The sequence below is a fragment of the Pelecanus crispus genome, chromosome 1, assembly GCF_030463565.1.
Source record: "Pelecanus crispus isolate bPelCri1 chromosome 1, bPelCri1.pri, whole genome shotgun sequence".
Classification (NCBI taxonomy): Eukaryota; Metazoa; Chordata; class Aves; order Pelecaniformes; family Pelecanidae; genus Pelecanus; species Pelecanus crispus.
The window spans coordinates 69470983-69541954 of record NC_134643.1 but is presented as its reverse complement, the minus strand read 5'-3'; the positions used below and the strand labels follow the sequence as shown (position 1 = coordinate 69541954).

General features: G+C 41.0%; 2 protein-coding genes across 5 annotated transcripts in view; one reads left to right on the top strand and one right to left on the bottom strand.

Annotated features, from left to right (window-relative positions):
* Positions 1-15117, bottom strand: part of CCDC77 (coiled-coil domain containing 77) — a 16402-nt gene extending 1285 nt beyond the window's left edge. Inside the window, exons 1-10 of the mRNA XM_075721357.1 lie at positions 15071-15117; positions 13448-13664; positions 12032-12174; positions 9889-9985; positions 8479-8545; positions 7608-7702; positions 3283-3431; positions 2117-2360; positions 1086-1211; positions 848-1000 (exon numbers count right to left, since the gene is read on the bottom strand). Of these exons, the coding sequence (XP_075577472.1) occupies positions 848-1000; positions 1086-1211; positions 2117-2360; positions 3283-3431; positions 7608-7702; positions 8479-8545; positions 9889-9985; positions 12032-12174; positions 13448-13664; positions 15071-15117 (1338 nt within the window). The remainder of the gene's footprint in view (positions 1-847; positions 1001-1085; positions 1212-2116; positions 2361-3282; positions 3432-7607; positions 7703-8478; positions 8546-9888; positions 9986-12031; positions 12175-13447; positions 13665-15070) is intronic.
* Positions 15118-18740: 3623 nt separating this feature from the next.
* Positions 18741-69804, top strand: KDM5A (lysine demethylase 5A). 4 transcript variants are annotated; one of them, XM_075705913.1, is made up of 28 exons: positions 18741-18905; positions 20840-20917; positions 21953-22075; positions 24328-24498; positions 24965-25099; positions 30401-30506; positions 31026-31114; positions 34179-34337; positions 36746-36865; positions 37993-38151; positions 39769-39950; positions 41740-41902; positions 42760-42879; positions 44121-44315; positions 44422-44603; positions 44878-45002; positions 45255-45405; positions 48514-48628; positions 51725-52080; positions 52611-52749; positions 53656-53835; positions 55355-55516; positions 56565-57116; positions 57928-58071; positions 61471-61630; positions 61918-62138; positions 64246-64656; positions 66857-69804. In XM_075705913.1, the coding sequence occupies exons 1-28, from the start codon at positions 18741-18743 to the stop codon at positions 67067-67069; spliced, it is 5076 nt and encodes a 1691-aa protein (XP_075562028.1). In that variant the 3' UTR covers positions 67070-69804. The 4 variants fall into 4 exon arrangements, with proteins under 4 accessions (XP_075562028.1, XP_075562021.1, XP_075562036.1 ...); XM_075705906.1 differs by having other exon boundaries at positions 48511-48628; XM_075705921.1 differs by lacking the exon at positions 66857-69804 and adding an exon at positions 64846-64866.
* The last annotated feature ends 1168 nt before the right edge of the window (positions 69805-70972 follow it).

Below are 70972 nucleotides of genomic sequence, written 5' to 3'. Positions count from 1 at the left end.
CCCACAGCCCAACAAAAACTAAAACAAAAAAAAAATATCAAAGCCTTTAATGAAGAAAAATGCGTTACTCTTAAGTAAACTGAACTGTGTGCCCAAAGAAGAGAAAACAAGCGAATTGGTGGCACTGCCAGACTCCTTAAAGAGAGCTGGTTGGACAAAAGCTATGCCTCATCCTCTCAAGCATATCTTAGATAAACATTTCATCCTAAACTCCAAGCAACATCAGGGCTGTGGCTTCTCTTCTAAGCTGTTCTGATGTTCATCAACACATCTGGAAGCTACTACAGAGTACACAGCTTCAAGTTCCAGCCATGGTTTCTACAGTGATTTTTGCAGAGTTACAAATGACTAACAAAGGAATACTAATAACAAAATACTAACAAAGGAATAAATAGAATATTCACAATACTTAAGTCAGCAATCTACCTCTTACTGGACCAAAGCCAAACACTATGTCCCTATGGCCCCCAGAGAGAAAACAAATCATCATTTTCTTTGCAGGATATACTTCTGAAACAAACTACTTTGCTGCCTTGCAATTTTGAGACATCTAAGTGAGCTACAGGTATCAGATAAGAACTTTCAGAGTTGCAACAAAAATATACAGCTAGTGTATAATCAGGACAGTTCCTGGCAAGCTTGATGCCTGACTGATTAACAAAGACAAATCTTTTTTGCTTCATAAAATATGTAAGAGGGCAAGTTTTGTCAAATATTAATATCTAAAGAAGCACTTAGGAAAGAAATTATTTCCTTAACTCTAGGGAAATATTGCATTTAAATACTGAGAATACATCTCTATAGGGTAAGCCCATAACAGCCTGCCTCAGAAATTCTTAGCTATTACCTTAAAAAGCTGCTTCTCTACATCTTTCAGCTTCTGCCGAAGCTGTTTAATGTCATTCTTGAAGCCTTCTGCTTCCATATTACGACGTTTTTCCAAGGCCTCATATCGCTGAGTCATCAGCTTCAGGCGCTTCCCCATCTTTTCTGAGCGTTCCTATGGAGATGAAAACTCCATAAGGTCTACAAAATAAAGGCTGCAAGATCACCACATAGCTAGCAGATGATAACAGACTAATTACCTTAGAGAGTTCTCTGCCAGCATCTCCCTCCTCACGAATCCTAGCCAGCTCACCTTCCAGGGTGACACACTGCTCTCTATACATGTTTGATAGGCGCTGTTCCTGCCTTAGCTGTTCTTGCAGTGACTAGGACATAGGAGGAACAGAAAGAATTAACTCAAAAGCCAGTGCTCACAAAATTTCCCCTGCTCTGGAATAGCAGGTACGATAGATTGATAATATGACAGGCAAATAAAAATTAACAACTGGAGCTACAGCTAATGAAATAACTAGGCAAGGACAATATTCTAACACCACTTCCATTACCAAAACCTTTTAATTAGGTTAGCAATTCTGCATGACTGTTCAATTGTCAGTTACAAGAACTCTTTCCTCTTCCTCTTAAAAAATAATACTCAACTAAGGCTGTAATTCCCCTTTTCACAGCTGCTTGCCCAGTACGGCATTTCAGAAGCATCTGCATTCAGTCGTAGATGAAAACAATTCCTGTTGCCTGTTTACCTTACAGTTCCTTATTGCCTGTTTACCCACTTCAGATCTCCCAGCTGCTCACTGGAAGTATACTAGAAGTGGACGAAAAATCCTGACTGCTGTAGAAGAGCTGAAGGACATAATTGAAAGGACTTACTCTGCCCTGAGAGCAGCAAGGAAGATACAGATGCTGCATTCTCAGTCCATTAGCTGAGAGCATTTGCACGAAAAGAAAGGCATGTGCAACAAGCAGGTTAAGGACTACTGGCCCACACATCATGTGGCTTGCAGAAGTAGGGATTTGTTCTGGGCATAAAAGAAACTGTCAGTGAAATGCTACCATAAATCCTAACTATACATTTTATCTGAAATTTGCAAGCAATGCTGATTTTGAGGCAGGAGGTCTTTTCACATTAGCATCACCAACAACGTAATTTATGGCAAGCCAGTGTAGCTTTGAAACAGCTGCTAGCTACTGCCTATCTTGGCAAAACCCAGATGCTTGCAATTTTCTAGTAAAAAACTGTTAAAGAGCCTCTACCTAGCACAAGAAAAATTACCTTTATTTCTCTGCTGTGGAGTTTCCAAGCTCCATCATCTGCTCTAAGCATCTTCTTGGTATCTCTCTGCTTCTTCTCTCTTCCTGGCTCCCTGCTGATAATAAGCTGATCCAGATCTTTGTCAAGTTTCCTCAACAGACTGTCCTTCTCTGCCATCCATGCTTTCTCATTGGCTCGGGCATCAAACTTGAGCTGAAGAAAGTCACGGGTACTCTCATATAAGAGATTTTGGGTCTTATGAAGCCTGTAAAAGGGATCCCAGTGGAGTTAATTAACTTCTTTGCTAGTTTCTACCTTAATTTTCTCAGTCATCATTGCAAGTTGGAAGAAGCATGGAAGAAAAAGATAGGCGCTTTCCTAACGAGTTTAGCTCTTCTCGTCTAATGAAAGAAGTGATATTCTTCCAATATAAAATAGGATTTTTAATATGTAGATTACTCCATTCATCATCTTCCACACACACTACCAAACAGACGGCTGCATAATTTGCTTTTCTGCTTGCTGCAGGAAGCAACATACTGAAAGCCAAAATATTTCTATTGTTCCCTGTTGTGGTTTAGCCACAGTCAGCAACCAAGCACCACACAGCTGCTCGCTCACCATCCCCTCCGGCGGGATGGGGGAGAGAATCAGAAGAGCAAAAGTAAGAAAACGCATGGGTTGAGATAAGAACAGTTTAATAATTGGAATATAATAATAATAGTAGTAGTAGTAGTAATGAAAAGGAGAACAAGAGAGAGAGAAACAAAACCCAGGAAAAAAAAGTGATGCAATTGCTCACCATCCACCAACTCACGCCCAGCCAGTTCCCGAGCCGCAATCACTGCCCCCGGCCAACCCCCCCAGTTTATATACTGAGCATGACATCATATGGTGTGGAATAGCCCTTTGGCCAGTTTGGATCAGCTGTCTTGGCTGTGCCCCCTCCCAGCTTCTTGTGCACCTGGCAGAGCATGGGAAGCTGAAAAAGTCCTTGACTAAGTAGTAAGCACTACTTAGCAACAACTAAAACATCAGTGTGTTATCAGCATTATTCTCATACTAAATCCAAAACACAGCACTGTACCAGCTACTAGGAAGAAAATTAACTGTATCCCAGCTGAAACCAGGACATTCCCCTCTTTTCTCATCGCATGACTACATCATGGTCATTCTCTCACACTCACTTATCTGTTATAGTTTTGATCCTGTCCTGGTCCCTCTGATGCTGAACCTGGGCTTCCTCCATGTGAATCCGCCTGTCCTCTAGTAGTGCCTCAACCTGTTCCTTGGATAATCGTGTCTGTTCTTCTATCTGAGCTTGCAGGGCCTCCACCTGAATAAGCAAAGAAAGACATTACTGAATAAGACCTCACAGCAGCTCTGCTCCTGTCCTTGCAAGTCTCTCAAATTCCAAGATTCAGATCAAAGACTCTACCTGGTAATACCTTTGAGAGTTCTAATTTCTCAAATTTTAATTTTTGTTTTAATGGTATTTCAAACAACTGAAACATTTTAAGAAAAAATCATGCTAGATACAAGACAGGCATATTATAAGCAGCAATAACCAAATGGAGATATTGGAAAGATTTAAATTGCACACAGGATGTGAAAAATCCTGTGGAATGCGCAGAGACACTTCTGTCCCTATGCTACCATCTTCCACTGAAATGGTGATACAAAAATACCTAAATTCTTGGAAGGCAGCAAGTCCACATATCTTGAACAAAAGAAATTACTCAACCAGAATTAATTACTAAATGTAAACAAGATGATGAGTGAAGGAGAGGGATGCAAAGAGGACACATAGTCAGGGAGACAAATTGGAACAAGTAATTGAAAAATGTGCACCTGGCCTATGTGTAAGAAACTATCTGAAAAAGCTTGGTGTGTATTTAGATTGCTTATTTTTACAACAATTTTGTATGATGCTTTTGCTCCAGAATAAATGTTGTTAGACAGCTAAGTGGCCACTAGGTCAGTCACCACTGCACTTGAACAACAACAACAAAATGAAAAGAAAATGCTGTACAACTTTGCTCTTTAATTTGCTTTTCTTGACTCATCTACTTACCTACATCAATGCACGCAGCATGGGCAACAAGCAGGAGGAGCTGGAAGCCATTGTGCAGCAGGATAGCTATGACATGGTCGCCATCACAGAAACATGGTGGGATGACTCATGACTGGAGTGCTGCATTGGATGGCTATAAGCTCTTCAGAAGGGATAGGCAGGGAAGGAGAGGCAGTGGGGTGGCTCTGTATGTTACGGAGTGTTTCAATTGTATAGAGCTCAACAATTGTGATGATCAGGTTGAGTGCTTATGGGTAAGGATGAGGGGGAAGGTCAACAAGGCAGACGTCCTGCTGGGAGTCTGTTACAGACCACCCAACCAGGATGAAGAGGTAGATGAAGCATTCTATAAGCAGCTGGCAGAAGTCTCACAATCGCTAGCTCTTGTTCTCATGGGGGACTTCAATTTGCCAGACATCTGCTGGAAATACAGGACAGCAGAGAGGAAACAGTCTAGGAGGTTCCTGGAGTGTATGGAAGATAACTTCCTGACACAGCTGGTAAGTGAGCTTACCAGGGGCAGTGCCTCGCTTGACCTGCTGTTTACAAACAGAGAAGGACTCATGGGAGATGTCGTAGTCAGAGGCCATCTTGGGCTTAGCAACCATGGTATGATAGAGTTTTCAATTCTCGGCAAAGTAAGGAGGAGGGCCAGCAAAACCACTACCATCGATTTCTGGAGGGCAGACTTTCACCTATTCAGGACGCTGGTTGGGAAAGTCCCTTGGGAGGCAGTCCTGATGGACAAAGGGGTCCAGGAAGGCTGGGCATTCTTCAAGAAGGAAGTCTTAAAGGTGCAGAAGTGGGCTGTCCCCATGTGCCGTAACACAAACTGGCAGGGAAGATGACCAGCCTGGCTGAACAGGGAGCTTTAGCTGGGACTCAGGGGAAAAAAGGACAGTTTACCACCTTTGGAAGAAGGGGCAGGCAACTCAAGAAGAGTACAGGAATCTTGTTAGGTCATGCAGACAGGAAATTAGAAAGGCAAAAGCCCAGCTAGAAGTCAATGTGGCCACTGTTGTAAAAGAGAATAAAAAAATGTTTCCACAAATACATTAAGGACAAAAAGAGAGCCAAGGAGAATCTCCATTCTTTATTGGATGTGGGGGGAACATTGCCACCAAGGATGAGGAAAAGGCTGAAGTACTTAATGCCTTCTTTGCCTCTGTCTTTAACAGCCAGACCAGTTATCCCCAGGGTATTCAGCCCCCCAAGCTGGAAGATGGGAATGGAGAGCAGAATGAAGCTCCCATAATCCAGCAGGAAACAGTTAATGACCTGCTACGCCACCTGGACACTCACAAGTCTATGGGGCCAGATGGGATCTACCCGAGAATACAGAGGGAACTGGTGGAGGAGCTTGCCAAGCCACTCTCCATCATCTATCAGCAGTCCTGGTCAACAGGGGAGGTCCCAGACTGGAGGCTTGCCAATGTGACGCCCATTTACAAGAAGGGCTGGAAAGAGGATCTGGGGAACTACAGGCCTGTCAGCCAGACCTTGGTGCCAGGAAAGATTATGTAGCTGTTCATCTTGAGTACGCTCAACAGGCATGTGCAGGTCAACCAGGGGATCAGGCCCAGCCAGCATGGGTTCATGAAAGGCAGGTCCTGCTTGACCAACCTGATCTCCTTCTGTGACCTGGTGGATGAGGGAAAGGCTGTGGATGTCATTTACCTGGACTTTAGTAAAGCCTTTGAAACCATCTCCCACAGCATTCTCCTAAGGAAGCTGGCAGCTCATGGCCTAGGCAGGTGCACTCTTCACTGGGTAAAAAAACTGGCTGGGTGGCCGAGCCCAGAGAGCTGTGGTGAATGGAGTTAAATCCAATTGGTGACCGGTCACAAGTGGTGTTCCCCAGGGCTCAGTTTTGGGGCCAGTCTTGTTTAGTATCTTTATCAACAATCTGGATGAGGGGATTGAGTACACCCTCAGTAAATTTGCAGATGACACCAAATTGGGTGGGAGTGTCAGTCTGCTCGAGGGTAGGATGGCCCTGCAGAGGGACCTGGACAGGCTGGATTGATGGGCTGAGGCCAACTGTATGAGGTTCAACAAGGCCAAGTGCTGGGTCTTGCACTTGGGTCACAAGAACCCCATACAACGCTACAGGCTTGGGGAAGAGTGGCTGGAAAGCTGCCTGGCTGAAAAGAACCTGGGGGTGTTGGTCGGCAGCCGGCTGAACATGAGCCAGCAGTGTGCCCAGGTGGCCAAGAAGGCCAACAGCATCCTGGCTTGTATCAAGAATAGCGTGGCCAGCAGGAGCAGGGAAGTGATTGGCACTGGTGAGGCTGCGCCTCAAATACTGTGTCCAGTTTTGGGCCCCTCAGTACAAGAAAGACATGGACATGCTGGAGTGTGTCCAGAGAAGGGCAACAAGGCTGGTGAAGGGTATGGAGCACAGGCCTTATGAGGAGCAGCTGAGGGAACTGGGGTTGTTTAGCCTGGAGAAGAGGAGGCTGAGGGGAGACCTTATTGCTCTCTACAACTACCTGAAAGGAGGTAGTAGTGAGGTGGGTGTTGGTCTCTTCTCCCAAGCAGCTAGCGATAGGACAAGAGGAAATGGCCTCAAGCTGCCTCAGGGAAGGTTTAGACTGGATATTAGGAAAAATTTCTTCACGGAAAGAGTGGTCAAGCATTGGAACAGGCTGCCCAGAGAGGTGGTGGAGTCACCATCCCTGGAGGTGTTAAAAAAAAACCAGGCAGACATGGCACTTTGGGACATGGTTTGGTAGGCATGGTGGTGTTGGGTTGATGGTTGGACCGATGATCTTAGAGGTCCTTTCCAACCTTAATGATTCCTAGTTTTTACTTCCATTAAAAAATAATCCAGCCACCAAGCCAGGAAACATGAAATTATTACTGTACCCTTAATTGGCTTAGCGGTGGAGTTGGTAGTGTTAGGTTAATGGTTGGACTGGATGATCTTAAAGGTCTTTTCCAACCTAAACAATTCTATGATTCTATCTACACCCTATCTTTCACTGAAGTCTAGCAAAGGGAACGTTTCATTGTACTAGTGCACCTTATCGGGGGTGCCTAATTCCGTCTCAGACACATTGCTTTTGTCAGACTTCCACAAAATACCCAACCCTGCAGATCTTCTGTGGGTTTAATGTAAAGTCATAGCCACAATCAAATTATGGGAGATAACATCCATTACATATTCTATATTTAAGGGCAACACATTCCAGTTGACATTACTGGAACATCTGCTTATGTAAAGCTTCCAGAATCAAACCCAAGTTCTTCAGTCTAAGCCTACATTCATTGCAAAGAAACAGTGAAGTAAAACGATAGAAAGTGGGAATCCATAGTAAGTTGTGGGGACTGATAAAATTGGTATGTCTACTTCTTATCTAAGCAGACAGCATATTTGTCTATCATAATTTCCTGGACAGCCAGGAATTATGTCCATCGGTTGGCAAATGTTTTTACCTGAAGTAGAAGTGTTTGATTTTCTCTCTGATATCTCTCAGGACTTTCTGGTTTCTCTCCTTTTGCTGCTGGTTTTGAAGCGCTCCTTTTGGTGCCTATTGCAGAAATGTAACAGAAGTAGAAAAGGGTTTTCCAATCTACCTGCAGTACCTTTCCAAGCATGAAATACTGTATGTTCTGTCAGGCCTACAAGAACAGGAAAAAGCTTGCCACTGCTACAGTCACAAGGACTTCTAGGAGGGCTAGCTGGAAGAAAAGAGTTTCAGAACTTATGGTGATCGCAGACCTTTATCCCACACTATTACACCACAATATTTAGGCAACCTAATAATTTTCTTGGCATATATAGAAAGCAAACTTAACCAATTTTCTTAAATAAATGATGAATAGGCAGATGACACAGCTGCACAAGCATCAAGCCTGGAATTAGTTTTGAGCTTGTTAGCTAACTGCAGTCAATTTGGAAGAAGCAATTCTTTCAAAAGAGAAAATCAGTAAGCAGGCATGCAGACCCACACTGCTGTCTACACTAAAGGCAGGCAGAACCTCACACCTTGGAACAGCTGTGGCTAAGGGTGCCTGTCCAGCTGGTACCTGCATAGCTCCAGAACAGGCATTCCACGGTCATACCATCCTCTTCCTTAGCTGAGCAGATCACGGACATGAGAGCCAGCTCAGGTTATCTTAAAGATTTTGAAGGGAAGCCAAGAGTACTGCATGTATATGTATGTACACATGGATACATTTAGGGAACTTAATGGAGGTATACCAAAGTATTCACAGTAAAGAATTATTTTGGTACACTGGACACAAACACACAGAGAAACAAGTATCAATAGCCAAGCTGCTGTTAATCAGCTTGGTGTGGTACCTGTTCTAGAAGTATCATTTTGTTCGTGCGAGACTCTGGATTTAGCTGGCCTTTGCAGAACAGTAACCTATGGAAACAAGATTAGATATCTGTGCTCAACATCTGACTTCTCCAAAGTTGCAATGGTCAAGAACAAATCTTGAAGAGTAAAATGAGATATCCAAAAGAATAGCATTACCTTACTTCTACCACAATACAAGGAAGACATTCACAAATGTAATGTCCGTGTTGAAAAGTTTCCTTTATCATGGCTGAGTTTTGCCATTTCTGCCTCTATTTTTTTTCACCAAAACAACTGGAAAGTAATCCTGCCTTTTCTGGCTTCATTAGGATGAAAATCAGCACCCTCAGCAGGAAAAGGAGCATTTTGGGGACAGAGAGGAGAAGAGGAAGGTGAAGACGAAGATTATGTCATTTCCTTCTTTCATACTCCTTGCCTTAGCAAGACAGACAAACATGAAGCTTGATTTATCAGCACATTCACTCAAGCTACTGAACAAGCTTGGCATAAAAGTTAACCAATAAAACTATTGAAACAACTCAACTGTTGAACTGAAACCCACTTAGCAAAAACAGGAGGCCATGAGGGAGCAGCTTATAACCCCAATGCTTATCTTGAGGTCGATGCTATATAATAGGCTTAATTTCAGAGCTACCCTATATCAGGGAATTTTAAAGCTTCTGTGAGATTTTTGAACTGCTTGACCCCTGCAGAGCAACCACAAACAGTGCAGCATATTTCAGCCTTTTTCTGCACCTTATGCCAAGATAAATCCTATATTCCATCATAGTCTCTCTATGTCCAAATTGTTCATGATTCATGACTTTCGTAAGTAGGTTCAACTACACTGCACTTCATATGCACTGCCACTTAATCAATTTGACATAATTTCTGAAATATGTGATACAATATTGCCTAGAGGGGATGGCTCTTCTGCAGTCTCCTGCCCAGGAAACTGCTGCAGCAACCTCAACACTGCTTTATTCTTTACTGAGGCCCTAAGAGAGAGGCACTCTGAGATAGCTGATCTTCAAACGCCACACCTGGTCATTTTCTGCACTTCCTTTTTTCTTTTTCTCTGTGTGGCATTCCCTCCAACTTCTCAATGACCATTTGCTAGATGGCTTCAGACTCCTATCTGATATTTAGGAGACTGACCTGGAGGTATGTTTTGAAGGTAGAGGGGACCGATGCTAAGAGAACCTACTTCTGGTGTGCTTATTCCTACTTATCTGTCAGCAGCTATACTAAAACCTGATGTTGCTACAGAGCTACAGATCCCTCCCGCTTTGGGCTCATTTAGCAACTTTTGACTTGCAGGACAGATCTGGTCTGTGGTCAGCCTCTGGGGTACAGATCTTCATGTTACAATCAAAAGCAGATTTGTTCTACAGAAAAACAGAACTTGCCTTATGTGGAGGCTCCTTGTGAAAATATGTAACTTCTCCTTTGTCTGTTCCCACTAAAGCCAGGAGATGTTGAATTTTTTTTCTATCCTCCAATTCCCTGGAATTCAAAGAAAGTGGTCAGCACATTGCTATTTTTAAGTACATCAACATACTGTGACACACTGTCCTTCTAATTTATTTGTTAATGCTTACAAGTTTTCCAAGCTGTTGCAGATCTTGAGAATACTGCTTTAAAACCAAAGACATTACTGATGTGGCTGATATAACAAGAACACCACCAATTCCACTGGCACTGAGAAGCATTCCTCTTTTCAAATATGACAATACTACATAGGCTGATACAGCAATAGCAACATGGTGGTAAAGAATTGGCATTCCAGAGTTTTGAACTACCTAAAATCCTTTCAAATACTTCATTCGACAGATCATGTGTCCGCTGTTTTTAAAGCAAATTACATTACAGGCTGTATCAGACTTTTCATCACACCCCTGAGAAGTGCCAAAGCACACCAACACACGTTTTGACTTAAGTTCTTAGAACTTCAACAGAAAATTTGGTATTATCACCCACAAATGTTCTGAAGAAGGTTGGGTACTCCTTTACCACTGGCACCTAGTCTGGTACAGCAGGTTATATTCCAGTTCACCAACCAAATGGCATTAAAAAGCAGTAGCTGTCAACAAGATTTCATAGAGTGAGGGGAAACTATTTGCTTTGGTCTGTACTTTCTATTTGAGCTTAAGTGCTTTTAGGGCTGAGGGAGGAAGTTTTGCCAGGCAGGTGCAAGGTCTGTGTATAGGGTTTGTGTGGCAAGGTTTTGGTAGGGGAGGGACTACAGGGGTGGATTCTGTGAGAAGATGCCAGAAGCTTCCCCTGTGTCCAACAGAGCCAATGCCAGCCAGCTGCAAGATGAACCCACTGCTGGCCAAGACCAAGCCCATCAGCGACGGTGGTAGCGCCTCTGTGTATAACATATTTAAGAAGGGGGTAAAAGTTGCTGCACAACAGCAACTGCAGCTGGAGAGAGGAGTGGGAATATGTGAGAAAAACAACTCTGCAGACACCAGGGTCAGTGAAGGAGGAGGGGAGGAGGTCCCTGCAGCCCATGGAGGTCCATGGTGGAGCAGATACCCACCTGCAGCCTGGGGAGGACCCTACGCCAGAACAGGCTGATGTGCCCAAAGGACGCTGTGACCCCATCGGAAGCCCACACTGGAGCAGGCTCCTGGCAGGACCCATGGAGAGAGAGAGGACCCCACGCTGGAGCAGGTTTGCTGGCAGCGCTTGTGACCCTGTGGGGGACCCAGGCTGGAGCAGTCTGCTCCTGAAGGACTTCCCATGGAAGGGACCCACGTTGGAGCAGTTCATGAAGAACTGCAGCTTGTGGGAAGGACTCATGTTGGGAGAAGTTCATGGAGGACTGTCTCCCGTGGGAGGGACCCCATGCTGGAGCAGGGGAAGAGAGCAAGGAGGAGGGAGTGGCAAAGACAACATGTGATGAACTGACTGCAACCTCCATTCCCCATCCCCCTGTGCTGCTCAGGAGGAGGAGGTAGAGAAATCAGGAGTGAAGTTGAGCCTGGGAAGAAGGGAGGGGCAGGGGGAAGGTGTTTTAAGACGTAGTTTTTATTTCTCATTATTCTACTCTGATTTGACTGGTAATAAATTAATTTCCCCCAGTCACATCTGTTTTGCCCGTGATGGTAATTGCCGAGTGACCTCTCCCTGTCCTTATCTCAACCCATGAGTCTTTTGTCATATTTTTTCTTCCCCTGTTCAGCTGAGGACGGGAGTGATAGAACAGCTTTGGTGGGCACCTGGCATCCAGCCAGGGTCAACACATCACAGTCTGCTTAAATCAGAAGCTCCACATTCAAACTGGCAACTCACAAATCAAATCTAGATCTATGTTCAACTTCTGCTCTTCCTTCTACTACCAGAATAGGAGGAATAATAAGTGGAAACATATTTAGCAGCCCAACAGATTGCATTCCACCTCTGAGATTGGTACGATTTCATAGGAGCCCTCCCTGGGAAGTGTGGCATTGCTCCTCTGAAGACTCCAGATCTGGATGAGAACTAGAACATAATGCATGCAATTGCTACTGCCAGTGACCCAGCCCACCATTTAAGACAGCACACCTGATTTTCAGCCGGTCATTCTCTGAGTAAAGACGAAGGACATGTTCCCTCTCCTGGAAGAGGTAGACTTGCATATCACTCAAAGCCTTTTGCAATTCTGCAATCTCCTCTTCTCGCTGACGTACTTCCCATTGCAATTTGTGCTAGGTAGAGAGAATGAGATACTTGAAATGATACAGAGCATTGGGCAACACTTACAAACTTCAAACTGCTTGCACCCTGAGCCTGTAACTGGTATAGAACAACTGCCAGTTCAAGTGAATTATTGTATTATCTTACAAAATTTGCCCAGATGAGGGCAGTATTGGAAAAATTATTGAAAAATGTTTCAACAGGGGGTTCAGAGCCCTGAGAATCATTGTCACTATACAACAGTCAAATAAGGCCTAAGCTAGGGTGTCCAGTTTCCAGTGGTTGCACTTCTGCACTGGCAGAGCAGCACAGGTATGGGGAGTCGGACATCAACAAAAACCTAACAAAGCCTCTGTAATGGCACTTTTAAAAGAAATTACTGAAAAAGAAACATTAAGATATGCATATGGCTTAGTAGTGAGAAACCTGGCTAGTTACTAAGTTTCATTAATGATTTTCTACCTGGTGTGGAAAACTGAGAAACCTTGCAGAAAACCATTTCTGTGGGAGAAAAGGCACTATTTTGGAACCTGCCCCTCCTTTTTCCGTATGTTGAATGAAAATAACTTGTACACCACATATTTCCCGAGGGCTTTCAGGCTGATTCAAGCATGGCCAGTACTTGAGGAGGCACCTCAGAAGTGATCGTTCTATTCCCGAAGGCTCATTCACAATTACAAAGATGACTGCTAGACAGATGTATGCTGTAAGGCATACCAGAGCACTGAATATCTTACAGATACTCTCTAAGATTCCTTCCTTTTAAAAGGCAAAGATTTTTAGGTTTTGGAGTTTCTTTTGAATTCGCATTTATTTGCTGTGTATTATACTGCTTAATAGCCTATGGCCCAGTTTATGAATTCCATTGCAGTAGATGCAAATTATACCTGTATCTCAAAGCCCATTAAATTTGGACAAAAAAGCACTCATTCTTCACTATGAGAAACAAGGGAAAGAAGTTGGACAACATGGGAACTGAACATCTAAACTCAGGCTTTAATTTTAAAAAACAGGAAGAAACAACACACTGTGAAGATATAACCAAACTATAATAACTTAAGAATAGAAGAATATCCTACAGGCATGTTTCTGTTTGTTTTGACAGAGGACAGACAGCTAGATTTTACAATCAAATATTGAAATCTACTTATTTCATCTTAGCTCAGTTCTACCACATTACTGGTAAATCTTAAGATGACCTGTGCTGAGTTTTCAACTGAAGAAACATACTAAGTTTGTGTAAGGATACATAGTCCATCATCATTCAAAACCTCTTTTCCTAACCTGCTCATCATATGTTTCTTTGTATCTCTCCAGCCTTTTTACCAAATCCTCATGTTCCTCATCAAAGTCAGCAATCTTCTTGCGGTAGTATTCCAGCAGCTCCCGGGAGGGACGGAGAAAGGCCAAGCGCTCATTGATTGAAGGGAGAGGAGTAAAGTCCTCCTGACTCGGAGACTGAGAACTAGCATATCTGGATGAGACATGGGGGGTTGCCAGCCTGGACAGAAACAGTTTCTAATGACATGTAAGCTTCAGACAATAAAATAAAAACTTTCTAAAATAGTTAAAAATAGATTTTCAATTTTAACACAGGTTCAATTTCAAAGACAGATTAGCTTGTCTGTGCTCTGGGTGTTAACAGGAGATCACTGCATTTAGGATAACCAAAAGCTTTGACATAGAACAGCTTGCAGGCTTACTGTACTGTGGAGATAGGGCCAACTGATGGAAAAGGGAGAAAGAAAAACGTTATGGAAGGAAAGTCTCATAGGTTATTTGGCGAGGGTGAACGTGAAAGGAGGAAGAAAGAAAAGGAGACGAGAACAAAGGGGACAAAAAGTCCATTGTGCAATTAGAAGAAGCAGCCAGCACTGTAAGATAAACAGGAATACATAATGTGTGGCACAATCACTAGCTGATATCCACAGAGAAAAACACTTTCTAAAGACTGTCGAATAACAACAATAACACTGGTTAGCTAATGCACCAGCCACCATAATTTAAGGTGTATGTCTAGGAATCTACATGCTTTCCTTTCTGGTGTACTTGATGTTCTTATCCATATAGCTTGTCCACACTTCATAGCGAAATGGAAACTTCCAAGTTCTTGAATCTTATATTGAGGTACTAGATGGAAAGCACATCAATATTACATAAATCAGATCAAGAATAGGCATGTGTGATTACATCTCTGGTTTTTCTTTTAAGCAATGCTTACTGCATTAAAATATTTAAACTGGTCAAACAAGCACCAAATTTGCAAGTAGAGCTGCACAGGGTTCAAAATTCTCTTGGAAAGCATTCTTTTTGTCATTTATGTTGCTCTGACAAACACTTTTTTTTTTAATGGTACCATGAGTAACAGAATTAAAGCCAAGAAGCTTCTTTACTAAAGATCTGCTTAATAAAAACACAGTCCAGAATCTGATTCTGGAGCCAGTGCCAGATCTTTGATCATAAAGTGATCTGGCAGGTGACACTTGAGGCAGCAGCGACCTTTATGGACCAGCTCACCAAATCTCCTTAGATCAGAACCCCAATGTGCGAGATCCACGAAAACGTGCCAACTCCTGGCACTGTATAAAAGTATGAAATATGCAATAATACGACTATTTCATGTAGGAACTTTCCCACCAGCTGTGCTCAGAAATGCCTTAAATAACATATTTGGAAAAATAAGTAACAGCAACAGAAGAAAAGAGGTAACATAGGCACAAGGTGAATACTTTATTACTGAGCTACAGAACAGTAGAAAAGGAAAAGCGTAAGGAAGGGCAGCAGGTACAAGAAGGGACAAAACGGTGCCTTACGTTAAGCTACCGGACAGAAAGGGAAGGGCTCCGGGGCCAGAGCCCGCAGAGCAGTTTCGGCGCGGGCTGACTAGGGAGGCAGCCCCCACACTACCTTCTGGAGCGAGGGGAGGTCCCCGGCGAGCCGTCCTTCGCGCTCATGGCGCCCCCGCGGAAGGGCCGGCCTCCCCGCGGGCAGGGGACAGAAGCTGCGAGCTGGGGCTGAGCCGGGCCGCCTGCGGCCCCGGGTACCCCTGGAGGCTGGCGGAGCTGGGGGGGGCCCGGCGGAAACACGAGCTAGGACGCGTTGTAGGCCCCGCTGAGAACGGCCATAGCAGCACGGAAAAGCCCCTGGGGCGGGGAGCCTGCCAAACAAGCCAGGGCCAAGCTCCCGAGGGGGCCAGCACCACCCGCACAGGGACCCCGCCGCCTCACGGCCCTCTACTGAGAGAGGCCGCCAACGGCAAAACAACCGCCACAACGGACCCTCCACAACTTAAACGGCGAGGCAACCTGCCGCCCGCCGCCTCCTCCAATCACAGGCAGCCTTCCATGCCGCGCCGACTTTCTCTACCAATCAGCGCCCGCGACACGGGCGCCAGGGACTCCGCGCCGGCCCGTCTGGGAGTTGTAGTCCTTGGGTGGGGGGGGGGGGCGGGGTGAAGGGGCACTGCGCGTGCGCGGCGGCGGAGGTGGGCGGGGGGGGCCGCCGTCCCGGGGGGGAGGGGGCGGAGCGGGGAATTTGGGGAGGAAAGACGGGGCCTTCGCTTAGGGACCCTGCTGGCGTGATGGCGGGGCTCCGGGCAGGATCAACGCAGCCTGTCGTGGGAATTCATTTCGTCAGCAGCGGCAAAAAAAAAAAACAACCCAACACCAAAAAAACCAACCAAACCCCAAATATCCATTTTTCTTTGCAAATGAGCTGAATGACAGATGGGGTGTGATGCGCTCACAGGTTCAAATTCTGGCTGAATATCCACATGTATTTTTTAGATCGCCTAGATGCTTTTTCAGCTCTTCATCCCCCCGTGTATCTTCCCATACCCAGCAGTGTTCGGCATTCTCCTCACAATTTACACAACGCACTATTTCCTAATTTAATTGCTATTGCTAAGTGTGCTGGAAAGAAACGCTGCACGCTAATAAGCCAGCTTTTTTTCTGAAGTGTTTCTTTAAAGAAATGGACTTTCTATATTACAACAAAAAGAAAAATCTAGGCTTACTTACAAAACTATGAGGTTCTTCAAATCAATTTTCTCCACAAACAGAGAAAAGAGGAGGGTAGAGATCATTTTCTGGGCAAAGCCCAGAGGAAAGGCTGCTATTATCCTTGATTAGACTAGCTGCTCTCTCCACTTCTCAAAAAGCAGTTGACTATATCGTAGAAAGGGCTGAAGTCTTTTATCAGTAAAGTGCTAAATACTTCCAGATGACCAAGAAGGATAAAGACTGACATGGGGTGCACCAGTCCCAGCGAGGCCCAGTGTTTCAGAGGCCAACAGCCCCCAAACCAGAGGGGGTAATGGAGAAAAGCGTAAAATTCTGTTGCAAAAAGGGTATCTTGCAGAACTGATAAAATGAAAAAATGGCCCCTCACAGGTTATTTGGGATTTTTAGCTTTTTACTCTGCTAGGAAATCCTGCACCCTTCCCAGCAACGCCTTCCAGAGCCCTCCACTAGCCCAAACATATTAACACAAAACTGAAACAACCTTGAACGGTCTAGAAGAAAATCAGCAAAAGACTGGTTCTCAAAACAAAGCTTTCGCATGGATTAGGTGCTTTCTAGCATGGAGTTTTTCCCCTCTGGTATTCCTGGCTAAATCACTGCTTATCTTGGAAATTGGGTATGTTGGTGATTCTGCTGTTCAGAATAGAATACATATACACATACACATACATTTCCTCAAAAGAATCTGCTACAGCTCATCAGAAGAGAGACACAACCAAGTAATAAACGAAGAAAGAATGGCAGGAGTATGTAGCAATACAATTTCTAGATACTGGTAAGGAAACATCTGCGCTCCATGTGCTTTTACAGCCATAAATGTATCCGGCATCCATGTCAGGATCCCCCTGCAAAATATAAGAAGACATCGCAACAACACAATAACCATTGGTAAACTCAATGTTTTATAAGATCATTTTGCTCCTGCCGGTAACTTTTGTCAAAATTAACCATTCACATCGGAGCCATTTGTCTCCCATATGTAAAAGGCAGGCGACACCTCTTCAATCTGGCAGGAAAGCGACGCAGATAAATGTCTTTGTCTGAAGAGGATCTTGTAAGCCTCGCGGTGACGGGAGAGGGAAGCTAACTTTTTCTGAGACTGAAATAGTACACCAGGGCCAAGGCTGGAATACACAGTAGGAGTAAAGTGAGATGTGGAGCGTAGTGAACACTGAAGGCAGGGTTCTGGTTAGGAAAAAAGAAAAAACCCACGCAATTCTTTTTTGAAGACTCTGTCATAATGGGTAGGTAAAAGAGATACAGGGCGAGTTCTAACTTGTGAGTGCTTGACTTTGGAAATAAAACATTCTGTATGGGGAGATCAGCATAACGCAGAGGCTGGGGGTCGATTGCGGGGTACTTCGCACAACCTTGTAACGAATTACTGACCGGCCGCCTGAGCCCGGACTGGAGAAGCAGCGAGAGGGACGCTCTGGGCCGGAGATGGCGGAGCTGCCAACAGAAACGTACGCTGACTGGCGTTAGCACCGCTTAACCGAGCTTAAACTCAAGAGCGGCCACGGCAGCGGCCTGGCAGGCCCAGAGGCGCAGGCCGGCGCGGAGGGCAGCCAGCCGGCCCCTCCGCTGCCGGCCTGGGGCCGACCCGCGGCCCCGCCCCGGCCGCCGCGCTGCCGCCGGCTGCTTGTCCGCACAAGTGAGAAAGCGGGAGCTGAGGGCCCGCGGAAGGCGCTGGGCACCAGCTGCCGCGGCACAGGACCCGGGGGCCCGGGCGGCCCCTCACGGGTAGCGCTGCCCCCGCCCCGCCCCGCCGGCCCGGAGGGAACGGCCGCCCGCCCCTCCCCCTCCCCGGGCCCAACGGCTGCCGCGGGGCGGGGCCTGCGGAGGGGGCGGGGCCTGCGGAGAGGGCGGGGCCTGCGGAGGGGGCGGGGCTCCCAGCCCTCCTCTTGACGTCCGGCTCAGACAATGGGCGAAACGGCCCCCCAGCACCGGAAGTGAATGGCTCGAGTTTCGTCGCACATTCCTCCGCGGCGGAAGTGGAGCAGGCCCCGCCCTCCGCCGATCCCCCACGCCCCCCGGCCCCCTCCTCCCCCAGCCGAGCCGTAGGGCGTCCTGAGGGGCGGCGGGCGGAGCGGTTTCGCTCCCGGACCTGTCGGAGGAGTGTCGCCGGGAGCGGCGGGTCCGGGGGGCGGCCGGTCCCTCAGCGCCGGGAGCCGCCTCGCCGGACGAGTGGCGGAGGGACTACTTTTTGGATCGGAAGGCAACAGCGCCTCCCGCTTCCGGGGGAGGGCTGAAAGCTAGACGCGTAACTTCCGGCGAGCTGGAACGCGAGCGAGAGGGGCTCGGTGCGGGGGGAGGCAGCCCCGGGGGACGGGACAACAACACTCGGCAGGAGCCGCCCCCGCCGCCCCGCACGGCCGCCCCGGCGGCCCTCCTGCCCGGCAGCCGCCGCCGGAGGATGCGCCTCGGCCACCGGCCCAGCCCCGCCAGCCGCCCCTGAGGGCCCCCCCGCCGCCCCCGGCCGCACCTCTCCGCCCTGCCCCGCCGCGGCCCTCGGTGCCCTGCCCCCCCGCCGGCGGCGCCCTCCCCCCGCGGCCATGTCGGGGGGCGGTGGGTCGCGCTATGCGGCCGAGTTCGTGCCCCCGCCCGAGTGCCCCGTGTTTGAGCCCAGCTGGGAGGAGTTCAGCGACCCGCTCGGCTTCATCGGCCGCATTCGCGGCCTGGCCGAGAAAACCGGCATCTGCAAGATCCGGCCCCCCAAGGTACCGCCCGCCTGGGGTGGGGGCAGAGCGGGGGACCGGGCTGGGCCCGGGGAGGCCGGGAGGGGCTGGCCGTGTGCCTGGGCCTCTCCGGGGTGCGCCGGGAGGTCTGAGCGGGCCCGGGGTCTCGGTGGCAGAGCGGTGGACGTGGGGAACCGGGGAGCCCCGTCCCCCACTCCCGGTGCTTGCCTGGGGTTTCGTGTGTCGCCTTCCGCAGGCCTCGGTGTCCGTGCCAGGGACGCCAAGGAACCCATATGGTCTTTCATCTCAGAGCTGGGTTTTGTAGAGGTTGCTTTGGAGCAGGTGAGAAGCTACTAGTGCATGGCGGTGTCCGGGACTTCACGCTCTTTTTACTTTTGAAAAAAAAAAAAAGCCCAACAACCTACTTGTGAAAACTGTGAAGGCATTGTAGGTGAAATCAGGCGTTTGCTCCTGGAGGGAGGAGAGGGAGGAGGAGGAAGGGTATTTCTTTTTAATGGGTCATTGTTTATAAACGTAATCTTGAAACTTAATAGAAGTGCGGCTAACCTGTTTGTGCAGGGGAATTATGTTTATCCATAGCAGTTTAGAAGGTAGAAGCTTAATCTCTCCAGTGACTTGATCATTATTTTATGATGACTTGCTGTGTGACCTCGTAAACCCTTTAGACGAGAACATCAGGCAGTTTGGCAAAAGGCGGCTAGATCACTTCATAATTAAAGTACAAATAACTTTAAATACAGCCATAAAATAAGAGAGTTGAAAATACTGGGAGAGAGGATGAAAAAAACTGAAAAGAAAGCAGGTAACTGAGAATAACTTGGATACAGGGGTTGCTGATTAGATTTCATGACCCTTCCTCTCCTTCTGACTTGTCTGGGTTGCTGGAATCTGTTTAGTTGGTTTAATGACATGGTGAAAACTTGACCTCCAAGGGGCTGCCCTTTCTAAAATAAGCAGAATGGGTTAGGTTGAGAGGCCACAAGAAACCGATCCAGACCCTGTTCATTGAGAATAACTAGAACTTTCCTGGCCGTTGAATGCATTTGTATTTCTCCATGATTGCTTAGCTGTTTGCATTGCAGGGTTTTGCAGGATGCATGCGTCAGGTTGATTTGCAACCTGCAATAAGGACTAAATCAGACACTTTATAGTAACCTTACTGATTTATTATTCTTTTCCATTACTAGATGCTGTAAATATTTTACGATTGTGCTTGAGGCCCTTATATGCTGCAGCAGTGCAAATAATAAATATTTAGTGTGGCTTGTCCACCTGGAATGGGGTGTCCTTACTCTGGTTTATTTACTGCGAGGCAGACAATCTACTAGAACTTAAGCTTTCTTAAAAAGTACTAAAAAGCTGAATTATACTTGTTTTGATGTCGTAACACAGTTTCGAGAGATGGGGCTAGGAGGCACTTGTGGTTGAACTGGCTGCTGTGTTGAGAAAGTAATTATTTAAGGCTGCATTTCTGTTAAAGAATTGGACTTCCAACTGGTGGTCTTATCTTTATTGAAATAACCGTAGACAAACATGAAAAAAGTGAGATGTGTAATAGTGCGCTTTATTTAGTGTTTATCACTGCTGATGGTGAGAATTTTGCAATGTGCAGGATATATGGAACTTTTTAAAAAGTAAATAAATAACCAACAAGCTACAGAGTATCTCTCATATTTAAACTGAGTAGGAGGTAATGCATACCAAAATGCCTTGAACCTTATTTTCTTTTATATTTTTAATTGTGTAAGGGTCTCTTCAAACTAAAATACTGTGGGAAGAACATTATTTTAAAAGCACAAGAATGTCATAAAATTAGAAAATGATACCACCAGTTGCACTGAGAAACTCCTTTACTGTTGGGAGCTTGTTTACTCAGGCGCTGTTAGGGTCTTCTGTTTCGTGCATTTGTTGAGACATTTCTTGAAGCAATACAATGTCTTTCTGTCTCTGTTTAGGACTGGCAGCCTCCATTTGCATGTGAAGTACAAAGTTTTCGTTTCACTCCACGAATTCAGCGCCTGAATGAACTGGAGGTGAGCTTTTCCACTGTTGATGTAATTTTGTGTTTGCACTGAAAACAGTAGGTCTCCTTGCTTGAGATTTGCATCTTGGCAGGTTTGTGGATGGGGGATACTTCAGAAACCCATAGACCACATCAATGTTTATACTTGGCAGTGGCAGAGTTCATATAAAATAACTCTCCACGGCTTTGAGAAAAGTCTGGTTTTTATTTTATTACCCAAAATAACCACAAGAGTTTTTCGCATTCAACTGGAAATGTCTAAAATGAATGCCAAGCACCATGTTGTGTAGTAAGAGCAGGCAGTGTCTAGCCTTCAGAGCTCCACAGGCAATGTTGGGTTCTTTGTCTTAAAATATTTACTGCTGTTCTGAAGCCCCTGGTTACCTTATACTGTCTTGATAATGCCTTTTAAGCCTTAAAATGAACTGGTTTTTATAGGCTTATTATAGTTGGTTAATTTTACAATCCAAAAATGTATGGGAGCTTTCTTGAAAGTATGGGTCCCATTCTGTTCTGGTTTTTCCTTTTCTCTACAACATTTCTCAAAGCCTTGCTCTGTTCATATACCAAAACGTCATGTATTGTTTGGCTTGTAAATTGGTCTCCTTATGGAAAGTGATTTGAGTACTCCAAAAATACTCAAGGGAGGAGGCACTTCTGCATGGTTAAGGCATATATAAAAACTGTTTCTAATTCTCCCCCTCAATGTATATTTTAATAATTGCTCTTGTGTTTCTCCCTGGAATGCTGTTTTTTCATAAGTCTGCGTTTTGGTTTCAAACCAAGTTGTTAGGTAGGAGTTTGGTTTATAGGATCTTAAATGCAGAGGGAAGAGCATATACAATTTTCTGTTTGTAAAGATCTTTCTTTTAGCAATATTTTTATTTCTAGGGTTGTTTTACATGACTGAGAAGTACCTCTCTTGTCAAGCTATGCTTTGAAAATGTAAACACTGTAAAAACTTGTCAAGTTTTTTCTCAGGACTGTAAGGTATTGTCATGCTTGTTTTGGGACATACGTGTTTGTCTTCCTTTGTTGACTGCAGGCAATGACAAGAGTGAAGCTGGACTTCTTGGATCAGTTAGCAAAATTTTGGGAACTCCAAGGATCCAATTTAAAAATCCCTGTGGTGGAGAGAAAAATACTGGATCTCTATGCTCTGAGCAAGGTGAGTAAGCAATTGTAGGCCTTAGACAGGGGCCTCGTTTTTCATTCAAGCTCAAGAAGCCAAGCAACAGGGAGGGCTTGTTTTCCAGCATTAATCTCATTAATATGGAGATCAGATGAGAGAGTGGAAAAAAAAAATACAGTGAAAGAGGATTTTTAAATTGAATGGCTATGGCAGCCTTGTCAGGCACAGTTAAATCAATTGCCTTTGGTGGGATTCTGTACCGCATGCGTTCATTACCTTGTATACAGCTTGAATGTCCCAATGTCAGCTGACCACTTGCTTTTTAGTTCTCCTTTTTTACATATGGTAGAACTGCAGGAGTTTGAGGTGGTTTTTAAGAAGGCAGCGGTATACTTGCGTGCAGTTCAGCTCCTGACCTAGCAATTCTGTAATGAATTGTTGTTGTAATTGCTTCCTTCTCTTTCCCAGTAGAGGTTCTCCACATGACATAAGCATGCATCTTTGAGAGTTTATAATGTCAACTTTTGGAATAATTATTTTAATTAAATTCCAAAACAGGTTAAGCTTAAGGCTAGCCAGAAATTTATACTACTATAGTTGTGTTTGGTGTGGTTTTTTCCAAAGTTTGCACAGAAATAAGATCTCTGTTGGAATTTGCTTTTGCATTGGTAAAATATATGTACTGTTATAAACTTATTTGCTGAGGATAGAGTGTTAGTATAAATAGGTAGATTTCTTCTTGCAAGGTAAGGAATTAAGATGCGGTAGAGGTAAGTAATTAAGATAAGGTAGTTTAGTGCTTCTAGGTGAGAGCATCGGTTTCTGTTCCCCATCAAGATTTCTTTCTCTTAGGTAAGTAAAAATGTAAAGATCTGAATAGATTTTAAGCAAAGAAGTCAGTCTTTTGGACAGCCTGGAATTGCTGATAAAGTGCAGAGAAAAGCTGATAAAATGTCTTTCAGTATTTGGTGGGTTTTTTTTCTTTTCATGTCTATGGTGGTTTGCTGTGTTATGCAGAATATCATAGTGGTACAGGGAAATATATGGGTCACTGTTATGAACTGGAACACTTTAGTTGACTGCAGATATGCAGGTCTAAGCTTATTTAGTTACTTAGTGGCTTCTCTAGCCATTGTTCACGTATAGATAGTTTTAGAAATCAATTTTTCATGGACATTTTGAAGATAAGTTGAAATTTAGGAATAGTTTAATTTAAAATGGATTTTCTAGTACTTTGCTGTAAATATGAGGAAAAATAATGATCAATAATATTGTTTTATCTAAGTGTAGCTATCTCTGATTATAGGAGGAACCGGAATTAATTTATTTGTCACTGTCACAATTAGACTTTTGAATTTACCTCAGCCTCAAAAGTAAACCATAAATTTCACTCCAGTAACAAAATGTTTTTTGCATTGAGGCTTCTAACAGTCTGTGAAACATTAAGCATGAAATTTGGTCCTCATGTGTAAAGAAATGTAATGCAAAACTATACTGTTGTAGAAATGCTATTAGTCTTCCAATAATATAAATGAAATTACAATCCATATGGGTTTGAAGGTACTTGGCAGTGAAACTGTACAAGCAATGGAGGCAGTGGAAACGTGGCCAGTGTTTCTGAGGAAGCAACTCATATGCTGTTACGATCGTTGCTTGGAGGCAAACGGTCTGTCGTTTTTCATTCTATGTACATATTAGTTACATGTAAGCAGTGATGGTTCTGTATGTGAATTACTAGACTCAAACCAATGGAAGTCAGGTGTAAAAACTGGACTGAGTGAATTGGAAGGTAAATTCAGTTTCTCCTCTTCTTTACAGTAGTCTCTCTTCCATTCAGGGTTTTGTGAGAGTTTCTATAACTCTGAAGTTGTGAGCTCCAGCGCTCCCTTCTGCCTGGGGTCTGTTTGAATGGGCTTCACTTCTGGCCAGACTTGTGTTTTGCATCAGAGTACAAGTCTGGTGAGAGTTAACTTTTCCGTTTGTTCTGATGGTGGGGTTTGTATTCTTTCCAACATGTCATAAATCTTAATTGTTAGACTCGTCCTGTCTAGGACAGTACGTAATTTACATTTAGTAGGGAAATTGTGATCTTAAATATATCAAGTAATGAGGATAAGTAAGTGCTTAGTTATTAGAATACTAGTGCTTCAGGAAACAAAAACTAAATTCAGGCTTCTGTCAATTTTTAGTAGAACCTTTTGACATTTGGTTGGTTTAATTGATTCTTGGTTTATGCAAGGTGGTGAGAGCAGCTCAAAACCCTTAACTTTTTTGTTTATGCATTTCAGATTGTTGCCAGCAAAGGAGGCTTTGAAGTAGTCACTAAAGAGAAGAAATGGTCTAAAGTGGCAAGTCGGCTTGGCTACCTGCCAGGAAAAGGCACAGGGTCGTTACTCAAGTCTCATTATGAACGGATCTTGTACCCCTATGAGCTCTTCCAGTCTGGAGTCAGCCTTATGGTGAGATGCTTCTCTTTCACCACATGAAGAGGGGACCCAAACTGCATGTAGAATGCTACTTGTTACTACATACGAAACTAGGACATAGGGTCTACACTTGCAGACAAACCTAGAACCACCCTCATGCTTACCTGTGACAGAATAGTGCTAGAAGTTGTAACATGACCTTGTGTAGTTACTTTCTGATAGCCATTTCCTTATAGGACTGAGGCCAACCGTAATGGGAAGGAAAACAGGGCAAAAGATGATACAACTAATTGGAAAGTTGTCTGTCTCTCTCTCTTGATAAGCTGGCAGTTGAGATTCAGTTTCGTTATTTGAAGGATGTATGGATTAATTGGCCTCTTGTCCAAATGGCATGTGTAAGGCTGTGTGATTTCACTCATCCTGTACCTTAGTAAACAGAATGATTCACAGACCGTGGAATGATCAGCACTGCCTGGTGTTCTGTGCTCTGATCCTCTAGGGCATCCAAAAGCCAAACTTGGACCTCAAAGAAAAAGCAGAGACTGAGGACCTCAGCTCAGATGCCCAGGCTTCCCCAAAGCAGGCTTCAAGAATGAATGTTGTGCTGAAGAGAACCAGGCGTGTCAAATCTCAGGTATCCCTGTTAATTGGCTCTTACGGACAGAGAACGCTTATTCCTTCCACCAGTGCAGCAGTGTTGGCAGTGCAACAGCCTTTGTCTGGCTCTGGGAGCTTGCTGAAAAGCACCACCAGGAAGCAGGCTTCATTTGAATAAGATCCAGAGAAGGATGTCTCTTTGAGGCCTGATTTGCTTATCATAGATGCTCTGTTTATCTAAAAATTTTCAAAAGCTGCTTTTTGTTTATTGACAAGTGGCATGTGTACCTTGATAGTGAATATACCTGTGAAAACTAAACAGTTATAAAGCCATTTGTGAAATGATGTTGAAGTTTCTGCTTGTGCAAAGTTTGAAAAGTTCTTTAAAACTTTTTAAAATATGCCATTTAGTTACACAAATGCACGTATGTGTCGATAAGTCTTTATTAATTGTGGAAATTGTGCTTGGGACTAATTATCTCAAGCTGGACAGACTGTTTTTGTGAAGAAATTTAAGCATATGGGGGCAGGTGCTTAGTGATGGCTGGAACTGTATAGAATTTCCACAGTTTTTCTACTGAAAAGTAGTTTATTTTCTTCTGGATTAGCGGTGGTGTAGAAACATCTGACACTCTACTAGGTGATACTAAATCTTGGGAGTATCCCCTAGTAAATCTCAATTCAAACTGAATCACCACCATTTTAAATGCTGTGTGATTAGAAATAATCCTGGAGGCTTGTCCTGATGGCTCTGTTGCTTCTATTGCACTATTTAAAGCAGGCCCTCACCTTTTGACAAAGACTTCTATTGCAGGCATCATCCTAAGGCTCTTCACAGTAGTTCTAGTGGCTCCCTGCTGGCCAGTCAGTGGAACATGGGCGAAAGCTGGTTTTATATGCAACAAACTTACTACTTGCTTGATGCCATTCTAGACTTATTTAAAGCACCACGATGTTTTTTCATATGCTCTTAAACTGCTTTTTTTCAAATCATTCTTTCTTGTCACTGAGACATTTGAGTATCCTTTATAACATTTTATCTTTTTCTCTGATGTCATGATTGATTTATACTAAATTGTCTTTTTTAAGTCTGTTTTCTCAACTTACTAAAGCCGACGATTTTATTTATCGTAGCCATATAACAATGCATCACACAAGCAGTCCCAGGCTGTGGTCTTACCATGTCTCTTGAATCGTGTTGTTAGTGAGCTATCCAGAAAAACTGAGAATGCTACAGGAACTGCAGCAGTCATTCATTACGTGGAATTCTGCTTTGGATTTGAACGAATCTTGTGGGGTAGTGCCAGTATGACCCTTTTCAGTATACTTCATACAGTGCCAGTATAAAAGTGTCACTATGTTACTAAGATCCTGTGGAATCTTTTCTCCTGCTGATTTCAGTAGAATAATGGTACTTCTCATTTCTCCATGGTGGAAAAAATGATTCTGTGGTTATCCTGGCACAGTATAGCTGCTTCATTTCATTTAAAGGGGCTGCATTTTGGAAATGAGAGAGATGATTTTACTTGGATCATCTGTGAAAAGTAAATATATATGTATATTTAAATGCCTTTTATTAGCCCTGTAGCCATGCTATCTTTTAAGCATTACAGTTATTAAAATGGCTGAAATGAGTTCTTTAACGCAGGAAAAATTCAACCTACTTGCATAGCCAGGAGAAGTACTTTTTGGTTGTGTTGGAAGCTATGTATAACTCTTAAGTCAACTCTGGAACTGTATTTAGAAACAGCGATTTGTCCTCAGTAGCGCCAAGTGTTAGAAGTGTAAATATCTGGGAAATGCTGAGAAATTGTTCCAGATTTCAGTGCACCTCCTTATTGTAGACAGGACTCTGTTTGTTGTTTGAAGTGTATACCTGGAATTGTACCAGAGATTGTCTAGATAGTCTTCAGAGAACAGGTAATATTCCAGTAGTGTAAAAACCTGCTAAATGACTGTCATTCTGCTCTAACTGAAACATCTGAATGATTTGTGTGTAGCGTGCCGAGTAGTCCAATGCCTGGGTAGTGAGCATGGATAACTACACTGACCTCTGCATCTCAGTAGATTTTTTCCAAGTGCTAAAAGTACTTTCTAAAAATGCTCTGCATCATCTTCTTGCAGATAAGTTACCTAAGAATGGGTGTTGAATAACAAAGCATAAAGATAGTAATCAGCAATTACTGAAATAAACAAAGATCCTCAGCAGTAGAAGGGGGTGTCAGACTTTTGAAAAGCAAATTTCTGAATTTTTGGAGAAAGTGAAAAATAAAATAGGGAATTCTTTGTGAAAGAATTCACATTCTTCTTTGTGAAAGATGGGTTGGATATCTCTGGATACTGCAATCAAATGTCAGTTAAATACATTGTCTTTGAATAGGAAGAAGATAATTTGGTGATGAGAGATTCTGCTCAAAAATAAACTTAATGCTGCATTCTCTTTCCCATTTCTCTGAAGAAAGCTATCGCAAATAAAAACCAGAGAAGGGCAACTGAATTACTAAAGGCTTGTAAAGAGGAGGACAACGAAAAGTAGAACAAATTCAGATTAGGAAAAGAGAATATCCTTAAGGAAAGGTTAAATTTAGGAGAATACTTCTTTCTTAGAAAAAAGTAGTATATCTTCATAGATGACCTGTTAGGGTGTGTTTTAACTGGCAAGGGATTTGTCTAATGAGGTTACATCATGATGATTTCTGGTAGAGAAATGCAGTACTGGAACAAAAAGATAACAAAGTGTCTTTTCAAATGATATTAACTCCAGGTCCCGAGAATTTTCTGAAAAATTAAAACCAATTCTAAGTAGTATATCTGTTTTCAGGTTTCCTTTACAAATTTGTTGATTGCAGAATAACAGAATTAATAAAATAAGCTTCCATTTTTTTGATTTGAAAAATTACTTCCATGGGAGTAGTTGTGTGAAACAAAAGAACTCTGGGAGATGCTGACAAATGCCCAGAACACGTAAATGTTTTGATTCTTGGTTGTAACTATCTTGGTCTTGCTCATTGGAGGTGGAGGGGAGGGGATGCAAATGTTTCAAAGTTGATGAGGGTAGGACAACAGAAAAATAGTGTTTGAATCCAGTATAAGTGGATCATGTGATTAGGATTCGCCCATATGCAAGAAAAGCCTTTGGGTTGTAGTTTCAGTGGAGAAGGTAAAAGAAACAAAAGTACATCTGCATCCTTCAGGAAAAAGAGGAGCTGAGAATAAAATTGCAGTTTAATTGAGTTCATTTTGCTTATATGGAAAAAATATAATGCAAAAGTGTGATGGAGTTTTGTGGTGTTAGCAATGAGAAAAAGGCAAGAAATGTAAGATTTCTGCTTCCATGTGTTCACAGTTTTGAATTTGGTGGTTTTATACTGCAGGAAGACTGCTCATTGAGGCTTCTGAATGCTTTTGGTATTCACACCTTAAACTATCAGTATCCTGGCAGTGTTCATAAGGTTACATAGGAATCTGATTTTTAAAAAACATTTCCTTTTCAATATGCAACCTGTTCTTTTTGAAAACTGTATAGCTTTTTCCACCTGAGAATGAGTGGATGCAGTCCACTCAGGTTTAGTGGAATCTAGGTAAATCTGGACGATGGAGTTAGGAAAATATATTTAGGCAATGCATTATTAAACAAAGCTATAAAACTAGAAGAGAGGTTGCTGCATATTAATGATTTACTTTTAGTAAATATGATAGTAAAATAATTTTTCAGGTGTCATTGAGAAAATTATCTTACGTTACAATAGCAGGCAAGAGAAATTGTAGAGATCGTTGAAAAACGTTACTGAAATGATGGAAAATTGTACTGTGCTGAGAAATGTAATGTGGGTTGATTCTGTCAAGTTCTGTTAGAGAATGGATGAGCTGTTAATTGAATTCAAATGAGAACTGAGGGACTATGAAGTCTCCAGGTGGTAGGCTTTCCTGTACAGCAAAAAAGTCAGTGTTTCCTTATGGCTTGTTAGCCAAAAAGTAAGGAATTTATGAGGAAAAATTTGCCAGTTAGCGTGCAATTTCAGAGTGGGATTACAAAGTTGGTAACATATATCTAAAGTGAAAATAATTTAATAGCAACATAAAATTCATAAATGTGCAAAAATTAGAATATCAGCATTAATCAGTTTGGAAAAATGCTGATTAGCATAGTGCATACACAGTTCAGTGGGAACAGGGACTCTAAATATCACTAAAAATTCCTTAGAGTAATTATGCTTAGGAAATAGTACCTCTTTTAATGTGTTCTGGAAGCAAGAAAAACAACTGATTTAGACTGCATAAATGGAAATAATCTTCTTTGTTTTAGCTTTATTGCAAGTGTAGTTGAACTTGCATTTTTTTGTTTATTGATTAAAAACTGAATACATGTCACTCCAAGGGAGCTTATTTCATGCACGATATATCAGGCCGTAACTCTGTGGAAAATAACAGGTGAAGTATTATCAGTAAGTTACTTGAAGGTAATGCTGTTGGAATTAGATTTGCTGAGATCTTTTAACATGAGTAAATTTCAGGAGGAGGATTGCAGATGATGAGAATTTAGTGGCCTTCTAGATCAGCTTAGAAAAAGTTTTCAAAGTATGAGGAGGCAACGTAAAGAACAATACAAAGGTGATTGTGTTGCAGATAAAAACAGAATATGGAGGTTCTTTTTGTTATTAGGTTAGTGGCAATGATGTGGGAAAATGAGGTAGGTCACTAATGGGAAACAGCAGTAAGTTCAGTTGAACAGAACACTTCCGGAAACAACATTGGCAGGGGCATGGAGTTGTCACCTAATGGGTCTTTTCACCTCTGATTTTGAGGTTGCAAGGGCAGCATGAGTAGCTGTGATCTCAGAGTTGAACTGACAATATTTAATCACAAATAAACCCAGGAGCAGCCAAGCTTAAGTAAGTAGGTTGGAACTTGTTAGTGTCATGTGTATGTGTCTACTCAAGGAAGCAGGTAGAAAAATTCTGTTGAAACAGCGTCTGTGTTAACATCCAAGCACTTGATTTAATCATGGTGATTTTGGAAAATAATGCTGTGGCATTGTTCTTTATTTTTTGCTAAATGTCAAACCTAGTTCTCTTATTTGCTGTATAGGTGACTCTGTAGTTTATCTGTAATACTAAATGGGTAATAATTTGGAAAGTTGGGACAAAAATGCTGTCTTTTATTCTATTTGCATTTGTTCATTGGCTTTAGGAACAGAAAATCATGTCTTTTCATGCCTCTCTTTCCTTTCTTTTGATGAGCAGATGTTGTGGGAGAGTGGAATATAAACAAATTATGAAGAGACCTGGAGGGGAAATATTGATGGTTTGTGCTGATGTGGTCTTGGTTTTATTTTTAGGCAGAGGCAGGAGAAATGAGTAGAAATACTGAACTGAAGAAGCTGCAGATCTTTGGAGCTGGACCCAAGATGATGGGACTGGCATTGGGAGCAAAGGATAAAGAGGGTAATTAAATCTTGGGCTCATTGCTTTGTAAAGTAACGAGGCTCTTAAATCTTTCTGCACGTCTCTAGAGACAACATTAAGAAGTGAGCAAATCATTATAACTGGAAAAAGAAAGCTAAGTATTCTAGGGTTTCATTCATGAGAGATTTACAGGGTGCTTCATGGAACTTGGCATAGTTTCAGCTCTTTATGTATTATATAGTAACAATAACAATTAAGCAGCTGTTGCATGAACTGAGTGACTGGAAGGGAAAACAGGATTTGACAATGCTGAAACTGATCCTACCAGCTAAGTGCACAAATTATGAGTGTAATTCAGTCTGTTTCGTGAGGCAGTTGGGATCACCTGTGAGGATAAGCAAAATATGTTTTCCTAATCCCTGTTTATTTTAGATTGGCCAGGTATAACAAGGTGTTTTTGTTTCCTTTGGACTGTCAGGTAGTTTCTGATATGAAAGGCAGCGTTTGCAAGTTAAGTCTATCTTGATGTGATATTAATAACATTTAACTTACTTCAAGATGAGGTGACGCGAAGACGCAAGGGAACCAGATCAGAAGCATTTGGAATGCAGATGCGGCAACGCAAAGGAACTCTTTCTGTCAACTTCGTAAGTTTGATTCCTTTGCTATGATTTCTGATAGTAAGAAATTTATTGGTTTACTAAGATTTTTTTTTTTTCTAAACCATTCCGCCCACCCCCACCTCCCCCAAATAGATGAATGTATGGACACTGCAGCAGATAATACCGTTATGGGAAGAATGAACAGTATTTTGAAAAATAATCTATGCTCTAGGTTTCTGTTTTAATCTTTCGGACAGGAAGAATGTTGCAACATGAAGGTACTTGCTGATCATGGGTTTGAGGGCTTGCTTTGCCACACACTTCTGGCATGTCTTCAGTAGCTCACTTTCTATTTGAGTTCCCTTTCATAGAACAATTATAATACTACTCTTCCTTAAAATATATTTTGAGGTGCTCCAGTACTTCAGGAGTTTGGTTTTTAGCAATTCTAGCTTTTGTGTCTTTGCTGTTTTGAGTTTAAACTAGTCATTATACAAGTCCGTGCAAGAGAAACCCTAAGGGGAAAGAGGAAATGTTTAGCGCTCTGATTTTGGCCATGGAAAAGCAGTGTATAGTTGTCCTTAATGTCTTTCATAGCACATGACTTTTTACTTTTAAAGTGTCATAATTTAGCATGTGTATGCAACCATGGATGAAGATGCATGCTTTTAATGTCTTAAGAATTAGACTCTTCACTAATAATTCAGCTGTTCTTTTTTTCTTAGCTTGAGAACACTTCACTTAGAAAGAGCTTATGTTAAATTTCAACCATAGAAGGCCAAGGCAACCAAAAGTCTCTAGTAAACATATATTTATATGTGGAAATACCTCCTGGGGAAAAAAATGTGGGAGAAGTGGTATATTTAAAAAGCAGGTCATTGTGCCATTGCAGCTAAGTTAGAATTTGTGTGACTTGAATTTTTTTAATTGTACTACTACTTCTGACTATATGATGTTCCTAGGCTGTTTAAGTGTTCTGACTGTTTTGTTCAAGTATGTTTTAATTTAAAAATATTTTGTCTAGTCTCTGTTTCTTTATGGAAAACTATATTTGTTTACTCTTTCTATTTACTCCTATTCATAAGAGAAAATGAAAATACTGTAGCAGCAGAACTGCTGTTTTGGAACTGTATTGCTGTAACTGTAATCCTGTGAAATTCTGTGACTTAGTACTATTTGGTTCCACACTTTTTTTTATACTTGGATGAGAGACCTTCAAGGAAGGCAGTCTCTGAGGTGCACAGGTGATACATTAGCCTTATATAACTTTTGTCTGAAAAAATACCGTGCTGCAGTTTTCTTTATACTTCTCCCTCATTCATTATCTTTTTGTGAAATGCTAACTGTGAAATTTGTTTTATCTATATGAAATGCTAACTGTGAAATAAAATTCACCTTTTTATTTTTATAACCTCCTGTCCCCCTGATAAATATAGGTATATATGATCATAGTCTTAGTGTGTTTTGTTACATGTCTAGGAGGCTTATTTGTGGTTATTGTGTAATCACAGATCTGCTTCTTGTTGTATGTATTTCAATGCGGTCTTTGTATTTAATCATCACTTGGGCTGATGTAAAAAAGATTGCATATGTTAATACGAATTTGGAGAGAAGGAGGTATTATCAGTGATAGGTAACTAATGAGTATCATAGAATAGCCACCTCTTATGATCACCATTTTAATTCATTTTTAGTTTTGGGAAGGAAGCCTGGAAATGCTGCTAAGGTGCCCTCCCTCCCTTTTATATACTTGCAACAAAACCAACTAGTTTGGTGTTTTAGACAGGCGTGATATTCAATGAGGGTGATTGCATGGATTTTTTTTTAAAGGGGGAAAATGATATGTCTCTAAATAGAACTGTGTTTTTTTTTTAAATTGTTTCTCAAGAAACCTGAGCAATCTTCTTAAGTAGTATATTATTGCATAGCTAGGAAGCTACACCTAGCTACTTAACTAGGCTGGTGTAAGTAAGATGAGGTTGACATCAAGTATTTAACACAATTGTGTCAACCTAATCAGCTGAAAAGCACATGTATTTGTGACATCTTGGTGAAAATAACAGACTCCCAAAAAACAACCCCACCACTTCTGGTGTTATTTTGAGCTGCATGAAGGAAATACGCATAGCCTGACTTGCCCGGTGACTGATGGGAGTAGTAGCAGAATTTGGGGCAAGTGTTATTCATGAAGTTCATGTTATTAAAAATTTATACATAAGATAATTTTTTAGCTATGATAAAGTAATACACAATTTCTTCATTTAGATTATGTTACAGATCTTCAGTACTATATTCAATGTTTATATTAAATTAGAAGTCCTTTGGACAATACAGGAAGCAACAGCAAACAAAATTTGAAACCTGTTGATATGGTTTTCTCTTTGGTCCCTGAGAAGATCTCCCAGCCAGTGTTGTTCTTGTTGAGAGATTATCTTCGACAGACACCTGCAAAAATTATTGGTTGTTGTACTGGATTCTCTCTTATCGTTTGGGGTTTTTATCCTTTATTTTGGAGAAAATGAGAAAGCAGTTGGTACCTTTACGTGCAGTTTTCTTCCCTTCCCCTTGGATTTTTAGATTGAAATCTGTAGGTTTGTGGGTTTTGTTACCTCTTCTTTTCCGTTGCAAGGATAATCACTGTACTGTTGCAAGCGATAGCATGTATGTTTCCGAGATACTTTTTGGAGATATTCCTCAGCCATGTGCTCTTCATAGGCACTTAGTTTGAATTGTTTTCCATGAGAGAGGCCCCAAGAGAGGGAGAGCATGAAGTTCTAAAAATTGTAACCTACTCTTTTGCCTTAGAATAACGTAAATGAGGTGCTACTTTGAGTCGTATAGAAAACATTTGTCCAACTGAACTGGATAGCTATTTTGCAGCACCCAAAGTACCCCTGCCTCCCATGTGTTACTGCTTTGGGAAATTGAAGCATAATTGTTCATTATCAATGCTTCTCAAAACCCAGAGGAGACTGCATTGATTGATGTTCATATATCGGACTTTAGGATTACATCCTTTGTTCCTCAGTTTAAGGAAGGCAGGTTCTGAGTGAGGAAATGTTTTGTAACTTCCTTTCCTTTTTTTTTCTTCTTCTTTTTTCCCCCACAGGTTGATCTGTATGTTTGCTTATTCTGTGGCAGAGGAAATAATGAGGACAAACTGCTACTGTGTGATGGATGTGATGACAGCTATCACACTTTTTGCTTGATTCCTCCTTTACCTGATGTACCCAAAGGTGACTGGAGGTGTCCGAAGTGCGTTGCAGAGGTACAGTTCAAAACTACTCAAGCTTTGTATGTATACTTGTGTTCCTGGAAAGATCAGAAGAGCGGTTCAGCTCAGTGCCGTTCCATCTGGGTAGAAGCTGTAGTTTTGTTTGGAATCTTGTCAAGATGAGCTGTGAATCTCCAGCTGTTCTGGTTGATGAGCCATAAGGAGAGAGAAATGTTCCTTCTACAACTTGGGCATAACCTTGGTTTTTTATACAGCCATGTGACAGCTAAAACTTTGGCCTGTGTCTGTTAAGAGATGAAACTCAATTTGGTAAGCTGGTAGTGGGAAATTAGGGGAGAAGTGGAGTTGTGATAGGTGTTTCCGCATAACGATGAGACATTTTGTGAACTATGGAGTAACTAAAGTATGCGATTTGGGCGTAACAGGGAGCTTTGATTATTGGGAAGTCATTATGGCAGTGTTCGGAATAGCTTGTAGCAGAAAGTGAAAGAACTAATTTGAAAATCTGCAGCTATTTTAGATCTGTTTTAGACTAAAAAAGGAACTGTTGAGGCTCTGAAAGTGGAAGCTAGTTGAATTTCATTGTTCAAAAAAGAAGAGCTACCAAGTTCCAAGAGGTGACTGATCAACAGCCTAAAGGCAGTGAACATTGTTTGATTGGCTCGGTATTTGTCTTAAGAAAACAAATTCCACAAGCTCAGGAAATTGGTAGATGTAGGATTCAGAAGAAGAAAGCTTACTGTTTCTAAATCTGCAATTTTGTGACTGGCTTTAACTTTTTGGACTGTGTTTTTTTTCCAAAAGGGATAGTTGCACACACACGTGTATATGCACATTTCCCCCCACATTTGCCACACCCTTCCCGCTGTGGGCTTCTGCTGTTTTCTTTATGGTGGTGCCTGAATAGTTGTGCAGCCACATAATAAGGTGGATCAGCTAGCTGCTCTCTAACCCTTCACCAAGAGAGATTAGATTGTCAGATGAGCTCAGGCAAATACTGTTGTGAGAGAGGTGGAAATTTATAGTTACAGGCAAGGGAAAAGATGCAACTAACCCTTTGGGCTGCTGCTCACAGAGTAGATTAAGCTGCTTGTTTATTGTCCCCTTAAGAAGGAGCAATAAAGGAGTATTAACAAACTACAGCAATCCAACACGGAGGTAATTTAGAGAATATAGTAGTAAATATAGTGACTGCAGTGGTTTAAGAATGTGGAAACTCACAAGGAGGTGCTACTACTAGTAAAAACAGGGATACGTTGTTCCCAAGGAAAGAATTGGCATGTAGGGACAAAATCAGGAAAGTTAAGGTGCCAAATAAGTTGTTACTAGCAAATGATAAAGAAGTACTTGAAACATTCTGGAAATACCTTGAAAGTAAGAGGAAAAAGGAAAGACACAGCTATATTATGTAATGGAGAGTAAACAAATAGCAGAAAGATGTTTGAAATGCTTGGTAGTTTTGCCTCAGTTTTTACTTTAAATGTTAATTGTGCACAGATGCTTAATGTAATGTTAACAGCAGGGTGCTGGAACAGAAGCTAGGAAGAATAGGGTAAGGGCTCTTATTGTATTCAGGTCAACAGTGTTTGACAGTGTTTACAGATGTTGTAGATTCTCTGTTGCAGGCTCTGTTTAAGAACTAGTCTTATAAATGTTGGGCATAGTCTAAGGATAGTTCCTCTTGAAGAAAAGGAAACTACTCATCTCTTGAATTCCTTTCTGGTCCTGTTTTGTTTATGACTGAACAACTGACTATCAGATAGTCCGATGTCATGTTTGTATTCAAATATGTCTTGTATAGATCAACATTGTGTCAGATACAAAGGGGCTGAAAAGGACAATGTAGAAATGGGTGGGGAGAGTAGCTGAAATGTGGACTAGTATTTTTTGCACTCTTGGGATGAATGAGGATAGAACAGTGGAAGAGTTGAAGATTTTCTGTCAGATGGACCATGTCTCTTGTTAGCTGTGTTGCATTGTTTTAATTTCCTTCTTCCTCTTTCCTTCTATATACTTTTACAGCACCAAATCAGTTGATGATTTGCTGACTTCATAAGACTGAAGCACTTGCAGGGTTTGTTCATGTGCAGTTACTCTGCAGGTGCTTGAATCGAGTGTGTCTGAGAAATGTTTTATGGCTGTCTAAGCTTCTTGTGCACTGTCTTACTCTGTGGCCAGCAGCAGTAGATGATGAAACTTAGTTTTGGACAGGAAAGCAGAAGTGTGTAGCATTGGGGTTTACTGTGTTAGATTAGCTTCTTTACAATTAATTCTGTTCTCTTTCCATTGTGGTAGGACTTCCTCAGCTGAGAAAAGCACTCAAACCTGATTAGCTTATTGTGTTTGGTAAGGACTCAGATGGACACTAGGTTTTTTTGCTAAAAATGTAACTCTGTTATAATCTGCTGCAGGGAACAATATTTTTATGTTCTGTCTCCTAGGAATGCAACAAGCCCCGTGAGGCCTTTGGATTTGAACAAGCGGTCAGGGAATATACTCTTCAGAGCTTTGGTGAAATGGCTGATAACTTCAAGTCTGATTATTTCAACATGCCAGTCCATGTGAGTTTCAACTGTTGTTGTGATTCCTTGCAGGGGAAAAAGAGAAGAGGTTTCAGCTGATCCTGAATTTTTGCTGAGGCATCTTGACTTTGTTTAAAGAGGCACCATAATCTTCAAACATGTAAACAAATGATTTAGCCTTCTGGCATCTGGTCTCATTTCAACTTCATTTCATCATTTTTGTGTGATAGATAGATAGCTTTATTGCTTGTTAGGGTGTACCTTATTGGCTGTACTCTAGTTAAAGTTCTTGCCCTTTTTGATTAATTGAACCAAGTGTCGTCGTCTTTGGCAAAAGGGTCTTTCTCCTTCCTATGGCTTTTGTCTTGGTTTAGTTTGTTCAGAGGATAAATCATTGTTTTCCTTCCTGTTACAGTCTTTTCTTGTAGACAAGTCAAAAGACTGAGTCTGTCTTATAATCAAGTTTGGTGGGTTTTTTTTTTTTTTTTGTTCTGCATCTCAGCAGCATTTTTAAAACTGGCATTTCTGCTTTGGCACACTTTCACGATTCCACTGCCCTGTAGACTGTATGCAGCACCAAGCTCCTTCCCCTCTCAGGCTGCTTTGGTAATTTATGGGCATTCTTGCTAAAGCTTCTACCTTTTAAGGACTCCAATTTATGATACAACTTTGGGACACGGAGCAAAGCAAGGAACAAAGTTTATTTTACAAATGAGCTTCATAAATAAATGCATATAAGTAGTTGTAATGAGCTATATGAAGGCTACACTCTTGAACACAATTCATCTGAATTTCCTTACTGTTACTTGGAAGTTCTGCTCATTATCCTCTGAAATAGTTTGGACTTTGCATGCTGTTCATTCTGTTTGCTGCTTGGCTTCTGCTGGCTGTCTCCTTCTCCCCTTCTTTTTAGCTGTACTTCTGGTAACCCCATCATCTTTTTTGTTCATTCCATCCCTTATGATGTGGCATACTATTTCTGTTACATTGCAGCCATTACTAAGGAATACAGACCAAACTGTATGACTTCGGAGAGATGGAGGGGGGAGAGGGAGTGGCCTTGGTGTTTGAAAATTCATGGAGGATTAGTAATGATTTACTGCTTGAATGATAACTTTTATGTTGGGTGTTATCTGCACATCCCCTAACATCTTTTCCGCTTTCAGATGGTTCCCACTGAGCTTGTAGAAAAAGAATTCTGGCGATTGGTGAGCAGCATAGAAGAAGATGTCATTGTGGAATATGGGGCTGATATCTCATCCAAGGACTTTGGAAGTGGCTTCCCAGTGAAGGATGGCCGACGAAAGCTGATGCCAGAGGAGGAGGTGAGGAACAGGATTGCAAACTGACCCCATTCTTTGCTCTGCATAAGATTTCACGTTAAGAATTTAGGTCAGAAATCAGTGTGGATTTTTTTCATGAAGAAATTGCTTAAGGCTTTTGCGTGCACTTAGCATTCCTTTTGAGCAGGGCATTAATCTGATATTTTAGGTTCTTTTACAGATCTGGTTGCTGATGGCTAAGCTGCTTTTCATTATTTAAGTCACACCTGACTTGTATCACTGGATCTTAGCAGGCAAAGATGTGTAAGTTGTTACAGTATGCCTGAGTATGAGGAGACTGATAAGATTTTTTTCTTTATTGTTCCAAAGCTTTTCATTGTAGAGTTAGCTACAGAAACATGATTCTAACCTCCTTAGGAGGTTCATAATAGGTGAAACAAACTAATTGCCTTTAGCTTGTTTCTCTGACTGTGCATGCTGTTAAGAATGAAAAGATGTAGATACAGCATCCTGCTGTAGAAAATTTTATAAAGAGCGTCTGGTAAGTGTATTACCTATTTTCCCTAAGACCTCACTGTAGCATATCAATTTTCTGACTGCTTATATATTTAAATTCAGAGGAAATGAGAGTAGAGGTGATTACACAGCCCCAAATCAATTTATACTGCTCATTGGAAGAGGTAATCCTGATCACTATTCTGCACCTTCCTACCTGTACCTTTGTTGGCTATGTAGTGATTGTGTAGCTGCTTAGTGAGTCAGAACTGCTTGTTGGTCTATTTGTATGGAAGTAGTAATTTAAAAAAATACTTTCTAGCCACATCACTTAAGTCGTCTCACTCACTGCATTGTCTTTATAGTGTCAGAGCAAAGGAAACAGCAGGAATGTGTGGCTGAGCTTGAGGGTGTGACCAGTCCTTTCAGCAGCTATGGGATGTACCTAAAATGACTGTGAATCTGTGCTAACAGGTTTTTTTTAAGGTGGAAAGTAGACTGATGTTAAAGCACAGTAGTGAGCTTTTAAGGCAGTCTGTTTGGATTCTCATTTTTTGTACAAATTCTGTGTGTTTGAAAGTAAAGGTGGGATTGCTTAACTGGTGATGCTGTCTTCTCCGAAATGAGTGTGTAGGATTTCTTCTCTTGAGCAAACTTTCTGAAGTAATACATAAAGAAGATCAAGATAAACTGCAGTGCAGTAAAGCAGGTCTTAAAAAGGCTGAAATAATAACATAAGAATCACTGCGTTGTTTACAATCTTAAGTTATCCTATTTTATTGAAGACTTCTATCTTTTGTTCTTCTACTAGTGTTGCTGGTATTTTGTTCCACCAGAAAAGCATGAAACTTACAAACTGCGGGGTGGGGAGGGGGCAGCCGCCAGGAAATCAAAGTTGAAATATATAAGCCTTGATCCAAAGAAGATGGGCTATGTATGTTGAAATACTGGTACTGGTCTTAAATCTTAGTCTGATTAATTGCTGAGTAAGGTGTATAAGGGATTATCTCCTAGTTTTGATGCTTCATTGTTGCAGAATATTATCCACTGTCTACTATAGAAATGGATAGGCTGATCTCTTCCTTTGTACTTTCCTTTTCTGGAATTGGTGTCCTTATGTTGTTCTGATTTGTTCAGAATTTTCTCTCTTTTCTTTTTTGGCAGGATTATGCGCTTTCTGGTTGGAACTTGAATAACATGCCAATTCTAGAACAATCAGTCCTTGCTCACATCAATGCAGATATCTCTGGCATGAAGGTACCTTGGCTGTACGTAGGGATGTGCTTCTCTTCATTTTGCTGGCATATTGAAGATCACTGGAGCTATTCCATCAACTACCTGCATTGGTATGGGCTCTCCTTTGTACATTTACCTTACACTGCTGTTTGCCATTAGTAAATTTGTAGTCCTACTTGAAAATGTCTATGCATGCTCATGACATTTTTGACCAAAAAGCTAAATGTGATGAGCAGTCCATATTCTTAGCTGAGGCTGATTAAAAGTGAATACAGATACAGTTTTAAGCACTTTAGTGTTTTTCATTAACTGATTAAATATTCTTGCGTTGCCAAAAATCCAGTGTCACTGTAAAATCATGCTTTACAAGCTCACATCTTTTCTAAGAAAGCTTTTGGCTTTGAACTGAGTTACAGTTCCCTGGTTCACTGCTTTATGATTTAAAGTTGGTATGCCCCTATGCTGGAAATGGAGGCTGCTGCCTAGCAGCTTGTACAGGCATCAGAGCTTGACAGTTCAGCAGCAGATCTACATATACACAGAAATACTCCTACTAAAGAGAACAGAAATTTAAAAGTAATTCTGACTTTCAGAACAATCCTAGAAGTGTTCTGGTGTTCAGCTTTTGTGTTTGAAAAGAAGAATCATGACAGCATTGCAGTCTTCCCCGTTCATCAGGCTCAGTCAGTGGATGGAGCAGGGGAGAAGGAGGGGGAAGCTGTGGGAAGCATCCCTTCAGAATAGAAAGTTTGTTGTACATCTGGTAAGGATGAGTTTGATAGCCTTTAGACTGTGATTGCACATTTCCGGAGAAGCATGTTTGCTAGTAAGATCTGATCCACAGGCTCAGGAGGGGGATTTATTTTGTTTTGAGTTCAGTTATTGTCCTCAGCATGCTATTAACTAGATCAGTATGTGAGGGTTTTGTGTCAGCTGGTGAATTCCAGCAGCCCAGATGCAGAGTAGTATTTATTTACTGGGGGTTTACTAGCTGTGTCCTACCAGCAGGTGTCACTGAAGCCTGTAGAAACCATAGAAAATGCTGCACTGTGCCTCCTCTAACTTTTGGGGTGGTTGGTGACAAGATTATTAATACAGTTAAATAGTGCTATGTAAATAGCTTCAGATATTTCAGCAGACTACTGCTTGTACTTCTCAATAAAATAAAATTAAAAATAAACATCTACGCTATAGATACCAGATGATTACAGTTTGTTTTGGTTAAGACAAGACTGGAAGGACTAGAATAATATGTTTTCAAGTAATTTTCTGTTTACTTTTGGTCTTGTTAGTCTCTTTCATCCCTCATACTTAGATAATTCATGTTATTAGGCATTTTTTATCTTAAAAGTCCAGTGGACCACTGGTTTTCAGTAATTGGTTATGTATATTAGAAAGATTGCTTATATTTCATTGCACTCTCCGGTGTTTTATTCTTTCCACTTCTGCTTAGCTGGAATAGTATTCCATTGGTTTCAGGAATAGGACTATTCCAAGCCTAATTAAGTGAGTGGGGGAGTACTGTGATCTCGCTTCTCTTAAACATTAGCTGTGACAGCCAAGGTTTTGTTTGTTAAACTTACCTTCTTCCTAAAGGAAAATAATTGCCCGTTTTATCCTTTTAGAGCATGGTAAATGGCAATTATCTTCCGTGTTAGGTTTGTCATGGCAGATCTCCTGTCAAGTATGTTGAGAATTGTGTGGTGTAATTGATTTTTCAGATTAGAATGATACATCCTGAAGAAGATGGTTGCTGATTAAGGATGTTTTTGTGTCTGTAGGCAAAGAAATTTGGCTTGTGTGGACAGTGGTGCTAGATTTGAGGTATACTCTGCAGTTGGGTGGCACCGTTACTTTCCTTTAAGTAATGTGTATGTTACTGTGGTTGTGTTTTGTTAGGGGAGAGCCGAAGACGTGGTATGGCGTGCCCTCTCATGCAGCAGAGCAGCTAGAGGATGTGATGAAGGAATTGGCTCCTGAGCTATTTGAATCCCAGCCTGATCTCCTGCATCAGCTGGTCACTATTATGAACCCCAATGTGCTGATGGAACATGGGGTACCAGTGAGTAGCACATGAGTGTGTTTTACATAAGTACCCCTGTGCATGCTCTTTTTTTCATTCTGTGCCAGATTTGTGTAGCAATGGTTTGGCATAACTCTGAAGAATTTTTATAGTGGACATTTACATATTCAATTCATTAGTTATGGAGTGTTTTTTAAAGCTATTTTCTAGAATCTTCTCTAGACTCACCATGAAATTTAAATTATCTTACATCAGAAATAAGTGCGCCAAGCTTCTTACATAAAATATCTTATAGAACAAGTGGACATTGTGTGTTACATTTAATTTTTAATTAAAAAAAAAAAATCTCAACCTGCCATAGGAGCAAGTTTGTCTGTGAAATGCTTTTAATATCTTTTGACAGTAAAATACTTGTCTTATGTTCAGTAGAAACCTCAGCATTACAAAATGCTTTTTTGACCAAACATAATTGACTGCAGACCTTTAAGCAGCAGTCACTATAATTTGCTTTTGTCTTAGGATAAATTGCTTCCCTGGCAAATACCCCAACAAAGCAAACCATAAACTGTTTCCAGAAGCTTTTGCACTTTGTGGTGCGATGGATTAAATGATGATAGAGAAACATCCCTTCTCGGATTCATAAAGAGAATTTTCAACTGTTGGCTTACATATTCGGCTTTTTTGAGTAAGGCTATAAATTGAGGATTCACTTTAAGAAGACAGAACCAATCCTTACCACTTTTGGGTTAGCTGCATTGCCTGTGGTGTTCTATAGGTAGCAGAAGTGGTGTTCAAATGTCTTGTAGTTATGTGTCTTAAACGCTGTTGCAAGTTTCATGGTTTTTCTTTTTTTTCTTTTTTTTTTTTTTTTTTTCCTTTATCCTCACTTGTATTAGGTATACAGGACCAATCAGTGTGCTGGTGAATTTGTTGTGACCTTTCCTCGTGCCTATCACTCTGGATTTAACCAGGGATATAACTTTGCTGAAGCTGTGAACTTCTGCACTGCTGACTGGGTCTGTTCTTTTTGTATATGTTTGCTATGTCTCTGCTAGGTCACCTTTGCAAGGAGAGTGTTAGTAACTTTCTTATCTGAAGCTTAGTCTTTTGTTACATAGTATGTTTTATGTTTATAGCTCCTAGTACAACAGTTAAAGACTGATGTGAGTTTCCATTACACAAAATAATTTTGATGAGCACATAATTTTAAGCAGCTTCAAACTGAAACTCTGGCATGTGGTCATCTTTTTTAAGTATTGTTCTAACCAAAAAGTGACATGTCACAGTACCTTTAGCTGGTATTTCTGTGATGCCTCTTTCTGAATTTGATACAGATTAATGTATTGTCTTGAACAGCTGTTGTCATTTGAATGTTGGAGGTAGGCATATAACAGTCTTTTGTTCCCCTTTTGTGCCAGCTCATTGCACCTTTAAATCATCAATGCTTGTTCTAATAGCCATGCCACACCAGAGCATAATGTGGATTCTTCAGTGAGTTGTCAAAAGTGTGTCCTATTGCTATCCAGGGATTACAGTTGGAAGTTACGATCTCATCTGTAGTTTATCTATCTCTAACTTCTTTTTTGTTACCTTTAAATAGGAATTTTAGTCTTTCATCAGAGAATTTTATTAATTCATCAGAGAAATTGTCTGCAGGATTGACAGTGTGTCAGTGTTCTTCTTTTCTCCTGTGCTCATGATGTAATCTGTGTATAGCCTCTGTGAAAAACTGCTAAACTCACATCAGCTGTGTGAAATTTCCTTTGCTTATGCAAAATGTAACCAGAAATCTGTGTAGCAAATTCATCTAGTGGGTTTTTTTTTTTTTTTTTTTTTTTTTTTGCTTTAAAAGGCACAAAATGAGCGATATCAATTTTGGTTAACTCTAGGCATCTTGTATTAAATATCTATGTCCAAGCATAGTAGTATCCAGAGGGCAATGCATTCACCTTAGCATAGACCAGGTGACATCTTTTTGGTGCCAGTTTCTTTCCACTGGAAGTAAAAAGAGCTTAGGACAACTCTTAAACTTGTGTCTGAAAGTTAGGCACATAAGGTTATGGTAGATGTCCCCCCAACATGGATATCCTCTTTGTCCTCATCTGGGACATGATTTAAGGTTGTTATAGTTGGCTCTGTCCCATAAGATAAAACTGTCTTACTCTCAGTCTTTTCCAAGGTTTTGTCAAAGGAAGGAAAGTGGGAGCTAAGAGATCATCTTGAAATTCCCAGAATGATAGATGTCCTTTTTTTGTAGCTTCCCATTGGACGTCAGTGTGTGAGTCATTACCGAAGGCTAGGACGTCATTGTGTTTTCTCCCATGAAGAGCTGATCTTCAAGATGGCTGCAGATCCAGAGTGCTTGGATGTTGGGCTGGCTGCCATGGTCTGCAAGGAGATGACTCTAATGATAGAGGAAGAGACACGGTTAAGGGAGTCTGTTGTACAGATGGTGAGTAATGAGACAACTCTCTTACTTTGCTGGCAGAACAACTTTTGCTTCCCCCTCCCCCAGCCTGGATTAGAGTTTTTAGCAAGTGTCTAAATTTTTTTGTTAGGGAGTGTTGATGTCTGAAGAAGAGGTGTTTGAACTGGTTCCGGATGATGAGCGTCAGTGCACAGCTTGCAGAACCACGTGCTTCTTGTCAGCTCTTACATGTTCCTGTAATCCTGAGCGTCTGGTATGCTTATACCATCCGTCTGATTTATGTCCATGTCCCATGCAGAAGAAGTGTCTAAGGTACACAGGATTTTTCTTCCCCCCCCCCCCCCCCTTTTCTTCCATATCCAATAGTTTGCTGGAGACCAAATACAACATTTGGCTACACTTCTCTCTTCCTTTATTTAAGAAGTATTTTTGTCCTCTTTGCTTGTTTCTTAGTTCCAGGGCAGCAGCTATTATACATATTCTGTCTTTCTGGCCTTGTTGTAGCTGGAAAAGCTCAATATAAGCAATATCCTGGCTTTTTTATGAGCATTAACACTCTTTCTGTGCTTTCCTTCCATATCTCCAGGTACCGGTACCCACTAGAAGACCTTCCTTCTTTGCTGTATGGAGTGAAAGTTAGAGCACAGTCTTATGACACTTGGGTCAGTAGAGTTACAGAGGCTCTGTCTGCCAGTCTCAACCACAAGAAAGGTCAGACTTCTATCGTTCATAGTACGATGTCCTGAAACTCCTACATTTGTTCTGTGTTCTCATGTAATGAGAGAAACACTGTGTATTGTTCAGTGGGGGGAAAAAAAAAGAGCTAATCTGAGAGTGTAATGCAACTCATCATTGTGCATTTCAAATTAAACTAGCCTGTTGGAATCTTGATTGAAGGCCTTTGAAGCAGTCTAAAATCTCTTTTGTTTTTGCATGCAAATTATTTATGTACTGTTATTACAGATGTGATTGAGCTGAGAGTAATGTTGGAGGATGCTGAAGACAGGAAATATCCAGAGAATGATCTTTTCCGGAGGCTCAGAGATGCTGTGAAAGAAGCAGAGACCTGTGCTTCAGTAGCACAGCTGCTTCTAAGCAAAAAGCAAAAACACAGGTAGGACAGGCATTTTTTTTCAACAGTTTCCATCTGTCTGTTTTGTTACTTGATTGGACCTGGAAATGCAAGAACCCTGAGGTCTCACTGCCTACTAACTTCTTTCAGTGTTTCCTGCCCTTGCTGCTGTGACTCAATGAGAGGTAGGGGAGGCAGATAGAGCTACACAAAGGGCCAAAAAAGCAGGCTTGGTTGGAATGTGTTAAACATACTGTTTTCAGCTGACTTACGTACTGAAATGTGAAATCCTTTGGACAAGTTGTGTGTTTGCTGATCAGGTATTCCTCTGAATGTGTGGGAGAGTTGTAGGGAAAGACAACTAGAGGAGAAAATGTAATGAAAGTAAGTCTTGACATGAATGTTTGTATTTTAGGTACCATGGCTAAGTACCTAGCTTAAAGCTATGGAAAGAAAATCTGTTAAAACATTGGATTGCAAAGCAGAATGCTTGAAAAATAGGAAATGCCAATTATGGTTGGTGAGGCAAATGCAGTTGTATGTTCTGGTACAGCATTTCTCAAAAATATTTATAATTTTGCCAGCTGTTCTCAAGTTGCAGAATGTGTTGTGATGCTGGTGGAGTTACTGAAAGAGGCAAAGGAAATGTGTCTTGCCACTGGGACAAAAGGATCTTAGGATCTTGGGGAGCAGAGCAGTGCAGAGAGCAAAACCAGTCCATAGTTTGAGCCAGTCTTCTTGGGAGGGACCACGGGAGTCACTGATGTGTGGCTGAAAAGTAGTGGCTTGGCTCAGTGACTTCTGGCAGTTTAGACTCCCTTAGTTCTTTGTGGTGCCTGCCTTGCCTGTGGCTGCTCAGTGTTACTCTTACTCATTGGCCCTACCTCAGCAGTCTGCTGGATGTGTCCCCTTGTTCTGCCTTCATGAGCCTTCAGCAACAGGTTCTTCCTTCTCCCCTGTGCCTGCTGTGCACTGAATAAAAGTCCCATAGAAAAGAATTTGATCAGGTGACCGTAATTCTTGTGCCAGTGGTTGTATGATAACTTTTATAGCTTACATTTCCTCTGTTGAGTATAAGATTTGGCTTTGTAGTTGGTTGGTTTTTTTTGCATGTGTAGTTTTTGTGTATAACTTAAGACTTTTCAAGGGAGGAAGTAAAAAGTAAATACCTTGTTAATTATTATACCCGACTTTGCTACACAGAACATAATGCATATCATAATTGCTTGAGTTTGAACACTGAAATGTTGGAGTCACACCACAGATCCAAGTATAATACCTGATGTAATTGGCAAGTTATTATAAAATAGAGAAGCATTTTTGCTGTATTTGAAGGGGAAAGAAGGCTCTTGTGTTTGGTTTTTATTGCTTGTAGAATCCCACTACCACAGAGGTATGGTCACTTAGAACTCTCGTCTGGGTGAGCAAAGCAATGCTACAGGGGTTGTGTTGCCCTGTTCCTAGTGAAGTTTAATTATTTTGGCAGCTCCCAGCTGTTCCTGGTCTGCTGCTTCCTCCTCCTGCTGCTGTTGGAGTGTATCAGCCTCCTCTCAGCAGACTTGCCTTCAATTAATTATTTGGTGGGTTTCCAGCGCTATCCCAAGAAACACAAGGGGTAGAAAGATTTGATAACTTCCAATGGTGTGTCTGATCTAAAGCTGAAAGGAATTCCATGGGGTAAAAAAAAAAAAAGGACTTGTATATATGTCTGAGGGCCGTTGTATGGTAAATACCAGTATGTTACAAAATTGAGGTTCGAGAAAGATTTTGAAACCTCTTCAATGAACGGTGTCAGGAAATTTAAATAGAGGTCACGTTCAGCAGCTTCTTTAGCATTTATGTTCATACTTAATACATTGAGAAGGATCACATTTACACAAAGGATAAGGTTATTAAAAAAGCAAATTAAAAATGAGTGTTCAAACAGAACAATTTGGCAGGGATTAAAGCAGCAATAAACTCATGGTCAAATGTAGCAAAAGAAAATCTATCCCTTATGCATCTGATTATATATAAACCTGAAAAATAGGTAATGCATAGCTGTGAAGATGTGCCCAACGTTCCAATCCTGTATCTCTCCCCGCTGTTGAAAGTTGTGAGTTTCCATAGGCAGGGATGGTTGTATCTTTTTGTGCAGCATCTCGTGCTGTGGCAGTCCATGGCTGGACTAGGGACAGAATGCCAGTGTGATGTTTCAGACAGCATGCCCTCCCACAGTGGTGTCTCTTGGAGCACCGCACCCCATTCACTCTTGTGCAGGAGTATTGGAGGCACAGCAGGTCCAGTGCAGCCACGACTCCTTCTTACTGTCTGTCGTAGCTAGTCGAAGCCTGTGGTGGTTTTTTTCCCCTCCTCTGAGTTTTACATAGTGTGTAACTGTGTTTGTTCATTTCATCTAAATTTTGCTTTTACAATTATATTTAAGTCCATAGGCTGAAAGATTGAGTTTTGTTTTTCTTTAATGTTTCTATAGTAATAAAATGTAGATTCATCAACAGGGACCAGCTCTTAAGTGTTTAAAGTCTGTCCTGCTTGTGAAACTGTTGTGTCTGTCAGTGATATGTATACCAAGTTTTAATTTGTGCAGTGTGTCACTTCTAAGTCTCTTACTGCATTCAGTGGGCTTGTGATACTTGCTGCAAGTGGTATTTAATGGAAATGACTTTACAGAACATGTCCTACTCAGTAGCAGTCTTCTCCTGTTGCAAGGCCAGTTTCAGCAGTTCTCTGGCTACAAGAGAGAACACTCTAGGAAATACGACTTCTTTTCAGAGCTTGTTGCTGTTGCATACCTGAGAAGTCTTGTCAGCGCTTGTCATGGCAGTCAACTTCTTGAGCTGCCTAAAGCAAGCTTTTTGGGGCTATGTTCTTTTACCTATTTGGAACAAACCCAATTTGAACGTCATGTAGACATTCCTACCTCTGAAGAGCAGGGTAAATTCTCTTGGAGATGCTTAGAAGAATTACATTAAATTAGTTTTCAAGATTCTGGAATTCTTGTGGAGTTTGGTTTTTTTGAGTTCTCAGGTGATGCAAATATTTTGCAAATTATCAGTAATCTTGATAGCTTTCTGTCACTGGGAATAAATCCAGGGATCATCATCTTTTCTGTCATGTAGTATTGTTTAATTATGTACATTCATACAGCAGACAGAGCCAAGATAGTGGAAGGACACGGACCAAGCTAACTATGGAGGAGCTTAAAGCATTCGTACAGCAGTTGTTTAGCCTGCCCTGTGTTATCAGCCAGGCCCGACAAGTAAAGGTAAGTTTGCATCTGCTCCTCAGATATAAGTGGTGTGCTTTTTGTTTTGTTCCGTTTGTGGTGTTTCGTGTTTCATTTTTTTTTTTTTTTAAACAGATAATATTGCCTGATGTAAAGGTTGAAAGGCTTGCTTTTTTTTTTAAGAATCAGTCCTGCACTGGCAGAGGTGGATTGAATGGGGCGTTTCATTTGTAGGTTCTAATATAAAGCAAGTAGCTGCTTTGCAATGATATCTGTGGCCTCAAGAAGGGAAGTAAAATACTCTGGATACATCTAGCTCAGTGTCTCCCTGCTATCTTGCTGTTTCCATTAAGTTTTGCTGATGACATGTTGCTATCTGTCCATAATGGAATGGTGACATGTGTTTCCTGCTCATTTGCAAGCGTGTCTCTAAGTGGGCAACAATGGCGTTTGTACTTTTATGCTAGTGTAGTCATAGCAGCTGAATATGTATGGCTCAATTTGGTAGCCTAAGCATGGATCTCTAGTGAGCTGTGAGATGCTCTAAAGTATTCCACCTGGCCTCCATTGCCATTCTGGAAGAATACCTTAGCTCTCTTGTGTGGTATTTTCAGGCAGTGTGGGCTATTGCACATGGTGGTGAGTGTTTAGGCAACTGAACAGGGCACTTTACTTGACTATGCAGATACTTTTTAAGGTGCCTGTTGCAGTGGGCATGGTCAGATGAGGTGGTCTGACTTTAGGTAAATCGAGATAAAAGATCCTCCCCACGCCAGGGGGGAGGGAAAGCAGAACCACATTGACAGTTGTTCAGTAAATACTTCTCAGCCTTGCTTTCCAGGTTACAGACCCCTTAATTTGTATGCATGGCCTGCATTTCTTGTCCTTCATATATATCTTTGCACCTGTCTTTGAATGAATCTAGCCTAATAAGTAATCCAGATCATACTGATTCCCCTGGCTGCTATTATCGTTCATCACTCTGGCAGTCTGTATCATAGCAAGTGTTTTCAGCAGTAATCTTAATTTGTTTCTGTGTCACTGATGATGAAATGTTAAACAGTGTTTCACCTACTAACCAACTTCTGGAAAACTCCTTCAAGAAACATCCTTAATAAATAAAGATTTTTCACCTTGAGAAATGGTTCTTGAGATGTGTGTTAACCATTTATTAACCCACGTATTCTATGTTGATACAGTTTTAAGAAGAATGTTGTACAGTGCTAGATTGGGGTCCTAAAATTCTAAACATTATCATATGTACAGCTACCCCTACATAACCAAAAATATAATTGTTAGTCTTGTTTGAGAAGGCCTCTTTTCCTTAAGTGTTTCCTAGTGTTGGTTATGTCCTCCTTCATTTGTGAATTCTATGTTAACTTTTCCATGGTGTAGTTCATTGTCGATACCATGGAGAGACTTTATATTGGACTTTCTTCTTGTCTTTGATATTGGTATGTTGTTGCTGGACACAGGTACCTTTAGAAAACTGTAGAACTCCAGGATAAGATTTTCCAGGCCTGTTGACTCTAATCTTTATCCTTCAAATATGTTCTTTAATGTGTTCCCCAGCAGCTAATAGAGTGGAAAGTATATTATCCTCCTCATATTATAGGAGGATTTTACTACACTTCCTTCCAAATACAAACCAGAAATATTTACTAATATTTATTCATGAAATTTTGTCATCATCTATTAATAGAGCTATAATGTTGTTCTCAAAGGAGTTCTTTGTTTCTAGCATATTTAAAACATGCTTCTAATTAAGACATCATTTGTAGTTGACAGAGCTGACGGCATACAATAAACTCTTAAAAGTTTTAATTTGTATTTTTGTCTAAACATTTTCACCCAGCTGGTGTCTCTCTTCCCCCTCCCCAGCCTTAGGAAACTGGATGTGTTGAAGTACTTTATGCATGTGTATGTTCTTGAAGCTTTAACATAATCACTAAACAATATTATCATTTTACTGGTTACGAACCATAGTCTCTTAGTTTCTGAATGAAGTCAGATAATGATAATTTATGCCTAAGCACTCACTAACTTCCAGCATGGCATTTAAGTGCAATTATCCATCGAATCCAATGAATTGCAAAATAATTGTCATGTTGGATGATAAGTATTTTCTGACACAAAAGGTGTTATAATTATTAAACTGTAATAATTTACTGTTCTCACTATGAAGGATTCGGCATATGTTCCCTGAATCAAAATCCTTATAATGTGGATCTTTTTTGTAAATGCCTTATGGTTTCCATACAGTCATGATAAGCAGCATCAGACAAAAAGTGCAGTAAGCTAAGGGTTAGGAAATGCAGGTTTTATTCCTCATTGTGCCATCGACTTGCTATCAGAAGTACCTGCCTTTTTGTAAGAGAGTCAGGAGTGAATCAATTGAGTATACTGGTTGAATGTCCTTCAATGAATCTCCTGCAGAGATTCTTTCCTGTCTGGTTTGCTTTCTTTGATTTTTTTCATTGCAGTGCCAAAACATGAGGATGAGGACAACTGCAGCAGTGCAGTTGGATTTCTATGAAATTGTCTCCTTTCATTAGAGGGTTTTGCATTTTTATTTCTTTCCATTTTGAGATAAAACACGGGTGTGTTTAAGTAGTGGGCCTGCTTTAGGAAACAGTAAACACTCACCATTGTTACTTTAATGATTTTTTGGTATTCGTTTCCTCCTACAACTCTGGCTTATTCTTTTTCCTCAGCATGTTGTGTTGTGTATTACCATCATTACTGTAATGCCCTGACATTAGATCGAAAGGACGATCTGTTTGCAGAAGTCCCCTTTCCCCCCACTATTTTAAAATTAACGTTGACTGGGCAGTGCTTAATATTCTGTTTTGTTAGCAGCAGTAGTTAGTTGCAGTTGTACTATTTTAGGTGCAGAGTTTCATCCACCTAATATGCATAGTGTATGAAACATTAGGCCAAATGAGTTTAGACTGTTACTTAATATGTGTCAGACTTGATGGCTTGTGACAAACTAGCTGGCAGTGTGTGTAGAAGCTCTGACTGATTATGTGATCATCACATACAAATTTGCAGCTGACTGATCCCTCAGTCAACTTTCCCTTTTGATCCTATGGGCGTTTTTTCCTAATTGATTTGTACTGTATATTACTTCAGAATCTGCTTGATGATGTGGAAGAATTTCATGAGCGTGCTCAAGAAGCTATGATGGATGAGATCCCAGACTCTTCCAAGCTGCAGGAGCTGATAGACATGGGCTCTGGCCTTTACGTAGAACTTCCTGAACTGCCAAGGCTGAAGCAAGAACTGCAGCAGGCACGGTGGCTAGATGAGGTGAGGTCCACCCTCTTGGATCCCCAGAGGGTCACCCTGGATGTGATGAAGAAGCTGATTGACTCGGGTGTGGGCTTGGCACCACACCATGCTGTAGAGAAAGCCATGGCTGAGCTGCAGGAGCTGCTTACAGTCTCAGAGAGGTGGGAGGAGAAGGCCAAGGTCTGCCTGCAGGCCAGGTGAGTGTTCATGTGCAAACTGTTCTTATAGGTCACACACTTCAGGGATTCTCAGCCTCTGTTGAGGAGTGTGGTGAAAAGTAGGGGCTTTGAAGCTGTAGTACTCTTTTTTTCTTTTTTTTCTTTTTTTTTTTTTTTTTTTTACCTCCCAAGCAGTTTGATTGCTCAAGAGTTGGATTTGAGGTTGTTGATGAGCTGCAGAGGGGTTGATTCCCTGTCATGTTGCACAGTGGCAGGAGGCTGTGAATTGCTGCTGTCTTTGCTATTCATCCCCCTCAACAAAAAACACTGAGTATGCTGCACAAGACAACTCCCTCAATGTTAAGGAGTTCTGATGCTGTGCCCTTTTGAACTCATCAGCTTTCTCACCTCTCCTGTTCCATGGTAGCCAGTAGCACCCTCCAAGAATAGAGCCATGGTATTCTACACTGGAGCGTAGTGATGAAGTTGTATCACCAGCCTGTCAAATTTATGCCTTTAGTTGACTGGCATTTTGAGAGACGGCTGGAATTGAGTTTTTCTTACTCTAGACCACGCCAAACTATGATGGCTCTGGAGGGCATCGTGAATGAAGCAAAGAACATCCCTGCTTACCTGCCCAATGTGCTGGCACTGAAAGAAGCCCTGCAGCGGGCTAGAGACTGGACAGCCAAAGTGGAGGCCATTCAGGTAGGGGTTACAGCAGAGACTGGAGTCTTCTGCTTGCATCCTTTTATTTAGACATGTTCTTTATTCCTAGTCCCTCTACCCACAAAGGTGACCTGAAGGGAAAGCTTACTATAGCTGTTAAACGTGCTTACTGTAGCTCATGTACTTGAATTTCTTTTTCTTTTTGTGCTGCCATTTCCCCATTGGCTATCCAATTTCTATTTCCCTTCCTTTTATGCATTTCATGGGGGATGTAAAAGCCAGCAAATTCATTATGATACAAATGTAACTTTCAAAGAGCCTTGGTATTGAAACTGTTCTGCTCACAGGTCTTCAGTTTTGGAGCTGGCTATGGAAATGGGTTTTTTTGTTTGTTGTTTTCTCCCTAAAATAGTGTAAGATTTAATGGCAATGATGGCTGAAATTTTCTATCTAAATAGATGAAGTTACGACATTGCCAGTTCAGTAGTCCCCCCTTCTATTGTTCTACCCACATAACTTGATCCAGAAGGGACATGGCTTCTGTGATATTTCCAGGTGTTGATCTCTGGACTGCAACTGCTATTCCTGTATCAGGTATTTGCTGGGAACTGAAGTGAGAATCCCAGTTGATTTCACATCAGCCCCTGTACAGCTCTCCGACATTGTAGCTTGCTGTTAAGCATTTAAGATAACCATCTAGAAATTAAATGTTGTCTTACTCAGTAAGCCAGCTGGCCATGTCAGAATGGCTGTAAAAGTAAAAACTGGATGAAATAGTTCTAAAAGTATCAGTAAGATTGAAACCCTCCCCTCCTTTCCTTTCCTGTATTTTAGTATTTTTTCCTAACTGTATTTTAGTCAGTGACAAAATAGTGTATACCTTGAAATTAAGCTGGCCACTGACATAATGGTGGAACCGTTGGCTTAGAATTTCTTTTACCCCAGAATGGGAGCAACTATGCCTACCTGGAGCAACTGGAGAGCTTGTCTGCCAAAGGCCGCCCCATACCAGTGCGTCTTGATGCCCTGCCACAGCTGGAGTCACAAGTAGCTGCAGCACGTGCCTGGAGAGAGCGCACAGGAAGGACCTTCCTGAAGAAGAACTCAAGCTACAGTCTGTTACAGGTGAGCAACAGATGCTTCTCTGCCAACCTTCAGAAACTGATCTTGATGGCCCTCTGTGGTCTGGAGGGAACAGTTGGTTCAATTACAGTAGATCACAGCTCCTTTTGAGAATAGAACATAATAAAAAAATTTCAGCTGTTCTCAGCTGAAGAGAATGAAAAAGGCAAAAAACTCTGTTTGGCTAGTCTTGTTTTATGTATAGACAACCTCCACTGTTACTTCTGAAGAAACAGATTAAAACCCTCCTTTTTGGGAGGGAAAGAAAAGGATTTCTGTTTCTGTATAATTGTAGAACTGTAGGCCTGAAAAGGGCATAGAAGCCGTCTTTAGTTGATGAATGTTTTAACTTGTTCCACTGCTTTAATTCTAAGAAAATAGATGAGATATTTTATAAGCTGTTTAACTGTGAGAAAAATTAAGTCAGCTACTGTTTATTTCACTTCAATGAATGTAGTCACTGTCTTTGTTTAATAAAAATCATTCATGTGTTTGAAGATTTATTATATCTACTTGACAAGCTTCTCTTTTCTAGGGAAAACAATTCCAGTTCTTTCAATGCTTTCATGTAGGCTGTATTTTTCATGTTCTTATCTTGTTGCTGTTCTGTGTGGTTTGTCTTCACTTTTAGTGTGATGTCCAAAACCAGACAGAATCCTCTCACTATGGTTTCCCTAGGGCCATGTGAAGTGCAATAATTACATCTTGTGTCTCAAAGGGGATGCTGCTGCTTAATGTTTCCCAATGGGACTGCCCCTATGGCAACAGCACCACACTGATTTCAGTTTATGATGCACCCTAGGTCCAAATTTTTTTCTCTATATTCTTCTGTCTAACTAGTTATTCAATATATTCTGGTTTTGCATTTGACTGTTTTCCTAAATGTATCAATGTGAACTTGCCTGTATTGAATTTAATTTACTAGATTTTGTATTTAAGTATCCTTCCAACTAATCAAGATTACTTAAAATTTAATTCTTGTCCTTAGAAGTGCTTTTCAGCCTCTCATGTTTGATATTAAAAGGCTTATAGCATATTTTTTAGTTTTGTTTCAGCCACCAAATTGCTGATGTAAATATGAAATCATGGCAGATCTTTAAGAATTGCAATTGATGAAGGTGCTTGAAGTGAATGTTAAGCTACTGATATCTGACTGCGTACAGTATTTCAGTTAGCTATATGTATGATAGCTTAATCTGAATAGATTTTTGTAATTTAATCGTGAAAACATAGTGGCTTTCAAGTTGACCTGCCACATCACTGTGGTGCTAATTACATCCACATTCCATACGTATGAAATACTTGTATCCTTTTCTGTTTACTTCTCCTCTTCCTAGCATTAATTGACAGATATTGAATGTGTTAGATCGCTGAGTATGTTTTGCTCTCTGGTGACTCTGTTGTAATTCCTTTATTAGATGTTCTCATATATGTCTCTGAAATCATAACAATATAGACTAGACCTTTTTTCTGTTTTTGGCATCCTTGGCTCTGACAGTGTAAGTTTTCTTGGTGGTTACAGGTTCTAAGCCCTCGGACTGATATTGGTGTTTATGGGAGCAGTAAGAATAGGCGGAAGAGGGCAAAGGAGTTGATGGAGAAGGAAAAGGAGAAAGATCTTGACTTGGAATCCCTAAGTGAACTGGAGGATGGGCTGGAGGAGGCCAGGGACACTGCAGCTGTGGTAAGAAGCAATGAAAGGTAGTGTCTTCTGATACGCGGGTTTGATTTGTCTCTAATCTGTGTAGAAATCTTATGGAAGAACTGATAAATGAATCTCACTGAAATGAATATCTCATAAGATGATGTTTGACACAAGAATATAGTTCAGCTTTAATTGCAGTGAAAGTAGAGGGAAGCACAGTTCAGAGTGTAAGTGCTGGTATTTAATATGTATTGGGCTATGTGTAAGACTTAAATGGTCTTGGGTTAATATCTGTGGCTGCTCATTAATATTATTAACGTTCATTGAAATCCCATCAAAATAATGTGGAATGAGGTGCAGCTCTACCTTAAACAGTACCAAGACATATTTGGTTAGGTCGATTTTGAGGGCAGACTGTAAGTGCTTGGTCATAGAAACTGGGCTGGGGGGAATGTTATATTTGATTCTTCCTTGTTGGGAGGGTATTTATTCAGCTTATCAGAAGAACTTGCTGTCATCTGGCTGCCCTTTCTTCTTGAACAAAGAAAATATATGCAGGCTCATTAATGTGGCTTATACATAGTCTGTTTTACCTTAGTATGCTTTGTTATAGTTACTTGAATGGAGATGCTGAGGAAATGCAAGTTGCTTCAGGAAGATATGTGGTCACTCAGATGCTCCTGGTGCTGAGTCAACATTGAAACAATGCTCAGCTGCGTTGTCTCAGTAGACAGATGGATGGGACTGATTCTGACTTCTTTCCTGGAGTCAAAACCTGTTCTTCTTATGGCCTTATGGCAGATTTAATTATGAATTTCAGAAACTTTGTAGATATGGAGAAGGTTATCTAAAGTGTACGCAGAATCTCTGTCAGAAGTACTCAGGGGAGTAATGAGTAATTTAGGACAAGGTATTTTAGCTAAAGTTTTAATTAGATCACAAAATTCCTAAATTTTGGGCTAGTTTAACTGAGAAGATCTATTGATATGCTTGGGTGGTTTTTTTTTTTCTTTTCCTACATTGCTAATAAAATGTAATCTCTCTTAGCTGTGAAGGTCATGAACTGTTTTTTGTCTTTTCTGGGTAGGTGGCTATATTCAAGGAGCGGGAACAGAAGGAGATTGAAGCCATGCATGCTCTCAGGGCAGCTAACCTGGCCAAGATGACTATGGTGGATCGAATCGAAGAAGTAAAATTCTGTATCTGCCGCAAAACAGCTAGTGGATTCATGCTACAGTGTGAGCTGTGCAAAGACTGGTTTCATAGTGGCTGCGTGCCCCTTCCCAAAACAAGTTCTCAGAAGAAGGGCTCTAGTTGGCAGGCCAAAGAAGTGAAGTTTCTGTGTCCACTTTGCATGCGTTCTCGAAGGCCACGGCTTGAGACAATACTGTCTCTGCTGGTGTCCCTGCAGAAGCTGCCTGTACGGCTGCCGGAAGGGGAGGCATTGCAGTGCTTGACAGAACGTGCCATGAGTTGGCAGGACCGAGCGCGGCAGGCTTTGGCCACTGAGGAGTTGTCCTCTGCTTTGGCTAAGCTTTCTGTGCTCAGCCAGCGAATGGTGGAGCAGGCAGCACGGGAGAAAACAGAGAAAATAATCAGTGCAGAGCTACAGAAAGCAGCAGCTAACCCAGACCTACAGGTGGGGATGTGAATATCTTGCTCTTTACTGTGCTTGTCCTCCTTCAGTGTGTCAAAATGCCTTATCTTTCTTGGAGAAGCTTGGGGGAGAGGGGAGGGCAGTTAAAAGCTGAGAATTAGATGTATCAAAATTACTTAGTTCAGTGCTTCTCAGTCTCAGGCTGTGGCTGGCTTCAGTCAGTTACATGCTGCTCCAGGTCTGTTGCTTTGTGCTCATTGTCAACAGCAACTGCTGAAGGTGCTGGTAAGAAACATCAGTTTGGATATAACGGCTGGTTAAGGGCCTGACGATGTGCAAAGCGGTGGCTACTTTGGTGTCCAAATTCCATTTCCCCTCTTGACAGAATCAAAGGTCTCAATATTTATAATTTCTCATGGATTGTCATTCTTAGGCATTTGGTGTCTTGTTAGTAAACTTCAGTGAGGACTGTAGGCAAACACTGGTACTTCTACAGCTGACCTCTTCATCTTGAGATCAAGATCAGATGATGCTGTGGTGAAGAAGTGTCTATAACCACAGACTATAATGTGGTAGCACTGAACAGCAGCATCTAGATCTTTCTAGTCACTATTACTCAAAAACATAGAAATAAAATCTATTAGAACCTTTTCCTTGGATATTTCCATATCTTTCTTCACATCTTGCTGTAACTAGGTTTTTCTGTGACTGTCCAGGCAATTATCCTCAGGCCAAAAAAACCCCACTGTTTTCTTTGTCAGCTTTTTATAGATTTCTCCCCCCCCCCCCCCCCCCCCCCCCCCCCCCCGCAGAAATTTTATTGTTTCATTCCCGTATTCCAATTTCCTTTTAGGGACACTTGACTAGTTTCCAGCAATCGGCCTTTAACAGAGTGATAGGGAGTGTGTCCTCATCGCCACGGCAGACTTTGGATTACGATGATGAAGAGACAGACTCTGATGAAGACATCAGGGAGACGTATGGCTATGACATAAAGGTAAGTAATCCAGTGTGTCTTGTCTGCATGGAATTAATCCAGAAGATCTGCTTTTTTATTAATTCAATTTATTTCAGAATATTTTTTGTATCTTTATCTATGTACATTCTGCCCTGGCTCCTGTTGCAGAAGAGGTACTTCTTGATTTTATCTGAATGTCTCAGTTCTGGACTATTGGGAAGTTTTGTAACGGTTTTATTCAAAATTTCCAAATGTCCTGTTTAAGTTTCAAAAGGTGCTTTTTAGTGCTAAGGAAAAAGATACCCTTCTCAAGGGATTTGTATTTATAATACCATGGAGGATGAACATTGTCTTTATGCAGCATTCAGAGATATCATGAATCATAAATATGAGTAAGTGTCTATATGGAGAACTCTTCAACAGTTTTTGCTACAGCAAAAAATTTGTCTTTGAAAACTGCGTGCTCTGTAAGAAGTTTCCTGATGCCAGAGCTTCTTTCACGTTTTCATACCTTTCTCTTCATTCAACCCTCACATAAAGGAAGTACGTGTGTTCAATTTTGGATGTGTGGAAATATTCAGGACTAGATATCTGGATCATGTTGTAAAATTGGTGTCTGGATTCAGTTCAGAAATCGGTAACTGCAGTTAAACTTGTAAAATATTTTAACTAGAGAAGAACTGTCATGAGAACTGTAGAGATAGCCAAGTGTTTTCAATGTGATGTATTTCACTTCTGAACTTCTGAAATGTCCTTTTGATACATGTAGAGACAAAAGCAGTACCACTGTTTCTTCTTGTGCAGTGTTTTCTTTTTAGCGATAGTGTCCTATCTACCTTAAAAGATGCTAACTTAAAAGGCAGTGTGGTCATGTAAATTCATCTAAGGCAGATTTTCTGGTTTATAAAGGGACAGCAAATTTTCCAGGTACAATTAACCTCAGTATCCTGTTTTTAGTATTTTGTTTCTAAGCAGCTTTATGCAAATACACACATTTGTCTTACAGTCCTATGTGAAATGCCACCAAGAGTACGTTGCAATTCTGTGTTACAGCTTTTAATTAAATTAGTTTTATATATATATATTAAAAAAAAAAAATCCAAACTGTTCTTTGCATCAGGAGTCATAATAAGGCATTTCTGAAAGATGTGGCATTTTCTGAGGCTGTGGTAAAGCATATGTCAAGAAAGATGGCATATGTTTGTCAGGATCTGAGGGTTTTGCAGTAGTGTAGTTTCATTTGTTTAATTAATCTGTTGTCATGACTTCAAAATCTGTTAACCCTTTTGATTTGGTTGTCCATCACTGTATGTAATTGTAAAAACCTAAAAGTAAAAATCTGTTGAAGCAAAGCTGATAGGGACTAGAAATGTCTTTTGTTAGGTCAACTAACACAGTTGGAATAGAAGACAAATTTTCAGGCAACCAAATTCTTCAGGTCTAAACTAGGAGCAGCAAAGTTCAAAAGAAATAGCAAAGTTGCTCAGAGTTTATTTTTATACTGTTGGCTTTCAAGAGTTGGGTTTTTTCTGTTTATGATCTATAAACATTTTCCAGTGGAGTGATGTGTTTAAAAAAACCCATATATATAGAGATCATAATGCATCATGTATGAATTTGCTCTTAATAACTTCTTGTGGACCCTGTAGAAGTAATTGTTGGGTCCCTAAGGGTCCATAGGCTGTATTTCAAAAACCACGGTCTTGGACATCTCAAGTGCAACAGTGTTTACAAAAACAGATGTGAAAAGGCCTGTTTGATTATATTGTGCTTCTAATTAAAGCATGATTTTTACCAGCAAATGCTTCATTATGAGTGCAACAGCTAGACTTGTTTTAAGCTTTGTTCCAAGCAGACTGATTCACTGGTCAAAATTACTGTAAATTTTCTTCACCTTTAATTGCTTTCATTTTTGTCTTGTGTATTTTTTCTAATGCCTTTGTACCTGTGTTGGCTATGGCCACCAAATGGTGATACCTTTTTATTAATTTCTCTATTGGCTCTGAGCTTTCTTTAATGTACTATAACATGATATCCAGAAGAAGATACTGTATGAGATATAACCTTTATTATGTAGGGAGAAATATCTTCCTCCTTCTGAATATATTTATTCTACCTTTTCATCTGGGCAATGTAAATCTGAATTTCCCACTTCTAGTTCCATACTGAAATCATTAGTGTGCACTTCACTTCCTTTTAAACATGTACCTGAAAGCCAGAGAGAGATTACCATTCTTAAACTCCCTTTTTATGTCATGAAATGACAGTGTCTGGGTGGTACAATTTCCTGAGTTGGCCATTTTGGGACCCACACAGCTAATCTTCAGGTAAATATTGTCAATAACTGCTCTACAGCCTTTCTCTTCTTTTAAGCCAGCTTCTGGGTTTGTTTTTTTTTTTTTTTACTGTTTTCTGAAAGGTTTCAATCTTACATAGCATGCTAAGTATGTTTAACCTGTTGGCCAGTTTCATCACAAATGTGATAGGGTAGCTAAGTTCTGGAAAGTGCTGTGGAAATAGACAGCTGGTTGAGGAGATTATCCTTTTTAATTTCACCTGTGGGGATGAGTAAAAAGAGGGAGAAATTAGTACTAGGGGTCATCAGGGAATCTACTCAGATGGGCTTGTGCCTCTGGATTCTCTGCCTGATGTCATGTGAAGTCAAAGCTGCTCCCACTGCTAAGAGATTCCTAATCTCTCTTCTCTTAATGGATTCACCCGCACCTCAAGGCATGCATCCTGTTTCAGAGTGAGATGTATCTAAAAAGTCAAGCATCCATCCTACACAATGCATTGAGCTGAGTGCAAGCCAATGCCGTCATTATTCTGTTCATGGAAACACTCACAAGTCTCAAGTATTACAGCCCTTTTCCTTTCAGTGTTTGCTCCCATCTTAAAATGGTTTAAGACTGCCATAGAAGTTCTGATCCCGGGGCAACGTTTGATTGTTTGCCATTATGTTGATATTTGTTGCTGTGCTGGACCGTGTTTTTTCCTCACCTGTAAGATCTTTAATCGTTTCTTTCTATAGTTACCATTATTTACTCAGCATACCCCTGCTTTACTAAGATGCCAACCTTTATGGTCTTGCAGTCAAAATTTTCAAGCAAAAAAAGAATATGTAGGCTAAGAGTAAGCCCCTCTTCATTATGTTGACATCTGAAGACCATACTTGAGGACTGCTGAGTAAGGAAACTTGTCAGGTGTTTCTCATGCCCTAACTATAAATCTGTTGACCTATTTCCATAGCTGCTGTGTTCATCCACTATTTAAGTAGGGATGTAACTTGTACCTTTTGTACATGGTCTTGGTGTCTCTGGTAGGGTGCTTCAAAGTAGGGTTTTAGGAACAGTGGACCGGTCAGTCTTAGTAGAATTTACTTTGAAGTAGGTATTTTCTGGATCCAGACGTTGCATGTTTTCTGTGGGTCTTTTTCAGGACAATGCCAGTGTAAAATCTTCTAGCAGCTTGGAGCCCAATTTGTTTTGTGATGAGGAAATCCCCATTAAATCAGAGGAAGTGGTGACACACATGTGGACTGCTCCCTCATTCTGTGCCGAACACGCATATTCGTCTGCTTCTAAAAGCTGCTCTCAAGGTATTTGCTATTGTACACATTGAGATAAAATTGAACAGATAGCTGGGATGAGCAGTCAGTAAGGAGGGGAACTGCTGTGTTACTGGTGCTACTTGTAGAGGGTATGTTGTCTATAAGAAGGTACAGTAGAGTTACATTGCAGTTAGTTTCCTGATGTCTGGTATATAAACCTGTGTCAATGTGTTTTGCTTGGGATTGTCTCCCTCCTTAGACTGTTGTAAAAAGTGATTTCTTTTGGTTTTGATCTCTTCCTTTTATCCTTATATGACTTGCCTCCTGTCTGAAAGGTTCTAGCACTCCAAGGAAGCAACCTCGGAAGAGTCCACTGGTACCTCGCAGTTTGGAGCCTCCTGTACTGGAGCTGTCACCTGGAGCGAAAGCTCAGCTAGAAGATCTAATGATGGTAGGAGATCTACTAGAGGTATCACTGGATGAGACTCAGCACATCTGGCGGATTTTACAGGCTACTCATCCACCCTCTGAGGACAGGTTCCTTCATGTCATGGAGGTATGGAACTTGAAGAAATACTCTGGTATGGAAAAAAACCACCACCACATTATTTTGTTTGTTGTTTTTTAAAAAACGTAGTCTTGGGTAGTTGAGTGCTTAGTTACTTGATGTGTTTGGATTTCAGCTGAGGAGTAGTAGATTCCAGAAAATAACAGAATAAGAGATCCAAAAATTCAGTTCTTGATCACTCATACATAGCACTGTCCTCCACAATTAACCATATTTAGAACAGTTTTCTCGGGTAGTTCCATATGCAAACCTTATTTTAGAAAATACAAGGTTAGGGAAGGAAACGTTGTTCTTGATTATGTTGGAAGCAGAACTGATCTGCAAAAGAATTACAAGAAACATTTAGGAAGATGGAAAGTCTGCACTTAGCTTGTATAACTTGATACTTGTATGTTGCTGGACATTTGTTGTTACTGGGGAAAGAACACTTTTTTAATAAAACATGGTTTAGTAATGCAGGTAATAAGATTCCTATTCTTTCTCAGAATAACATAGACATAGCAAATTTTTTACTAATATACTGTGAAGATGTGCTGATCATTTAGCCTCATTCACGCAGTGGGTAAAGGCTGTGTGCTAGAAGAGAAGGTATACTCTTGTGTTGAAGAGCTATACTGGAACCCATCCTTTATCATCTGTCAGCTGAAGTTAGGGGTCAGTTTGACCATGTGTAGTTATGGAGTATATGATTGCTTTTTGGGTTACTGAACTGCACAGGAAATATATTGAAGATGGTTCTTTCTTGACTTTTTGGTAGTGTACAGTAATACAAGGTGGAAGGTTACATGCTGTGAAGAGTGAGGTTAGATGAGCATATTAATCAGTTGTCTAATTTTCTGAGCGCCATCCATATCCAGTGGATAAGTCAAAGTGTTGCCAAACTGCCATCAGTTAGGACAGTAGTATAAAGCAGACCCTGCCTCCAAAGAAGTACTGCTTTGCCGTGTTTTGACCCAAGTACTTCACTTCATAAGCTTAATGTTCTTTTAATGTAATGGTTTTGGCATAGAATTGATTGAAGAACAGTTTGAATGCCAGCAAATAGCAATTTATAAATAGTATGCCAGACTGTTGTATTAATAGTTAAGCACAGCTTTTTCTTGGGGGAGGCACGGACGTGTAAGAGGGTGTGTGTGTTACAACATTTTCTGGTTAACACTTGAGGAATACTTGTTTGACCAGAACTACTCATTTTGAATTGAATACCTTTCTATGTCTATTTACATGCAAAATAGGTAGACTTTTGTAAAATAATCTTCAGAGGATTTGGTTTTGGGTGGAGTAGCTATATTAAGTAATGTACAGTAAACATTCTTTTACTGGCCTGTAGTATGTCCTTAATCTATTAATAATTATTGTTAAAGTATATAGCTGGATTTACTGAAATTGAGCCAGTCCTGTTTGTACAAAGGAGCTATACATGTGAATCTTTCAGATATAAATAGGACTTGTCACTGTGGATGCTACCTGCAGTGACAGAGTTTGCCAATTTTAAGCCTCATTTGTGATCTGAATCTGCTATTTCAGATTTGTTAATGATGCCAGGGTATTTACAATGTGTGCCAGTTTGGAAGCTATTCAAATAATGGATCTGTTACTTTCTTCTCTTGCTTGAGTTGATGATACATTTTAAGAATTCACCAATTGCTCTTTCTTAATCTCCAGAATAGCAATTGCTTTCTCTCAAAAATAATTACAGGCAAGACTGACCTAGGATGAAAAATAAGGAATACTGTCTAACAAATGACTAATCTTCTCAACTTTTATTAAAAAGCAGTGTGAGAAGGGAGTTGTAATTATTGCTATTCTGCCTCCTTACCCTTGCTGATGATTTACTTTTTGCACTGGACATTTTTGATTCATTGTACTTTGACACAGTTGATACCACTTATTATTTTTTTCTAGTATGGTGAAAATGAAGTTGAGCCCCATTTGTTTAGAATTTGTAACAGTATATTGTTGAATAGGTTTCTTCATACCATATCACTGTAATGGTATGGGAGGTAAGTACATCTCTCAAACCACAGGTTTGCAGTATATGGAAATTTTTATTTGGGGGGGAAAAAAAAAATCTCTTTTCACCCTTTCTGTGAAGGATGACAGCATGGATGAAAAACCGCTGAAAATGAGAGGGAGAGACTCTTCTGAGAGGAAGCGGAAACGAAAGCTGGAGAGGGCAGAACAGTTCTTTGGAGATATGAAGCAAAAATCTAAAGAGCTGAAAAAACTGGAAAAACCCAAGAAGAAGAAGCTAAAACTCACCATGGATAAGACGAAGGAGCTAAACAAGCTGGCAAAGAAACTGGCTAAGGAAGAGGAGCGGAAGAAGAAGCGAGAGAAAGCAGTTGTTGCAAAGGTAGAACTAGCAAAGGAGAGCACAGAGAAGAAAAGAGAGAAGAAGGTTCTCGATATTCCTTCTAAGTATGACTGGTCAGGAGCAGAGGAGTCGGATGATGAGAACGCTGTATGTGCTGCACAAAACTGCCAGAGGCCGTGCAAGGACAAAGTGAGTGTTTGCTTAGTTCTGTCATAGGCAATTCCATGCGAAGTCAAAAACACCAGTGCAATTTAATAATTAGGTTGAACAGCGTGAGCAACAAAAGTGGTGTGATTGGAAATGAGAGAGGATTGAGTAGTACTTGGGTAGGTACACAGATGTAGTAAATAAAACTATAGAACTTCTTTATTCTCTTAGGTACTTTAAAACAGGAGAAGAAAATGGAGAATTAGAATCTGGGAAAAGGTACTCTCTCTTGGTTGGGAAGTTTAACCTCTTCAGGCTGTGTAATTTTTTGCTGGCTATGTGCAACACACGTTGTCTGATTCAAAGGATTAATTCTTTGACTCAGCTAGAAATGTTCCTGACTTCAGTGTGTTTCTGAGCAGAAGTGGGGTGTGCAATGTTCCTAAATGAAGTGAATTTTCTGTATTTCTTGCATACAGCCTGTAAACAGTGATGCTGCAGGCTGAGGGATCTACAGATTGCAGTGCTTCACTTTTCTTGCTGGGGATAAATAATCAGTGATTTTTAGACCTGATTGGATTATTACGAAAGAAACTCGATCTGCCCCTCTCTATGAATACTGCCTGTCCTGATTGTCAGCTTTTAACACTGACTAATTAATGATCAAAAAATGTTTTTTTGGGAATGTTTTTTTCTGCTTTTTAGAAGAAAACAAACACTCCCAGTAATAACTGTGGGATTGACACTCTACTGCACTGGCTTGCACAAAAGAGCAGGAACAAATACAAATACCAAGAACTTAGTTTTTGTTTTGCAAAATTGAAACATGAAATTGAAGTGTTCGTTTGAACACTTAAAAAGACCAGTTAAAAGACCGAATTTGAAGTCTTAAACTTAGATCAAGGTTAGAAATTACACTCAGTCACTCAAAAGATGATACAGTCTTTGTACCACCATTCTCCTTACTTCACAGATGATAATTAGCTTATATTAGTACATCTTTACAGAAATTGAGATTGCAAGAGGGGAGTGCCTTAAAGTTCATATTATAAAGGTTATACTAAATTTGTCAAACTTCCATAAATTAAACTGAGTAAAATTCCTGATTGTATAATTAAAGCTTTTAATGGAATGACTGTCTTGCCGTAAGGTTGGACATGCTTTTGTACATTCAACAGGTGAATGCCATACAAGTAAAAAATGGCAGGTACAGGAATGTAATGACTGAAGCCACAGCTCCTAGTGTCCATTATGAGTCACTTCTGAAAATTTGTTCAGGAATAGTTTTCCTACAAACTAAAGTACAATCTTGAGCTGATAATGTTTTTTCATTTTAGATAGGTTGCCACTACTGTTATTTCTCTAATATATTTTTATTTTCTCATTCCCCTGTAAGGTGAAAGCAGAACTACAGCAGTAACAATTTCTATACTGTACCAGTGCATTCCATTAAAATGAAGAATCTGTGTTACTTATCCTGCAGATCTCAGTTTCTGCCCACTGACTCAAATTAACATGTACTACTTCTACTCAGGGAGTTACAGAAATCTGATAATTCATCTTTTTTTCCTTCCTAAGTTTTAATTTACTTTTTCTGCCTTTTCCTAATTGTTCTATAGCAAGTTCAGCTCAAAGTTTGAAATATTTTAGCTTAAATATTCTGACACTTTGGAGTTACAGTTTCTGTGTATTTTTTGGCATTTGGTGGCCAGCTGTATACCCAATATCTAGCTGGTAGAAAAGTGTTAAAGCTGCTGATGTCACGTGGCTTTTAGCCAAAAGCAGTAATCAAGTCCTTCCGTTTTCTGTAATTTTCAAGTTGCAAAAGCTACCATTTGATAATGCAGTCTAAGGGGATATATGTAATTAGGGTGTGCATTTGTAGACTCTCATCTATGCTGAAGTAGCTGTCCCTGAGCACGCTCCTCTTTTAAATGTCTTCTAGCATACCTGTCTTTCATTTGAGGAGAGCTGCATGTCATCTACCCTAGTAGTGGTAGTGTGTGTTTGTATTGTGATGGTCTAAGGATGCAAGAGGCTCAAGGTTTGTTGGAAGAGTGTTGTTTTTTATTAAACTGAAGCAGCTTGTTAAAACAAGCTCTGTAGGGCATTAATTTGTGCCCAAAAGCTTTTGTGTTCTAGGTATATCAGGTGGGTTTAATAGAAAGCATTTTCTTCATAGAAACTATGCCTCTGTCTTTCCTTGTAATTTGCTATGTGTTGCTGATCTGATCTCTTGCAGGTAGACTGGGTGCAGTGTGATGGTGGCTGTGATGAGTGGTTTCATCAAATTTGTGTTGGCGTGTCTCCGGAAATGGCTGAGAATGAGGATTACATCTGTATAAACTGTGCAAAGAAGCCAATGCAGGGACCAAGTAGCCCTGCTCATGCACCACCTCCTCCTTTCTTATTGAGCTACAAACTACCAATGGAAGATCTTAAGGAGACAAGTTAGCAACTACTCGATGCCTGGAACTTGTTGGGAAATGGACCACTGAAACCCTACAGAAGGAGAGGGTTTGAAGCTAATGCAGCCACTGAGCTTCACTTCCAAGGATGTACAGACCTGCAGCAGAGTTGGTCCCTTCCTTACAGCTGGCTTCCTTTGTACAATGGGGACGTCAAGGCACAGTGGTACCAACTCACCTATGCAGACAGCGCCTGATTAGGAGCTCCAGCCAGTGTTTTCTGACTTGAGTACTTCCATCTTCGAGTGTGGCTGTTGCTCTTAGAGACTGAGCAAACCCGAGGCTGTTAGATTAGACACTTCAGGGTGTTAGAAGTACATGTTGGCAGTGGAGCTGGCCTGGAATTGGTGGGCATAAGCTGGAGCTTTTAGGTTACCCTAGGGAGGTGACTTCGGAAGTTATCTTTTGCCTTCCCATGCCAACCAAGTGAGTAGGGCAATGTCTTGCAGGAGTTAAGTTGCCTCCGTATTCAGGCAGCTAACACTACACTATAAGGATGGGAGCAAGTGAATGAATTTCTTTTAATTTCTCTTTTGTAGATAAAGGGCAGGGGAGCTCATGATCTCAGAAATCAGCAAAGGTTCTGTTTACCAAAAAAGAAACCAAACTCTACTCCACTAGGCAAAATTTTTTCCTTAGTGGGGAACAGCTGATCTTCCTGTCCTGGGGAGGGCCAGAAAACATTGATGAAGATGTCTAGCTAGACCAGAGCTTGGGAAAAGCAGAGTGCTTCCCTTCCCACAGGGGTGTCCTCTCCTGTTCTAGGCTTTGCTTAGAATTCTGCACTCCTGCACATTAAAGTTGTCTCACGCAGGATGGAGCTGGCAAGGAGGTACAGCACCCCGGGGCATCAGCTTCTGTGATCTGTACCCAGGGATGGGAAGGAAAGAAGACAGCCCACTTACCTCAGAGGTTACACTGACATGTGCTTCTGTGAAAAGTTTCACTCACAACTATTTCCAGTATCACCAGGCTACGGGCATGGCCTCAAGCGATACCAGCAAGCAGTCTGCAGATACTGTTCGCAGCGCAAATCCCCCTCCCTGCTGGCTTTGCTGGATGTGTACCAGTGTACAATCAGCAACAGTTCTTGTTTGAAGTTGTCCCTGGCTTTGCCAGAGGACCAGAGGGCTTGGGGTCATCCTGGGTGACAGTTGTTTTAGTAAATCCATTTTTAAAGAAGGACTTGTTTTTACTTTTTTCTAAATGTCTCAGACTACTGACTTGTTCTATAAATAGATTATTTTTCTTTGATTTTTTTATACTTACCACTGTTAACCAGCAGCACAGACAGAGGTTCACAAAGCAAAAACCTGCCCGTGGGCTTGGGTTTTTTTACTCCATTCCTTCCTTGTAGTACAAGGAATTAGCAGTTACCTTCCCCATTCTAGCCTGACCAGCTGCCTGTGTTTAAATAGGTAAATACATTTCATGTGCTACCTTTGTGTTTGGGTTTGTTCCTACTAGTGGGGCATCTGGGCCTTAACGATTCCAGTGGATGCTGGCTTTATGTATGTGAATGTCTGAAGCCAGCCACTGGGCTGTCTTGTCCCCCTCTCCACTCGCTCCCTATTGTGTTTCCATTCTTCTGCAGTTCTAGGAGTGTTGTAAGTAGTGTCCAGTCTTACTAGGAGCTGGATTGGGATTTAAAGAAATATTGACAAAAACAAAAGTGTTCTGTCTTGACTGTTCTGTGTCCCTTCTCTTGTTCTCTAATATTTGGGAGTTTATTTATCTGGCTGAAGTGTCCATCCAAAAAAAAAAAAAAAATTAAGCTCAGGTAGATAAACTTTATTAGTTTGTTTTATTTGTGCCTGCTACCTGGGAAGGGGAAGATGTGCAAAAGAAAAAGAACTAAGATGGAGGGAAGAAGATACTGGGTCTTGGGAGCTTTGAGTGCAAATTGGACACAGACTTCTAATCCCTGCTCCTTAAAGACTAATATGGTGTTAAAAGCAAAAGCAAGCTGTGGTTAAGCATGTGGCTGAATGGGCACTGTAGCAAACTTAAGAGTATTATTTGTTTACTTATTTATGAAGGAGTCTATGCTATAGCTAGACATACCCTCTTCTTGCCTTCAGTTAAATTTTTTTTTTCTTCTCAATGTACGCTTAGTTTTGGTAAACTGGTTTAAACAGATGTTACTTTCCTTCAAGCTTTAACTGATGGTACTACATAAATGTTTCCCTATATGGAGTGGATAGGCTATCTGTCACAGATGTTTAATCGTTCCAGAAGTAGACTAGTACAAGATTTCTTAAAGAATCCCAGTGTTCTGTATTCTTTCCTGACTCCTAGAATCCATGACACAACAGGGAAAATATGGTTAGCATATCCTGTTAGCCACTGAGTATATCCTCTTAACCATTCCTACATTCTCTGTCGCGATAAAATCATTGTTATATGTAATTATCATCAACTGGAAAAGTGATCTTTTAGTAAATCTACATTGAATGTTCCTGTTTCTCTGAGTAGGTGTGGTGGAGAATGTTAACAGTAGCACTAGTTACAACGAGAAGAAAACACAGCTATACAATGCAATGGTCAGTCATTCTGCTTGTAACAAGCCTAGAAAAGAGTAAACAACGGAAAGAAATGTGCAAAAGGTCACATTTTTAGTAGCTGTTTTTCATATTATCACATGGAGAGGCTCTTTTTTACGCTGTCGAAAGGAGGTTGCCGCACTTTTTCCAGTTATGGATCATCTGCTTTCGGGTAAGGTGTTCATTAGCTTTACATCTTATTGTTTAAGCTTATTTTTTAAGACCATAATTCCTCTCAAAGGATTGCTGATAGTATGAACTTATGAATAAATGTTAACTTTTTGGAAAAATGTGTAGATATATAGTTAGTGGTTGAAAAACCTAAAGCTACAGCTGTGGTATTGTCTCCAGATCTTAGGGTTTTGAATTTTTATAAAAACGTATGCAAAGAGGCAAACCAAAGTTAAGCTAAGGAAATAACTTTCTTGCACGTCTGCTACAGCTGTAGGAAAAATCTCTCATGCTTTGGGGACAGAATCTCAGTATACACAAAATCTTAGCTCGTGTATCTAGAAAGGTACATGTCTTAGTGCTATATTCTACAAAGGATACTACCCACTGTTCATGTTATTTCTCTTCATGTGTCTGACACAAGGTCAAAGAAATGGCCTGAGCTGTTGTGAGGAACTAAAAATGGCCAGGACTTGAGTTGTCTGTCTTATCCAAACCATGCGGTTTCAAGCTTTTTTTAAGAACCAGGGCCTGGAATTGGGCAGCTGTACTTGCATAGAGATAAATGTCACTCCTGAACTTCAGTACCATTACTTTTGGATTCATGCTTTTGACAGATCATCTGTACCTGAGTGCTTTTGCAGCCTGGACTGTTTGATAATGAGGGCTTACGGTAAAATTGATGATATTGTGAAAATTACCTTAAGGGATTGGAATACAGTCACACAGCATAAGATAAGCAGATGTCTGTGTGTTTTGTTAGCCACACAATTTTTAGAATCATAGGGTAATTTAGGCTGGGGGGACTTCTGGAGGTCATCTGGGTCAGCCTCCTGACCAAAGCAGGGCTGACTTTGAAAGTAGGCCAAGTTTTTCAGGGCTATGACCAAACATGTTTTGAGTATTTCCAGAGATGGGCATTCCACAACCCCTCTGGCTTCCTGTTCCGGTTTTGTAGCATCTTCAGTGCAAACTTTTGTCAGACACTCACTTGCTGGCTTGCCTGCTGCCTCTTGAAGGGTCTGGCTCCATAGTTTCTGTAACCATCATTAGGTAGTTGAAGACTGCAGGTCCTGCAGCCTTAATTTCCAAGCTGAACAAACCCAGCTCAGCTTCCCTTGAGCCATGTCATGTGCTGCAGCCTTCTAATAATCTTGGTGGTCCTCAGCTGGACTT

Excerpts from the sequence above, each read along its gene's own strand:
- KDM5A (XM_075705906.1), top strand. The coding sequence starts at position 18,741 with ATGTCGGGGGGCGGTGGGTCGCGCTATGCGGCCGAGTTCGTGCCCCCG. Across the intron at positions 24,499-24,964 it reads AGTCTGGAGTCAGCCTTATG|GGCATCCAAAAGCCAAACTT; the intron begins GTGAGATGCTTC and ends CTGATCCTCTAG. Across the intron at positions 41,903-42,759 it reads TGATGGAACATGGGGTACCA|GTATACAGGACCAATCAGTG; the intron begins GTGAGTAGCACA and ends CACTTGTATTAG.